Source organism: Rana temporaria, chromosome 12, assembly GCF_905171775.1.
Source record: "Rana temporaria chromosome 12, aRanTem1.1, whole genome shotgun sequence".
In the NCBI taxonomy this organism is placed as follows: Eukaryota; Metazoa; Chordata; class Amphibia; order Anura; family Ranidae; genus Rana; species Rana temporaria.
Genome location: NC_053500.1, coordinates 52,875,143 through 52,947,231, shown reverse-complemented (window position 1 = coordinate 52,947,231; position 72,089 = coordinate 52,875,143). Strand labels below are relative to the sequence as shown.

Genomic DNA, 72,089 nt, shown 5'->3' with positions numbered 1-72,089 from the left:
AGAAACTAGTGGCGATGAGGAAGCATGCCACTGGCACAGGTGGAGGACCAGCCGCAAACATCTCCCTGACGGCAGAGGAGATGGTCGTTGCCAGGTTTCTGGATAGGCAGCTGGTGGAGGGTCTGGAGGGCTTCGATTCTGGGGAACTGCCCTTGAGGACAGGTAAGTGTGTTTTATCTTCTTTCTGGTGTGTAGCATGTGTGGGGGGGCAAGGGAACATGTGACAAGTGTGTGGGTCCACCAACATGTGAATGTTTTGCGTCATCCACAGATGTGCAGGAGGGAGGTGGGCTGTCATCGGCAGATGTGCGACCCACGCCACCCGTGGTGGAGAGTGCCCCTACCTCTCCTCTTGAGGAAGTGGAGGAGGAGCACGTCGGGATAGAGGAAATGCCGTATACCTTATGGAGGAGACCCCCATACCTGGCCCCTCCCAAACCTCCTCCCCCATCAGGGATAGCCCCTCAAGGGCCACAATCCCTATCAGGGATAGCCCCTCAAGGGCCACAATCCCTATCAGGGATAGCCCCTCAAGGGCCACAATCCCTATCAAGGATCCCCCCTCAAGGAATCTCCCCTCCAGCCGGCCCCTAGGAAGGCTACCCGGAAAACCCGAGGAGTCCCTGAGGAGTTTGAAGATAATGTGGCGAGGGACCAGACCATGCAGACCCGCCATATGTGTTCCCTAGCGGGTGACCTGCAACGAGTTTCAGCTAGCCTGGCCTCCTCGGCCGAGAGCCAGGCTGCCTGCACTGTGGCTGTGCAGGAGGCGCTCACACAGCAGGCTGCCCAGAATGACAACATTAATGAGTAGTGTTGCTCACGAATATTCGCATTGCGAATATTCGACTCGAATATAGCATATTCGAGAAATCGCGCTATATTTCGAAATTCGCGGTGAATATTCGCAATTCCGAATATTCGATTTTTTACAATTTTTTTTTTGAATCAGATCACATCCTAGATATCTCCATCGACGTCTAAAAGCATTGCTGGTATAATTAGAGACCCTGGGCCGAGTAGCTGAAGCGTTCATTGAATTTTCCAGAAAGATCGCAATGCGATTATTCGGCAAACGCAATATCGCGCGATTATTTTCCTCGCCCCGATCTTCCGCATCAGAGCGATTTTTACAGTTTCATTTTTAAAACAGATCACATCCTAGTGATCTCCATAGACGTCTGAAAGCATTGCTGGTATGATTAGAGCCATTGGGCCGAGTAGCTGAAGCGATCATTTTATATTGCCGAATAATCGCAATGCGAATATTCGGCAATAGGAATATTGCGCGATTATTTGCTCCGCCCTTTTGCATCAGAGCCAATCAGAGTTCTCCTTCCACACTCGTCACAGGTTAGCAACCAATAGGAACCTGCCTGCATGGACATTATATAAGCTCACTCCCAGCACCATTTCATTGCAGATTCAGAAGCTTGCTATAGAGTGTGGAGGCTGTTTCTGTGTTCCTGGTTTCCTGGTTTCCTGTGTCTTTGTTCTTGATTGATTTAGATCATCACCAGCATTGCTATTTAGTGATTCCAGTGGATCTTTTCCAGTATATCAACTGCTTTTTTCAAAGCAATAGACCCAAGAGCTTTTTTCAAAGCTACGTTTTGTGCTGTTTTGTGCTGTTTTTTTCATTTGTGTTACTGTTTGATCCTGCAATCCTCCCTGTTCAGTTATATTTGCAAGAGATTTCAGAACACATATTGATCTGAGCTTTATAAAAGAGCTTTTCTAAAAGCTAAGTTTTGTTCATCTTGTGTTACTGTCAGATCTTGCAGGTTCACTGTTCAGTGATATTTGATAGGCATCTCAGTTCAAATTTTGTTTAGTTTTCCCTAAAGAGCTTTTATAAAAGCTAAGTTTTGTGTTCAGTTTAGTTAAATTTTGTGTAGTAAGTGTACACACTGTTAGTGTACATTTATTTCATCTAGCTTAGCTTAGTGTGTGTTTAGTGTCTGTGTTTTGTGTTTAAAAAAAAAAAAAAAAAAAAAGTTAGTGTTTGTTTTGTGCTTTTTTTTTTTTTCTTTAATTTTGTAGTCCTTGTCTGGTGTACTACTTTTCTTATAGTTTAGTAGCTGTCTGTGTACGTCTTTGTCTGCGTGCCTGTCTTGTAAAAAAAACACAAAAACACATTTTGTTCACATTTTCCCCCCCAATAAAGTTTAACCCCCCCACACACATATCAGCAATTATGAGCGGCATCCGTGGCCGTGGCAGTAGGGGTAGGGGAGTTACTCCCAGTGCTGGATCGCTGCCAGCACGGGGTACCTCTCGTGCCCCTACTAGTGGTAGAGGATCGGGTGCAAGGGGAGTACGCCTGATCCGGGAGTTCTTCCCATCGGGCAGCCGCCCGATATTGCCATCTCAGGCTCAAGTAGTGGTGGACTACATGGGGCACAGCAGTGCCACTGAGTCGTCGGTCCCGACTCACAGTAGTACCACCATTACACCGTTGCCTGTACTACCCCCCCCCAGCCCCCAAGAGTCCAGCATCTTACTGTTCGACAGCGACAGTGATAGGGATCTCTTGGGGGAGGCCATGCATCAGGCAGACCTCCAGCTCTGTCCTGATGGTCAGGACCTTTTTGAAGGGATGGATGAGGAGGATGGGATACCTGCTGGCAGTATCCCAGAGACATCCCTTCAAACTGGTGCTGCTGTTTTGGTGCAGGAAACAGCAGCACCTAGTCAGACCCAGGCGTGGGTGAGGGGACAGCGGAGCCAGGCTAGAGGCTCCATGTCACGTGGTTCCCTCAGACCAACACATCTCAGCCCTTGGTCTGACATCTCTGGGGGCGAAGAGGGTGACCCATCATGGTTGCCATCTGACGCGTCGGCTCACTACGTCAGTGACGACGGGGAAGGTAGGCACCCTGGTGAAACGGTGCGCCAGGTCACCACCAGGGAGACCATCGTCAGGGTCTCCACTGGTGATGGCAGCAGGAGGTGTCAGGAGGAGGAGCAGCAGCAGCAGCAGCAGCAGCAGGCAGCTCCACCTGTGCGCACCGAATCCCAGCAGGTGCAAGTAAGCGTCACCCCATCTGACAGGAGGGCGGTGCTGAAGTCACCTGTCTGGAATTTCTTTACCCTGGTGGCAGACAACCCTACCGTGGCCATCTGCCGGATTTGTAAAGTGAGGGTGAAGAGAGGGAAGTGTTTGGCTCGGGTGGGTACCACAGCCCTGAACCAGCACCTCAGGATAAACCACTGGGCGTTGTATGAGGAGATGAAGCGTGGTGGTGGTAGCAGCGCCACCACCACAAGTGAGCAGGGTACAGCAGCCCCTGCCACATCTTCATCTGTTTCCAGCAGGTCATGCCCCCCCGCTCCCTCTAGTAGAGGTACTGGTACCGGCAGCCAGACCTCTACTTCCACAGCACCCTCCACGTCTGTGTCCCGCACTGCCGTCCGGCGCCAGGCGTCGATTTCAGACGCCTTTGACCGCACCACTCCCTTCCCCCCTGGAGACCGACGTGTGCGTTCCCTCAATGGGCTCCTGGCAAGGGTTATTGCCCAACATCTGCTGCCCTTCAACATAGTTGACAGCAACCCCTTCAGGCAGATGTTGGAGCAGGCCCAACCCCAATGGCGTGTCCCCAGCCGCCATTTCTTTGCCAGGACTGGTGTCCCTGCCCTACACCAGCACATTGTTCAGAATGTAACCCTGTCGCTGGATCACGCTGTCAGCGACAGGGTTCATCTGACAATGGATGGCTGGACCAGCAGGCATGGGCAGGGACGCTACATCAGCTTCACGGCCCATTGGGTTTCCCTCCGAGGCGTCGGTGAGGGATCGTCGGCAACCGATCTTGTGGTGCCGCCCCGGGGTGTCCAGGGGAGAACTGCTGGTCTCCCTCAAGCCACTGTCTCCGCAGCTGCTGAGCCTCCCAGCAAGCGCCCCCGTAGCTACTCAAGTGTGGGGCACGTGCGCTGTCAGGCCGTGCTCCAGCTTGTTAGTTTAGGGGACCGGAGACACACTGCAGAAGAAGTGCTGAAAGCACTTCAAGCTCAGGTCCAGAAGTGGCTGACACCCCGAAGGCTCCAGCCAGGTATGGTTGTCTGCGATAACGGCAGCAACCTACTCGCCGCCCTCCATGCTGGCAGTCTGACGCACGTGCCCTGTCTGGCACATGTCCTCAACCTGGTGGTGCAGAAGTTCCTGCGCACTTATCCAGGGTTGAGTGACATTGTGGCAAAGGCGCGTAGGATTGCCAGCCACTTCAGGCGCTCCCCAACCGCTACCGCGTCCCTGTCCAAATTGCAGCGGAAGTACAATCTGCCCCTTCACAGGCTGATTGTGGACAGTGTGACGCGGTGGAACTCCACCCTCCACATGCTGAAGAGGTTGTGGGAGCAGCAAAGGGCGGTGAGGGAGTACCTGATGGAACTAGGCACTCAGAGGGCTTCACCACAACTCCCTTTCATCGCCTGTGCGGAGTGGGGGCAGATAAACCAGGTCTGCCAAGTGTTGTCCTCCTTCGAGCAGGCGACCAAGATGGTCAGCAGTGAGCAAATTGGCCTCAATAGCGTGCTGCCAATACTGTTCATGCTGGAGAGGACACTAGATCGCCTGCTCGAGGCTGGGGAGAGTGCCTTGGTGGAGCAGGAGGAGTCAGCAATGCTCCACCGAGACCAGGGCCAGGACCAGGAGGAGGAGGAGGAGGATGATGATGAAGAGGAGGAGGAGGTGGTTGCTGGTGTCGTCCCGGAGTCAGGGCCTGGTCAGGAGGGAGAGCCGGTGTTGGGGGCACCGATAGTCCGGGGGTTGGGCATGTCTGAGTTTGACCAGCAGCGCCTCAGGGAAGAAGAGTCGCACCTCATTCACCTGGCCAGCATTGAGGAGTCACAGCGGGCTGTGCTCTTCCCCATGGCTGCCCACATGCTCAGATGCCTCAGGAGGGACCCCCGGGTTAAGACCATCAAGACGAGGGATGATTTCTGGATGGCCACCCTTTTGGATCCCAGGTGCAAGGGGAAACTGGAGCAGTTCATCCCAGCCAGCCGGAGGCAGCACCGGATGGAGGAACTGCAGGCAGCCATTGTCAGACGGTTGGAGCAGGCAACTCCCCGGCCTCCAGTTGTCCCCCCTCATCTCACCCAGCAGGTGGCTGCACCCAGCTGCAGCCGAGCAGGGGACCTAATGGAAGAGATGAGGATGTTCTTCCAAACCGAGCGACCCAGTACCACCACCAGCAGCAGCAGCAGCAGTCACCACCAGCGGCTGGCCCACATGGTGGCAGACTACATGGCGTCCGTCGGTGCTTCTGACAGTATGAGCACCGACGACCCCATGGAGTACTGGGTTGCCAGATTGGACACCTGCCGCGAGCTCGCTCAGTATGCGCTGGAGTTATTGTCTTGCCCCCCCTCCAGCGTACTATCTGAGCGGACATTCAGCGCGGCAGGTGGGGTGGTCACGGACAAGAGGACCCGTCTGTCCACAGAGTCCGTGGACAGACTCACATTCATAAAGATGAATGAGTCCTGGATCGGCGGTGACTTTCTGGCACCCGTCGTCGGTTCAGGGCGCTGAAGGGTCCCTTGCCATGCATTCCCTGATGAAGCCCCGGACCTGATGTATTTACAGTGCTGAATATAACTATTTCAACATCAGAGAAAATCAATGTTAATATTTGGTACAGTAGGCTTTCTTTGCAATTACAGCGGTCAAAAATTTCTTTTATTTTTACACCAGCTTTGCACACACTGGAGGAGGGATTTTGGCCCACTCCTCCACACAGATCTTCTCTACATCAGTCATGTTTCTGGGCTATCGCTGAGAAACACGGAGTTTGAGCTCCCTCCAAAGATTCTCTATTGGGTTTAGGTCTGGAGACTGGCTAGGCCACGCCAGAACCTTGATATGCTCCTTACAGAGCCAATCCTTGGTTATCCTGGCTGTGTGCTTTGGGTCATTCTCATGTTGGAAGACCCAGCCTCGACCCATCTTCAAAGCTCTAACTCAGGGAAGGAGGTTGTTGCCCAAAATCTTGCAATACATGGCCCCGGTCATCCTCTCCTTAATACAGTGCAGTCACCCTGTCCCATGTGCAGAAAAACACCACCAAAGCATGATGCTACCACCCCCATGCTTCACATTAGGGATGGCGTTCTTGGCATGGTACTCATCATTATTCTTCCTCCGAACACGGTTAGTGAAATTATGATCAAAAAATTATATTATAGTCTCATCTGACCACATGATTTTCTCCCATGACTCCTTTGGATCAGTCAAGACAATTATGTCAGCAGTTATTTCACACCCTATATACTCTTATTAAGACTGCTGTACATCATGGCAACTCCTGCCCATGTGATATGACTCTGTATCAACTACTACTGTTAATACTACTACTGCTGCTTCTGCTGCTGCTGCTGCCCAGTCAAGACACCTATGTCAGCAGTTATTTGACACTCTATATACTCCTATTCCTACTGCTGTTCATCATGGCACCTCCTGCCCATGTGATATGACTCTGTATCAACTACTACTGTTAATACTACTGCTGCTTCTGCTGCTGCTGCCCAGTCAATACACCTATGTCAGCAGTTATTTGACACTCTATATACTCCTATTCCTACTGCTGTTCATGATGGCACCTCCTGCCCATGTGATATGACTCTGTATCAACTACTACTGTTAATACTACTGCTGCTTCTGCTGCTGCTGCCCAGTCAAGACACCTATGTCAGCAGTTATTTGACACTCTATATACTCCTATTCCTACTGCTGTTCATGATGGCACCTCCTGCCCATGTGATATGACTCTGTATCAACTACTACTGTTAATACTACTGCTGCTTCTGCTGCTGCTGCTGCCCAGTCAAGACACCTATGTCAGCAGTTATTTGACACTCTATATACTCCTATTCCTACTGCTGTTCATGATGGCACCTCCTGCCCATGTGATATGACTCTGTATCAACTACTACTGTTAATACTACTGCTGCTTCTGCTGCTGCTGCTGCCCAGTCAAGACACCTATGTCAGCAGTTATTTGACACTCTATATACTCCTATTCCTACTGCTGTTCATGATGGCACCTCCTGCCCATGTGATATGACTCTGTATCAACTACTACTGTTAATACTACTGCTGCTTCTGCTGCTGCTGCCCAGTCAAGACACCTATGTCAGCAGTTATTTGACACTCTATATACTCCTATTCCTACTGCTGTTCATCATGGCACCTCCTGCCCATGTGATATGACTCTGTATCAACTACTACTGTTAATACTACTGCTGCTGCTTCTGCTGCTGCTGCTGCCCAGTCAAGACACCTATGTCAGCAGTTATTTGACACTCTATATACTCCTATTCCTACTGCTGTTCATGATGGCACCTCCTGCCCATGTGATATGACTCTGTATCAACTACTACTGTTAATACTACTACTGCTGCTTCTGCTGCTGCTGCCGCCCAGTCAAGACACCTATGTCAGCAGTTATTTGACACTCTATATACTCCTATTCCTACTGCTGTTCATCATGGCACCTCCTGCCCATGTGATATGACTCTGTATCAACTACTACTGTTAATACTACTGCTGCTTCTGCTGCTGCTGCCCAGTCAAGACACCTATGTCAGCAGTTATTTGACACTCTATATACTCCTATTCCTATTGCTGTTCATCATGGCACCTCCTGCCCATGTGATATGACTCTGTATCAACTACTACTGTTAATACTACTGCTGCTTCTGCTGCTGCTGCCCAGTCAATACACCTATGTCAGCAGTTATTTGACACTCTATATACTCCTATTCCTACTGCTGTTCATGATGGCACCTCCTGCCCATGTGATATGACTCTGTATCAACTACTACTGTTAATACTACTACTGCTGCTTCTGCTGCCCAGTCAAGACACCTATGTCAGCAGTTATTTCACACCCTATATACTCTTATTAAGACTGCTGTTCATCATGGCACCTCTTGCCCGAGTGATTTGACACTGTATTGTCAATGTCTACTACTACTATTACAGCTCAGTCAAGACACCTGTGTCCCAATTTTTTGGTACACTATTGACTACTATGACCACTACTGATGCTGTAAAGTATTCCCCAAGTGTTTTTATGCTATGTATTACTATTACCACTACTGCTTGTAAATCATGCCTGTGTGATACTTAGTGGGAATGCTTTAATAAGCATTCCTAGTATGGATACCCGTAAATGTATTAATCTTAATTAGTGTGAATGCTTTAATAAACATTTCCAGTATTGATATCCGTAAATTTAGTAATCTTATTATTCCTTAAGTTTTTTGGTTCTGCGTAACTTCGGCATACTTTCAACTATTGAGACCATTCAACTGTAAAAATGTTCGTCTCGTTCAGCTAATGATGGGACTTCTTCAAGTTTTTTTCTACTTTTTACACTTTTATAAATTTTAAGCTTTTAGACCCTTTTTTTAAACATTGAAGTCAATGAGAACATCCTTTTCCCCTTTGAATTCACATGCCATGCCAAAAGTTTCAGCTACTTCATACTTTCACTTACAGACACTGAAAAACCTTTAAAGCGGTCACAAAATATTTAGCTATCCAGCTATGACTTTTCAAATCGTTATCGTTTACAATTTTTTGGTGAAAACGCAATTTACGTTTTGCGAATTTTTCACAAAAATGCGATAGGTTATAATGTAATCCTATGGAGGGGATTTAGAGTCTGTCATGTGACCTTAACATTGGAGATCTTTGTAATTAAAAATATCTTTACAAAAAGGGGAAACAAATTGGTCTCACGCCCACAAGATCTACTTTTCATACACAATTTTTAGATCAAAACGTAGCTATGCTTGTCTGGTTTATGGCAATGTGACCAATTCTGCGATACGTATTTTAGTTTTAATTATTGGAGCAACAGCCAGAAATTATGTCTCATAGACTCTCATGTGAAATTATCTAAAAAATGTTGCTGCAGAACTCACAAAGACGCTCTTTTCTAAATCGCAGAAATGGCCACATTTTTAAGTTTATCTACATAAATTTCATATCGATGCGTTTACAAGGGCCGTGTATTTCAAACGGTGTAGTCGTTGTATCAATTGCATGTACGTTTGAGGATTTATTAAGCTTTGTTTGGAGGCTTAAATCATGTATTAGATCTGTGAATTAAAAGCGTTTGTAATGTTATTTCTTTCCATAAATAACTTTCCTGACCTCAGTGCAATATTCCTCCTCACTGACCTGGGGGGGAGGGGAAACCTATTGAGGGGGGAGGGGCGACCAAGAAGTCAGCATACTCTATACTTTGCAGATAGAGAAAGAAGCTGTGTGTCCTAAAGATAGTGTAGTGGTTATGGTGAATGTCTTTGGCAAGGGGCTCACCAATTAAGCTATTCAGCATTCCCACTCGCATTTTCCTCAGGAAATGCATTGTCTAGTTATATTATATTTTAATACTCCTGCTGCTGCCTCCATGCTGAGTAAAGCTTCATGAGCTTTCTGGCACAGCGGATCCACCAACAGCCTCCGCTACAAGCTACCAGACCGGACTACCAGACCGGATCTAAACAGCAAGTGTAACTATAACAATGAACCTTATGTTAAACCCTGTTTTGCGGCATTTATACTGCAACCATTGGGCTGACTGCAAGAGCTCATCTGCATTCTCTCTCTTTCTTGCTCTCCCTCTCTCTCTCTTTGTATATATATATATATATATATATATTGTTGCTTTTGTTATGTTCATTTTTCAACAGTTTATTTTGTGTTCGTCGTGTCTGTGTCGTGTGCTTTAGTTTGTCCTAGGTTAATGTTAAATAAAATAATAGTATAAAATGTTTTTGCTTATTATGAAGTTAAATGTGTTGATGTTGATTTGTTTGATGTGAAGTTAGATGTGTTGAAAAACCTACAACTCTATCTCAAAAAGAAATGAAACATTTCCAAAAAATAAGTTTTTTTAATACAAAAATAAATTTAAATATAGCTCTCAATCCGTTTTTGAATGCGGTGCATTTCCGCAATCTGACCCGATAGCTGCTGCTCTAGCAGAGCATTTTGTTGGTTGAGGTAGCTCATCTTACGCTGGTTCTGAAGGATCTTCTGGTGCGTCTTTTGGATGAGTATATTTTGCCTCTTCAGATCTCTTGATGCTTTTAGGATATAATAAAAAAACATTTGGATTTCAAATAACGTTACCAAATAAATAAATATTTTTTTTTGCTTATTAATCAATCATTATCATGTGTATACACTTGTTATGTGTCTAACACATCCCGGGAGTGCAGAATTATTAGGCAAATGAGTATTTGGACCACATCATCCTCTTTATGCATGTTGTCTTACTCCAAGCTGTATAGGCTCGAAAGCCTACTACAGATTAGGCATATTAGGTAATGTACATCTCTGTAATGAGAAGGTGTGTGGTCTAATGACATCAACACTCTATATCAGGTGTGCATAATTATTAGTCAATTTTTTTTTTTGGGAAAATTGGCCAAAAGAAGGATTTGACAGACTCTGAAAAGTCCAAAATAGAGAGATATCTAGCAGAGGGATGCAGCACTCTTAAAGTTGCAAAGCTTCTGAAGCGTGATCATCAAACAAAAGAAGCGTGTGGAAAAACAAAGGTGCAAAATAACTGCCCATGAACTGAGAAAAGTTAAGCGTGCAGCTGCCAAGATGCCACTTGCCACAAGATTGGCCATATTTCAGAGCTGCAACATCACTGGGGTGCCCAAAAGCACAAGGTGTGCAATACCCAGAGACATGGCCAAGGTAAGAAAGGCTGAAAGACGATGACCACTGAACAAGACACACAAGCTGCAACGTCAAGACTGTGCCAATAAATATCTCAAGAAAGATTTTTCTAAGGTTTTATGGACTGCTGAAATGAGAGTGAGTCTTGATGGGCCAGATGGAAGAGCCCGTGGCTGGATTGGTAAAGGGCAGGGAGCTCCAGTCCGACTCAGACGCCAGCAAGGTGGTGGTGGAGTACTGGTTTGGGCTGGTATCATCAAAGATGAGCTTGTGGGGCCTTTTCGGATTGAGGATGGAGTCAAGCTCAACTCCCAGTCCTACTGCCAGATTATGGAAGAGACCTTCTTCAAGCAGTGGTACAGGAAAAAGTCACCATCCTTCAAGAAAAACATGATTTTCATGCAGGACAATGCTCCATCACACGTGTCAAAGTACTCCACAGCGTGGCTGGCAAGAAAGGGTATTAAATAAAAAAAAGTAATGACATGGCCTCCTTGTTCACCTGATCTGAACCCCATTGAGAACCTGTGGTCCATCATCAAATGTGGGATTTACAAGGAGGGAAAACAGTACACCTCTCTGAACAGTGTCTGGCAGGCTGTGGTTGCTGCTGCACATTGCAATGTTGATGGTGAACAGATCAAAACACTGACAGAATCCATGGATGTCAGGCTTTTGAGTGTCCTTGCAAAGAAAGGTGGCTATATTGGTCACTGATTTGTTTTTGTTTTGTTTTTAAATGTCAGAAATGTGTATTTGTGAATGTTGAGATGTTATATTGGTTTCACTGTTAAAAATAAATCATTGAAATGGCTATCTATTTATTTTTTGGTTAAGTTGCCTAATAATTCTGCACAGTAATAGTAGTCACCTGCACACACAGATATCCCCCGAAAATAACTAACACTAAAAACAAACTAAAAACTACTTCCAAAAAAATTCAGCTTTGATATTAATGAGTTTTTGGGGTTCATTGAGAACATGGTTGTTGTTCAATAATAAAATGAATCCTCAAAAAATACAACTTGCCTAATAATTATGCACTACCTGTATACTTCTAGCATCAATACCATATTATGGTTATACAATCTGACAGGTGCGCTTTATATGTTGTCCATTTTTATATCTACATTTTGTTGTTGAAATGTTATTAATCATTGTGCACATATTTACCTTCCTGAATGAGGCTCACAGGACCGCTCTCTTCCTCCTGCTCTTCTGCTTGAGAAGTTGGGGTGGTGGGGGGGGGAAGCTCCTCAGCTTGCTCCTCAACAGGAGCTGGGGTTGGGGAGTGGGAGGGCCCTGGCTGCTCCTCCTCATCCATGTCCTCCTCTGCCGCATCCTCCTCTGCCGCATCCTCCTCCTCCTCCTCATCGGCCTGGCGCCTTCTGCGCTTGGCGCGGACAACTGGCATTGGAGCTCCTATAATAACACAATGTTCATATATTATAAAAATGTTTTCTAATGACGTATGCAAATTCTGTGTACTGTGCTGTATTGTATATGAATACAAATTGATTTATATAGACAGTTAACCAATGGGACAATGTTATATTAAAGGGTCTTGTGGGCACTACAGGGGACTGAGCGTGAGCTGGGATGCAACCATGTTAAAATGAGCTGTTTTTGTCTCCTTTGTTTTGTTCAGACCATCTCATGTTAAAAAAAGGGCCTGATGGAGCACACGGGATTACTATAACAACCCCACTCCTAACACAGGAATTTAGTGGTAATCTATATATATAAAACTCAACGTGTGTGTGTGCATAAATGTATGTATGTATGTATGTATGTATGTATGTTCCAGCATCACGTACAAACGGCTAAAGATATTTATATGAAACTTGGCACACAGGTTACTTATATGTCAGCCACAAACATAGGATAGGTGGTTTAAACCTTACCCACCCCCACTTGCCATGGTCGGGGTTTTTCTTTAAAGTCCCATGCAAAGCAATGGGAAAATTATGTTCCCACATAACTTCTGTGTTCCTGTCTGCTGCCCCATGTCTTTTTTCAACAGTACTATGAATACCTTGGCCGGTGGTGATATATGTTAGCACAACATGGCATCTTGGTTAACAACATCTGACCTTACATGAATTACATATGACCTTACATAACTGTCACCAAAGGAGCTGCGGTGGCTCCACGCGATTGCCACTGCACTGACAACTGATTCACCTCTGCAGCTAGGGGTTCGGATCCCGCTCTCGGCTACCTGTGAATTGAGTTTGGTGGTCTCAGCCCCGCCCCTGGTGGGTGTGCTATGCGAGGTTGGGTTGGGAGGACCCCCTCACACCCGCCATTGCCAACCGGGGCATGGAGAAAGGTGGCAGATTGCCTCTGGGGGAGGCCTCCCAACTCCTGCAGGCCGGCTCCTCTCTCTTTCGAGTTCACGCACAAAATACACTTTTTTAAAAAAAAACATAACTGTCAACAATAACTTACCTGGATGATATTTAGCCCGAAGACGTCTGACATTACCCATTTGGCGCCTCTTGAGGTCAGACCACTTCTTAACAATGGCCTTGTGGTCATGTTGGCCGCCAAAGTCAGCGATTAGGGCGCTGACCACAGCCCTTTTCTGTGGCTGCCGCCGCAGGTCATCGTATCCTGTTTCCAGGAACTTCTGCAAGATGAAGAACAAAGTATATTGTAATACTTCTGTTGACAGCCTTATGGATATATGACGTAAATGTATGCTATTCAACAATTGGAAGCATTCTCGCCTTATTAATCAATGACAGGGGTAACATGAAAGATTTTATATCCTGCCATTTCGGTCGCCACCTTTTTTGCATAAATATAGCAGCCATTATCATTTGCATAATTATGAATATATTATTAACAACACAGGATACACGTATAGGGGAGATATGCGTTGCTAACTCTTTTCCCTGTCAGGAGCCTAACGCCCCGGGGGGTCAGAGACGGGACCTTTTTCGGAGGACCACTGACGTATGTACCAGTCGCAGTTTTTTGTGATGTCACTCTTTAGGTGTGTGCACATTTTTCACTGCATCCGGGTGGAGTTTTTGGGTTGTGTTTTGCACGCCACAGGCTTTTCAACAGGAAAAAAACAGCTGGAGGCAGAATGGTTGCAAAACACTACGTGTTTGTTACTTAACTCTGGGTTTCAAGACCAGTCCACCTCCAGCTGTTGCAAAACTACTACTCCCATCAGCCACGGTCTGTCAGTGCATGCTAAGAATTTTACTTTTGCTGCATTTAGGGTGCCACAGTTTAGAGACCCGTGCATAAAGGCCTGAAAAATGGGGGCCTGCAGAACTTACAATACTAGAAGTGCCAGCATTCCCAGGCATGCTGGAAGTTGTAGTTCTGCAACATCTAAAGGGCAATATGTATTCGAACGTCCTTGGGCCTTGAGGACACTGAAGTCAGGACGTTCGCATACGTCCTATGTCCAAAAAAATGTTAAATTCATTATGCTAAATAACAAGGAAAAGTGCCTAAATACACATTTGCCAACCAGGGTGTCTGCAGCTGTCCAGGCATGCTGGGACTTGTAGTTTTGTAAAAGCAGGAGACACATTTTTGGTTAAATACTAATATCTGATCATATATACTAACTTTTAAACTAGACTTAAATGCAGTTGAAGATGATGAAATAACAGTGGTCAAAATACTTACACAAATCAGCAACTTTTCCTCAGACTTAGTGAAATTGCTTCCAACCATGTTGCTGTGTGATTGCGCTGCGATCATAAGTTGGAAACTGGCAAGGCTCCAGGAAATGGTCGCGTGTTGTTCGCGTGTTGATTGCGCTGCTTGGACCGAGATGGGTCCATATGGCTTCGGCTGTATGGACCACAGTAACTCTTTTCCCTGTCAGGAGCCTAGGAGCCTAACGCCCCGGGGGGTCAGAGACGGGACCTTTTCGGAGGACCACTGACGTATGCAACCGTCGCAGTTTTTTGTGATGTCACTCTTTAGGTGTGTGCAAATTTTTCCTTGCACCGGGTGGAGTTTTTGGGTTGTGTTTTGCACGCCACAGGCTTTTCAACAGAAAATAACCAGCTGGAGGCAGAATGGTTGCAAAACACTACGGGTTTGTTACCTAACTCTGGGTTTCAAGACCAGTCCACCTCCAGCTGTTGCAAAACTACTACTCCCATCAGCCACGGTCTGTCAGTGCATGCTAAGAATTTTACTTTTGCTGCATCTAGGGTGCCACAGTTTAGAGACCCGTGCATAAAGGCCTGAAAAATGTGGGCCTGCAGAACTTACAATACTAGAAGTGCCAGCATTCCCAGGCATGCTGGAAGTTGTAGTTCTGCAACATCTAAAGGGCAATATGTATTCGAACGTCCTTGGGCCTTGAGGACACTGAAGTCAGGACGTTCGCATACGTCCTATGTCCAAAAAAATTTTAAATTCATTATGCTAAATAACAAGGAAAAGTGCCTAAATACACATTTGCCAACCAGGGTGTCTGCAGCTGTCCAGGCATGCTGGGACTTGTAGTTTTGTAAAAGCAGGAGACACATTTTTGGTTAAATACTAATATCTGATCATATATACTAACTTTTAAACTAGACTTAAATGCAGTTGAAGATGATGAAATAACAGTGGTCAAAATACTTACACAAATCAGCAACTTTTCCTCAGACTTTGAGAAATTGCTTCCCACCATGTTGCTGTAATATTGGGAAACTGGCAAGGCTCCAGGAAATGGTCGCGTGTTGTTCGCGCAATTGCGCATGCGCGATCGAAAAATCGCAATCGCAATATGTATTTTGGTTAAAATATCATACATATTCGATTTCAGAGTGCTGCTACAGCAGTTTTCGAAATATCTGCAATAAATTTCGCATTCGCATGTTGCGATATTTCGATAAAATATCAGGAATATTCTGAGCCAATCAGAGCGCTCCTCCAGCATATCTCGAAATTGCGCAATAAATATCGCATTCGCATGTTGCGATATTTCGATAAAATATCAGGAATATTCTGAGCCAATCAGAGCGCTCCTCCAGCATATCTCGAAATTGCGCAATAAATATCGCAATCGCATGTTGCGATATTTCGATAAAATATCACGAATATTCTGAGCCAATCAGAGCGCTCCTCCAGCATATCTCGAAATTGCGCAATAAATATCGCATTCGCATGTTGCGATATTTCGATAAAATATCACGAATATTCTGAGCCAATCAGAGCGCTCCTCCAGCATATCTCGAAATTGCGCAATAAATATCGCATTCGCATGTTGCGATATTTCGATAAAATATCACGAATATTCTAAGCCAATCAGAGCGCTCCTACCGCAGTTATTAAAAAATCGCAATTATTTTCGCATTCGCAATAGCGAAAAATCGCATTCAATTAATTTCGATAAAATATCACGAATATTCGAATTTAGCGAATATATCTCGAATATTCGAATATATATTCGAGATATATCGCGAAATCGAATATGGCATATTCTGCTCAACACTATTAATGAGAGCCTGCAGGATGTTGTGGGCAACGGTGCAGCCCTTCTGAACAGTCTGGGGGACCTGCAGGCCACCACATCTGGCCTGGTCTCTGAGGTCCGGAGCCTGGCAGCTGCTGTCCGTGAGGAGGGGAGGCAGGCACGGCGCCAACAGCGCAGCAATACCACCCGCCGGCTGCGGGTGCAGGCTGCCACCAATTGCTATCTCCACCGGATAGCCGTGGCATTGGAGGGCAGCCAGGCAGCCAGGGAGAGACCGGGGGATGTTCCACAACCAGCCCCCCACCTGAGGCTCGCCACAGGCACCTGCGCCCCAGGAGCCTAGGGACAAGACAGAGCCCACGACAGGGCCGTTGATTTTTTTTCTTATTTTATTTTGTACTCAGATTATGAGTTTTATTTATTTTTTATACTCAGGTGATGAGTTTTATTTATTTTTTATACTAAGGTGATGAGTTTTATTTATTTTTTATTCCCTGCACACAGGGAGTAGTGCAGGCTACAGTGTGACTGGTGTGTGAATGTGGGGGGGTGACACTCCTGCTGGCAAAGGGGTGTCACCCTCAGTCGTTGGGGAGAAGTTATCCCCACGACATGTGTGAATGGTGTATGAATGTACAGCAACCTAATTGGAGCCTTGGCGTGGCGTTGCTGCTCCCAAGTACCGTGCGGTGTACTTTGGGCTAATCCAATTTGATGTGGATGTGGGGTGTGTGTGCTAGGGACCACAGTGGTGTGCATGCGTGCATTCTCCTTGTGCCATGATGAATGTGTGTGTTTAACTTGAAAAGAAGCCTACCACGAGGCATCTCCTGACTGCTCTTCCCTCAGGAGACGGGGGACCCTCGGGCAGGGGGGGACTGTGTGGTTGGGGGGTCAGGTCATCACGTATGTCAATCTCCAGGCCCTTTCTCATGGCATAGTTGTGTAGAATGCAACATGCACCGATGATCTGGCACACAAAGTTTGGGAAATACAACAGGGTCCCCCCAGACTTATCCAGGCATCGGAAACGGGACTTCAGGAGGCCAAAGGTGCGTTCCACCACTCCACGGGTACGTGCGTGTGCTTCATTGTATCTTCTCTCTCCTGGGGTTTGGGGATTCCGGAATGGAGTCATGAGATGGGGTCCAAGTGCATATGCCGCGTCACCTGGAAGGGATAAGACAGGAGGATGTTAGTCGTGCATGTGCCTCTCGTGATGTCTGCATCATGGGATCGGACAGTCATACCTGACTCCCATGTCACTCACCAACCAGCCAGCTGTCCCCATACACGTTCTGTTCAAATTCCATTGGGATGTTGCTTTGACGGTATATGAAGCTGTTGTGGCCGGCCCCTGGGTGTTTGGCACGGACGTGCCATATGAAGCATTGGGCATCGGCTATCACCTGTACGTTGATGGAATGCCAATGCTTCCGATTGCAGTATATGTGCTCTGTGTCACGGGGTGTCTTGCTGGTGATGTCATCCTGCAGGGTTCTGGCTAATTCCAGGATGGCATCAGGGGTGAATCTGAAGATGCGATACACCTCTGATTCACCCATGCCAAAGACGTCATATCCTCTCCCGTGCCCTCCTACGTGCCCGTCGACGCAGTAGTGCTATGACCACGGCTGCCCCTGGCATGTTGGCATATAGATGTGTTGTCCTGCAAGTGTTGTTGCTCAGGTCGTCTGTAACGGTGCTGCTGTAGCTGCTCTCCAACTGACCTGTGCAACTCTGGTGCAAAGTTACCCCTGCTTTATGAGGTGTAACTTTCTGCCGGAATTTCCAGTTACGCGCACCCTGCGCCGGCCAAACGTACTTTTCTGAATCGGCGTATCTCCCTCATTTGCATATTTGAATACAAAATCCATGGGAGCGCCAGATCCGTCCAGCGTAAATATGCGCCTACGCTGCGGCAGCGTAGAAAAGTTACGCCGGTAGGAAGAAGCCTATTTTGAGGCGTATCTGGTTCTGTGGGTACAGCGCATAGATACGACGGCGCAAATTTACACTTACGCCGCGCATCTCGAGATACGCCGGCGTAAATGCTATCTGAATCCGGGCCACTGTCTCCATGTCGAATGGTGGGCTTACTTCCCCAGCCTTTAGTTTCACCCAGTCTACGCCTTTAAAAAAATCGGTGGCTTTGCAGATATTCAACATGCATCTCTCTTACGCTTGGACATTTGCATAGAAGCTGTAATAATATACAAAACAAAGGTTAACATTGGTACAAAGGCAATAACTATGCAATTCTTCTTTAATAAAAAAGCCATTTTCTGGCTGGCTACAGATGGTGTTTACTTACTTTGTCCACTATGAGATCCATAAGATCCATGTTGAAATCCTCTGGGAATCTTGGATACTGGTTTTAGATTGCGTCTACGAGTGCTTCATTGATGTATGAGTCGTTGCCTGAGACGTTGCCTGAGGCGGTGCCTGAGACGTTACCTGAGACGGTGCCTGAGACTTTGTCTGAGACGTTGCCTGAGAGAGTGCTCGAAAGGGAGAATGGATATCATCCAGTCGCCATCTCATAGACTATAACTCCCAGGGAGAAATAGTCAGCAGGAAATCCATATGGCATTCCCAAATAGGCCCCCCCCCGGGGGGCCTTTACAAAAAAAAGAAGAAATAAAGAAAAAAAAAAATAAATAAATAAAAAAAAAAAAATATATATATATATATATATATATATATATATATATAACAAAGGGGGGTAGCCATCCGGGGCCCTGGGGACCTCTGGGCCCTTTAATAAAAAGAAAAAATAAACCTCTGGGCCCTTTAATAAAAATAAAATAAAATAAAAACATTTATAAAAAATACATAAAAAAAGGGAGGTTGCCATCCGGGGCCCTGGGGACCTCTGGGCCTTTTAATAAAAAATAAAAAGATATAAACAAAAATAAACATTTATATAAAAAAAAGGGGGGGGTTGCCACATGGGGCCCTGGGGACCTCTGAGCCCTTTAATAAAAATGTTAATTTTTTTATAAAAAAAAAAGGGGGGGTTGTCATCCGGGGGCCCTGGAGACCTCTGGGCCCTTTAATAATAATAAATAATAATAATAATAATATAATCCAGTGACAGTCATTCTTCCCCCTCCAATGACAGTCGTTCTTCCCCCTCCAGTGACAGTCGTCCTTCCCCCTCCAGTGACAGTCGTCCTTCCCCCTCCAGTGACAGTCGTCCTTCCCCCTCCAGTGACAGTCATCCTTCCCCCTCCAGTGACAGTTATCCTTCCCCCTCCAGTGACAGTCATCCTTCCCCCTCCAGTGACATTCGTTCTTCCTCCTCCAGTGACAGTCATCCTTCCCCCTCCAGTGACAGTCATCCTTCCCCCTCCAGGCAGACATAGAAATAGAAGGGTTGGGCTGAGCTCAGGCAACTCCCAGTGAGATCTTTGAACTAACATGAAGAAACGAAACAGCTGTGAAAATGAAACCAATCGCCTGCCTTAGTCAGAGCTTTTCCTGGTGAGACGTGTATAGTCAGTGCTGTCAGCAGAAGCCTTCTAGGAAATATAATAGAAGCAGAATGTGCTGAAGAGGATATCCAATAATTAATAATTGAATCATCTTTTTGGACTATGCTGGTCACATGATTACACACGGGTATGTTTGGTTTAAGCAGTCTTCTTCTTCTCTTCTCCTCTTCTCCTCTTCTTCTCTTCTTCTCTTCTTCTCCTCCTCTCCTCTTCCCCTCTTCCTCTCTCTTCTTCTCTTCTTTTCTCTTCTCTCATCTTCTCTCGTCTTTTCTCTTCTTCTCCTATCTTCTCTCGTTGTCTCTCTTCTTCTCTTCTTTTCTTCTTCTCTTTTTCATTATTCTTCTCTTCCTCTCTCTTCTTCTCTCGTCTTCCTCTCTCTTCTTCTTCTCTCTTCTTCTCTCTTTGTCACTCTCTTCTTCTTTCTTCTTCTCTTCCTCTCTTCTTCTCTATTCCTCTCTTCTCCTCTTGTCTCCTCTCTTCTTCTCCTCTCTTCTCTCTTCTTCTCTTCTTCTCTCTTCCTCTCTCTTCTTCTCTTCCGCTCTCTTCTTCCTTTCTTCTCCTCTTCTTCTCTTTTTTCTCTTCTCTCTTCTTCTCTATTCCTCTCTTCTTCTCTCTTCTTCTCTCTTCTTCTCTCGTCTCCTCTCTTCTATCTTCTTCTCCTCTCTTCTTCTCTTCTTTTCTCTTCTTCTCTCGTCTTCTCCTCCCTCCTCCTCCGCATCACAGCAGCTTCCGCCGTGCGCTTCTTCTTAGGGCCAATCTGGTGATGGGTCTCATGACCCGCTTCCTGATTGGCCGGGAGGAGAATCAGGAAGACAATATCGAACATTAATTTGCTATTGTCACACAACTGGGTGGGCTCACCATTTTTTAAAACCTTTTATAGCCTCTGGAGACACTGTTGTATGCAGTTGCTTTGGTGACAAAAAATAAATACAGAAAGAGGAGCTACGTTTGGAGTGCAGCTGATATTTTTTCATAGCTTGGATGGAGGGTGGGGACGGACCATAACAGTAGCCAGAACCCGGATTGTCCACCTATAATGAGAGGAGTGAGTCTTGAGAGGAGCTATGGCTTTAAGAAGATTAGGCAGTTACAGTGGGGATCGAAAGTTTGGGCACTCCAGGTAAAAATTTGTATTAATGTATTAATTTGTATTACACTTTTAAAATTACAGAAAACAAAAAAATGGCGTCTGCAAAAGTTTGGCCACCCTGCAGAGTTAATATCTTGTACTGCCCCCTTTGTCAAGTATCACAGCTTGTAAACGCTTTTTGTAGCCAGCCAAGAGTCTTTCAATTCTTGTTTGAGGTATCTTTGCCCATTCTTCCTTACAAAAGTCTTCCAGTTCTTTGAGCTTCCTGGGCTGTCTGTCACGCACTGCTCTTTTAAGGTCTATCCATAGATTTTCAATTATGTTGAGGTCAGGAGATTCTGAAGGCCATGGCAAAACCTTCAGTTTACGCCTCTTGATGTAATCCCCCGTGGATTTTGAGGTGTGTTTAGGATCATTATCCATTTGTAGAAGCCATCCTCTCTTTAACTTCAGCTTTTTCACAGATGGCATCAAGTTACCATCCAAATTTGCTGAAATTTTATTGAATCCATTTTTCCTTCTACTCGTGAAATGTTCCCTGTGCCACTGGCTGCAATAGAACCCCAAAGCATGATTGATCCACCCCCATGCTTAACAGTTGGACAGAGACGTTCTTTTCATTAAATACTGTGCCCTTTCTTCTCCAAACGTACCCTTGCTCATTCCGGCCAAAAAGTTCAATTTTAACCTCATCGGTCCACAGAACTTGTTTCCAAAATGCACCAGGCTTGTCTATATGTTCATTTGCAAAGTTCAAACACTGATTTTTTTGGTGAGGACGTAGAAGAGGTTTTCTTCTGATGACTCTTCCATGAAGACCATATTTGCACAAGTATCTCTTTATAGTGGAATAGTGTACCACAACTCCAGTGTCTGCCAGATCTTTCTGGAGGGATTGTGCAGTCAAGCGTGGGTTTTTAGTTGCTTTTCTCACAATCCTGCGAGCTGTTCTTTCTGATATTTTTCTTGGTCTTCCAGATCTTGCTTTAACTTCCACTGTTCCTGATGACTGCCATTTCTTAATTACATTCCAAACAGAGGAGATTGACATCTGAAAACGCTTTGCTATCTTCTTATAGCCTTCTCCAGCTTTGTGAGCGTCAAATATTTTCAGTTTTCTAGACAACTGCTTAGAAGAACCCATGGTGCTGATTGTTGGGGCAAGGTCAGATGAGTCTGGGCATTTAAAACCTTTGAGATTGACATCACCTGGTCTTCCCAGACGATGATTAAGAACAATCCATGACACTGGCAGGTCTCAGCTTTGCAAAGGGAGCAGTGCATGCTATAAATTCTGCAGGGTGCGCCATTTTTTTGTAATTTTGAAAGTGTAAATGATGGAAATGAAATCTAACTTTTTTGACATATTATAAGAATGACTAATCTGTAATTTGATGCCTTTTGGAGATTTTTCCATCTTTCCTTGGCTTCGTTATGCACATTAATACAAATTTTTACCTGGGGTGCCCAAACTTTCGATCCCCACTGTAGTTCCGTGTGACACATATCAACAAACTTCCAAATATAACAAAAACACAGACATCTGTGTCGCTGGACTTACATAATCATCTTCGGCACTCAGCAGAGTATTGTACAAAAAAACAAGATTGGTTTAACCCTCAAGAATTTTTTTTTATTACTACTATTTCTTCATATTGGCATTTGGAATTTACAAATGCAGCAATTTAGAAATCAGACGAAAAGAAAGGCACGGAGCAACGCAGTGGGGGAAGGGCCGCATGACAGGGGGGGACCGTCAGTGCTGATAGGTCAGGGGGAAGTAGGGGATGGGCTGGCCGGGCAGAGGGGGCGTGGTCGGCAGAGGGACAGACGTGGAGGAAGTGACGTGGGTCACTCCTCCATCTTACAGCAGAGGAAAAGCTTGTCAGCTCGGCAGCTCCTCTGAACATGGCGGCGGTTGCGGAGCTAATTGCGCAATTGCGCGCGGCGGCGGCCACAGAGGGGGCCGAGTGGGTGAGACAGCAGGTGGCTGCAGCGTTGGAGGCGCCGGCCGCTGAGGGGGGTAAAACAGCGCGCGCTAGGCGGTCAAAACCGCCGGAGCGGTACAGTCCGGGGCCTTCCCCAGGCACAGACCGGAATGCACGGAGACCCGCCAGGGGCCCTCCAGCTCCATCCCCGCAGCGGTCTACAGCTGGGCCCTCGGGGGGGGCTGGGAGGAATCCGCGTCGCGGACGTTGCGCCGCAGTGGGGGGGTCAGACAGCCCGCCTGGGCCCTCACCACCAGCTCGACGGAGATGCCCGGACAGCGCGGTCGGGACTGCAGGGGACGGTCGTGGCAGTCATGCGACCCAGCGGGTGGAGTCCAGCCAGCGGGCCCGGGGCCACTCTCCTACGGCGGCCAGGGGCCCGGCAGCGAGTGGAGGGAGTTCGGAGCGGAGTATGGGGGCGGCGAGGAGTGAAGGACGTGGTCGGGGAGCGGAGGCCCGGGCCAGCGGGCGCTCACGGAGCCCATCTGCGGAGGTCGCGAGTGGGTCTGGTGTTCCGGGACAGAGGGGTCGGAGTTCAGTGCAACACAGGCCGTCTGCAGCTGCGTCACGACAAGACGGGGACCGGCAGAGAGACTTTTCGCCAGCGCAGAGTGAGGACCGGTCCGAAGGCGAGCTGTCCGGGTCAGAGAGTGATGATGGTCCGGGACAACGAGCAGCGGTGGATTCCATTCCGGCGGCGCGTGGACCTAGTCCAAGGCGGCCTGGTAAGTCACAATCTACTTCAGTTTGTAATTTATTGCAGGATTTGTTAGTACAGAGTGGTGCGGGGGGGGGCTCTGGGAAAGACAGGGCTCAGGAGACGAGGGGGGTTGCCACGGGCGGGGCACTGTCAGGGGGTGAGGCTCAGGATCTCTGGGCCGGGTTGCGGGACTTGGTTAGGAGGTTTGAACCAGGGGCTGGCAGCACGCCCTCGCCAGCGGTGGCGTGGTCCCCGCTGGGGGGGGGGGTCGGGTCAGACGGAGGGGGTTCAGGCAGCAGGCCCGGTGGGGCAGGAGGGCTCGAGCGCGGGGGCGGCGTCGGCGAGCGGAGCGGCGGCCACGAGTGTGGCGGGGGCGCAGGTGGTTGCGCCGGAGGCGGCAAGTGATAAGAGGGAGGTTGTCCGGTTAGCAGATGCCGCGCAGAGCGAAATGTACACTTGCTTTGAGGCGACGTTGGGGGCTCATCTGAAGCCAGAAGTTAGGGAAAAAATTTGGAAGGGGGAGTACGTGGAGATTTTCACGTTACTTCCCCTCGAGAAATTTAATCTAACCCGGGTGAAGCCAGAATTGAATAAGAAGGAGGACGAGGAACGACGGCGGTATCGTCTGATACCCCGTACGTTTACCAATTGGCTCCAAGCGTTTTCGATCCTGGCATGCGTGGTGGGGGAGAAAGCGCCTGAGCACTGTTCGGGTTTATTTATATACCAAGAGGCTATACGGTCGGCGCACCAGACGTATGGCGGGACGGCGTGGTTGCAGTATGATGAGCAATTCCGCCAACGGATGTCTTTCCGACCGACACTGCGCTGGAACCAGAAGGACATCAACCTGTGGATGACCTTGATGACAGCGGCGCGGGCTCCACAACAGTTTTTTCAGGGAGGGGTCGGGGGTGCTTCTGCCTCAGGACTACCGGCCGAAAAGAGATGGGGCTATTGTTGGCAATTCAATGAAGGGACGTGCAAATACGGCACAAACTGCCGATTTAAGCACACGTGTTCAGGGTGCGGAGGCACCCACGCGTTGGCAAAATGCTTTAAGCGGAACAAAGGTCGTCCCGGCGAGTCTGGGGGAAAAGGGGGTGACTCCGGTGCGGGTGGCAAGGATGCTTCCCTTCCTCAATAGATACCCGGACAGGCGCGCGGCAAAGTTGCTGGAGGAGGGCTTTGCCAGCGGTTTTAGGATACCATGTTCTCTTTCAGTTGTCCCCCCCTGAAGCGAGTCATTTGAGATCGGCGGTGCTGCATTCTGAGGTGGTTTCGGAGAAACTCACCAAAGAAGTGCGTTTGGGAAGGATGGCCGGGCCGTTTGCGACGGCTCCGGTTGATGACTTGGTCGTGTCCCCGCTGGGGGTGGTCCCCAAGAAGGAACCGGGCAAGTTCCGGTTGATACACCATTTATCCTTCCCGAAAGGCGGCTCGGTCAATGACGCCATTGCGCCGGAGGATTGTACGGTGTCTTATACGTCATTTGATGCAGCGGTCTCGTGGGTGCGCAAGTGCGGCCAGGGTGCTCTCATGGCGAAGGCAGATGTGGAATCGGCTTTTCGGTTATTGCCGGTTCACCCTGACAGCTTTCGGCTATTGGGATGCAGCTGGGATGGGGCATACTATGTGGATCGTTGTTTGCCCATGGGTTGCTCCATCTCTTGCGCGCTGTTCGAGACGTTTAGCTCCTTTCTGGAGTGGGTTGTGCGAGACGTATCAGGGCTCAGCTCCGTCATTCATTACCTGGATGACTTCTTGTGCATTGGCCAGCCCGGGGCGAACACGTGCGCGGTACTGTTGGGCACGCTGCAGTATGTGGCTGATCGGTTCGGGGTCCACTGGCGCCGGGGAAGACGGAGGGCCCCACTACCTCCATTGTCTTCTTGGGTATCGTGCTGGATTCAATGAAGATGGAGTGCCGATTACCGGAGGACAAGCTGGAGGCGTTGAAAGCGGAAGTGCGAGGGACCATTGGGCTACGGAAGATTCAGCTGCGCAGTATGCAGTCGCTGCTGGGTAAGTTGAACTTCGCCTGCAGAATTATGCCCATGGGGAGGGTGTTTTGCCGCCGGTTGTCGGGAGCGACAGCTGGCGTGCGGGAGCCCAAGCACTTTGTTACCCTTACGGGGGAGCACAGAGCCGACTTGAGGGTCTGGCAGGAGTTCCTGAGTTCCTTTAATGGCCGTGCGTTGTGGATGTCCGGGCCTGTGAGCAACTTCGACTTGGAGTTGTTTACGGACGCTGCTGGCTCGACAGGGTATGGAGCATTTTGTCAAGGCAGGTGGAGCGCTGAGGCGTGGCCGAGGCAGTGGCAGGAGGCGGGATTCTGGAAGAATCTGGTGCTCCTAGAGCTCTTCCCGATTGTGGTGGCGCTGGAATTGTGGGGTGAGACGCTGCGGAATTCGAAAGTACGTTTCAATTGCGATAACCTGGGGGTGGTGCAGGTAGTGAATCGTATGTCGGCGGGATCCCCGCCGGTGATTTGTTTGCTGCGCCATTTGGTGCTACGTTGCTTGCACTTGAATGTCTACATGTATGCTGTACACTTACCGGGGGTCGAGAACACCTTGGCTGACGCTTTGTCTCGTTTTCAGTGGGACAGGTTCCGGGAGTTGGCACCAGCAGCGGAGCAACATGGGGTCCCCTGTCCCGCCTGGATGTGGGACATTGTTTTCACAGCGCAGCAGGGTGGATCCAGCGGTCGGTGAGCAAGGCGACATGGTCGGCTTACTCCAAGGTATGGCGAGAATGGGTGGAGCTGGCGTTAGGACTGGGTATCTCCCCGGTGGGGCAGGAGGCAGGCATCGCTGTCCTCTATTTTCTCACGCTGAAGATGGAGCAGGGGGTGTCGGTGTCTGCGATCGATCGGGTTTTGGCAGGCTTGACGTTTTTCTTTAAGTGGCACGGGGTGACGGATTGCACAAAGGAATTTTGGGTGAGGCAGACGGTGAAAGGGTATAGGAAGGGCAGGAAGGCGGCTGATTGCCGCCGGCCGGTGTCGTTTGGGATGCTTCAGAGCCTTTTTCTGCGTTTACCGGCGGTGTGTTCAACGGCGTACGAGTGTGCACTGTTCAAGGCAGCTTTTGCACTGGCCTTTTTCGGAGCATTGAGGGTGAGTGAACTGGTCAGTTCCTCGCGAGGGGTGCAGGGTGGTTTGCTGACTCAGGATGTGGGACTAACCGGAGGAAGTCTAGGAATCTGGGTGCGTAGGTCTAAGACGGACCAAAGGGGAAAAGGAATGCGGCTACAGTTGTTCAGGGTTCCGGGAGCGGCAATTTGTCCAGTGCGGGCGGTGGAATCGTTTCGATCCATGCGTCCTGGGGCGGCAGGGTCCTTCCTAATGCATCAAGATGGGTCAGCATTGTCAAAGTTTCAGTTCGTGGCGGTGTTCCGGAGATGTTTGAAAGAGGCGGGGTATGACCCGAAGGATTATTCGGCGCATTCGTTCCGGATCGGGGCGGCTACAGAGGCCGCCCGGGCCGGTTTGGCTGCGGACGTGGTGAAAAAAATCGGGCGGTGGGATTCGGAGAGGTTCAGGATCTACATCCGCCCTCAGTTGATGCAGGAGTAAGCTCAGGGCAGGGGAGTTATCTGGGGGGCAGTTGTTTGTACACAGTGAGAGTGCGAATGGGGATTGCTGTTAGAAGTTATATGTGTTTTACTTGATGTTTTTCAGGTGGTGAGCCTTGCCTGGTATGGATACTAGGTCACTCATACGTGCATTGGGGGGCCAGACAGGTGGATGGGCGACCGAACGGCAGGCAACTGGGCATCCCTTTTCAAGAAGCCCTGGTCAGGTGGATTGGGTTCCCGGGGTTGGTGTGGAGCAGGGTCATGCCGGAGGTACTGAAGTTTGTGCGTTTAGATAGGGCTCCGGACGTCCTGGTACTCCATGCAGGCGGGAACGACATGGGTTCTAGGTCCATGCATCAGCTAATCCGGGACATAAAGTACGATTTTCTTAGGTTGCGCTCTTTGTTTCCAGACATGATTATTGTCTGGTCGGAGATGGTGGGACGTACAGCGTGGAGATGGGCCTGGTCGGTGGAGAAGGTCAACAAGGCGCGGGTTAAAGTGAACAAGGAGGTGGGGAGGTTTTTTATGCGCAATGGTGGAGTGGTGGTGAGACATAGAGAGTTGGAAGTTGAGACATGGCGTTTTCTGCGTAGAGACGGGGTCCATCTCAACGAGGTGGGCATCGCCCTATGGGTGCTGGGGCTGCAGGAGGGAATCCAGAGGGCCCTGAGGGTGTGGAGGTGCTCGCAAGGGTAAGGCTTTATCCTTGTGAGCGGTGGCGTGTTGTTGGGTCTCGGTAAGACTAAAAGTCTGGCTATTTGGGGTAAGTTAAAGTTGTACCCATACGTGGTATGGGAGGTTATGGTGTACCTTGTGGTTGGCGGGTGTTAACCAGGAAGGGGTTAAAGGGTTAAGGTCACTGAGGACGGTTACACTGCCTCCGAGTCGGTGTCTTGCGGCTGAGGCCTAGTTTAGAAGTATTTGTCCCAGTGTCCAAGTTCGAGAGGGGTGGTCCTTTTGACCACCAGGGGGTTGTTGATAGGGTTATATAGTATTTAAGAGTTATTTAATACAGTTATTTATATAATGTTATTGGTTTTAATAAATAAGGCCTGATGGCCAATTTTACTCCACAACGTGGTCTTTGGCTTTATTGGGGTTAGCAAGGGGTACAAAAGGGGGTGGTAACATGGGGGTTTAAGGTATTAAGTGGTCACTAAGATCGGTCCTTAACATGTCAAGAAAGGCACGGAGCAACGCAGTGGGGGAAGGGCCGCATGACAGGGGGGGACCGTCAGTGCTGATAGGTCAGGGGGAAGTAGGGGATGGGCTGGCCGGGCAGAGGGGGCGTGGTCGGCAGAGGGACAGACGTGGAGGAAGTGACGTGGGTCACTCCTCCATCTTACAGCAGAGGAAAAGCTTCCCACCCACCCTCCCTATTTTTAGGCAGGCTAGTGGGGCGTGTTTTTGGGTCTCGGTAAGACTAAAAGTCTGGCTAGTTGGGGTAAGTTAAAGTTGTACCCATACGTGGTATGGGAGGTTATGGTGTACCTTGTGGTTGGCGGGTGTTAACCAGGAAGGGGTTAAAGGGTTAAGGTCACTGAGGACGGTTACACTGCCTCCGAGTCGGTGTCTTGCGGCTGAGGCCTAGTTTAGAAGTATTTGTCCCAGTGTCCAAGTTCGAGAGGGGTGGTCCTTTTGACCACCAGGGGGTTGTTGATAGGGTTATATAGTATTTAAGAGTTATTTAATACAGTTATTTATATAATGTTATTGGTTTTAATAAATAAGGCCTGATGGCCAATTTTACTCCACAACGTGGTCTTTGGCTTTATTGGGGTTAGCAAGGGGTACAAAAGGGGGTGGTAACATGGGGGTTTAAGGTATTAAGTGGTCACTAAGATCGGTCCTTAACATGTCAAGTTTTGCACTGGGAAACACTTTTTGATAGATAAAAAGAGCATTTTATATACAGTACAGACCAAAAGTTTGGACACACCTTCTCATTCAAAGAGTTTTCTTTATTTTCATGACTATGAAAATTGTAGATTCACACTGAAGGCATCAAAACTATGAATTAACACATGTGGAATTATACATAACAAAAAAGTGTGAAACAACTGAAAATATATTTCATATTCTAGGTTCTTCAAAGTAGTTACCTTTTGCAGCAGACACATCTCTAGAACTGGTAAGAGGAGACTGTGTGAATCAGGCCTTCATGGTAGAATATCTGCTAGGAAACCACTGCTAAAGAAAGGCAACAAGCAGAAGAGACTTGTTTGGGCTAAAGAACACAAGGAATGGACATTAGACCAGTGGAAATCTGTGCTTTGGTCTGATGAGTCCAAACTTGAGACCTTTGGTTCCAACCCGTGTCTTTGTGCGACGCAGAAAAGGTGAACGGATGGACTCTACATGCCTGGTTCCCACCGTGAAGCATGGAGGAGGAGGAGGAGGTGTGATGGTGTGGGTGTGCTTTGCTGGTGACACTGTTGGGGATTTATTCAAAATTGAAGGCATACTGAACCAGCATGGCTACCACAGCATCTTGCAGCGGCATGCTATTCCATCCATCAGGACAATGACCCCAAACACACCTCCAGGCGGGGGAAGGGCTATTTGACCAAGAAGGATCGTAATGGGGTGCTGCGCCAGGTGACTACCTCTTGAAGCTCATCAAGAGAATGCCAAGAGTGTGCCAAGCAGTAATCAAAGCAAAAGGTGGCTACTTTGAAGAACCTAGAATATGAAATATATTTTCAGTTGTTTCACACTTTTTTGTTATGTATAATTCCACATGTGATAATTCATAGTTTTGATGCCTTCAGTGTGAATCTACAATTTTCATAGTCATGAAAATAAAGAAAACTCTGAATGAGAAGGTGTGTCCAAACTTTTGGTCTGTACTGTATATCTATATAGATCAGACCAAAATGAGGGACAAATGAGGAGGAAAGAGGGACAGAGGTTAATTTCGTTTTCTGATTGTTTGTTTGCTTTGGTCTGCTCGTGGATTCACAGGTTAGGAGTTTGATTGTTTCCCCTGCCTCTGGGAGAAGCTTCCAAAGAAACTGATGTTGGACAAGAAGGAGCTTAGACAGGGACATTCAAATGACTGGCCTGAATATTTACTATGCCCTGGCCAATCCCTGGTGAGGTGTGCCAAAAAGGTGGTCTTGGAGGTGGTAATAAGGTTGCATAAAATATAAAACAGCATTTTTGCTTACACATGATTGGATGATAAAATCAGCAGAGCTTCCTCTTATTTCAGAGCTTCCCCTCAGATCTACAGCGACTGCACTTACAGTGCACTTGTATTGCAGAGTGGGATTTCCCTTTAGTAAATCAACCCCGTTGTCTTTTCCCCATGAGGAATGAGGGATGGATCTGTGAGCTTCAGGGGGCTGCTTGCCCCTGAGGCATTTCTGGACTGGCTGCTGACCTTCACTATCAATGGATCAAGCCTGAGGGGATGCCTGCTCTGAGGCTTATAAATAGAGCCTTTAACTGTTCTGTAACATATATCATGGCCCCCAGCTGTGAGATTTTAACTATCCTAGCGCTACCTCATAGTCCCCAGCTATGAGACTGTGTTAAATCCTTCAAAGAGTAAAATAGATGCCAGTGACAAGGGGGCAATGTAGTTCTCTGGAAGGAGTCAGATCATGTTAGCGAAGTTCTTATATGTCACATTATAAAATGTTGTGAAGACCCGTTTCTGGTCTTGGTCACTAAGATTAAAGTGGTTTTAAAGTCAAAATATGCATTCCCTGCATTAAAGTGAAGTTCCACCCAGATTTTTTTATTTATTTTTTCACCCGTTCTGCTGCACTGCAAATAAATACTTTAATGTTTGTGATTAATAAAATCGCCGTTCAATTCCTGTTTTTTAATTCACTCACGTTTGTTTTCACTTCACGTTTGCTGAGCGCTTCCAATTTTCACTGTGGGCATGTAAAACCCACTAGGAGTGGCTACCCAGCATGCACCTCCTGATCCCGCGTGTGTGCAGTTTACATAGAGCATAGTGCAGGAAGATTATCCTCTTGCGATAACAGGTTGCGACAGAGGAAGTGCCCGCCCGCTTGTTATGGCAATGCAATCCTGCGGTGATGCCCACTGACTCCTGGGAATGATAACAAATGTCTCCCAGGAGCCAAGGCGCCGCAGGATATGATGTACAGCAGCACTACAGCCAAGAAGAGGCAGATTACAAGGGACACCCTAGCAACAAGGCACACACACACTAAGTAAAAAAAATAAAAATAAATCATGCCAAATCTTGTTACACTTGCAGCAAGGGACTCATTCAGATCAAGATTAAAATATGAGTGGAACTTCGCTTTAAGGAAAAAAAAAATTTATATTATTATTATTATCTTTTTATATACCGTATTTATCGCCCTATAGCGCGCACCGGCGTATAGCGCGCACCCCAAACCTAGAGGAGAATCCTAGGGGAAAAAAAGAAATACTGACAATTTACAGATGCAGTTACTTACAGTTGCCCAGCGTCCATCGGCGGCCTTGTCCAGTCCGGGCGTCCGTCTGCGGCATTCGTGGTGTCCTCGTGGTGTCCTCCCCGCTTCTTCCCGCGCTGTTTTTGAACGCCGCTGCCGACATATACCGAGTGCAGTACACTCGGGTACACTCGGCTGGGCTCGGCCACGCTCGGCTCCTCTCGCGGAGCCGAGCGTGGCCGAGCCCAGCCGAGTGTACTGCACTCGGTATATGTTGGCAGCGGCGCTCAGAAAGCGGGGATCAGTGTATAACGCGCACCCACGATTTTTCCCTGATTTTAAGGGGAAAAAAGTGCGTGTTATACACCGATAAATATGGTATATATAGTAAGGTTGAATAAAGACACTGCTCCATTTAGTTCAACCTGACGGTGTATAATATTTTTTTTATATATATATAATGTATTAAACTCCAGAATTTGCCTTATTAGTGTGGCAATGCCCAGCATGGCAGCAAACATATTAGAAAATCTGTATCAGCCAATCAGGTTGTATGAACATTCCACAGTGCTGTTAGTCTGACATAGGGAATGTGGCTTACAGGAGGAAAAGCACAAAGATGACATCATCAGTGTGTTGTTGTTTCTTTACTGTCATTTCAACATACTGGAGCAGAGGAGGCGACGCCACTATATTCCCCAACTAATAACGAAAGTGGTGTCTGACTCATCAGCATACCTCCCAACTGTCCCTGATTTCGAGGGACTGTCCCTGATTTGGAGCAATGTCCCTCTGTCCCTCATTCCTCCTCATTTGTCCCTCATTTTGGTCTGATCTATATATATGTATATAAAATGCACTTTTAACTATCAAAACGTGTTTCCCAGTGCTAAACCTGCCATCTGATTTGTAAATTGCTGAATTTGTAAAGGATAAAAGCCAATATAAAGGAACAGTAGTGGTAAATAAATCACTTGTGGGTTTAACCAATCTTGTTTTTTTGTACAATTCTCCTTTAAGGGGGCGTGGCAAAGGGTGTGCCCTATGCCTTCATGCTTTTGCTGATAGGTGTCCCTCATTCCCATCTCAAAAAGTTGGGAGGTATGCATCAGTATGGCGGGGTGTGTAACTTACAATAGTAGCTGCAGCATGAATGGTATTACCAAAGTACTGACAGTAAAATGAGGCGTTGTCTATGTACATATCACATATCTTCATCTTCATTGTGTATTTTGTGGGGTGTTTGCAGATTCGAATGGAAGCAAAGCCAACACAAGAATAAGGAACACTAAGAGGAGAATATCATGGAGCCTCAGCCTGATGTTCCTCTGCAGCATAATGAGGTAACAACTGTCCTCCTATTCCTTCTGTATTTATTTTATTACAGGTACTTATATAGCACTGTCAATGTACGCAGTGCTTCACATATACACTGAATTGTCAAAAGTATTGGGATGCCTTTACACACATGTTAACTTTAATGGCATCCCAGTCTTAGTCCGTAAGGATCGATATTGAGGTGGCCCAGCCTTTGCAGCTATAACAGCTTCAACTCTTCTGGGAAGGATGTCCACAAGGTTTAGGAGTGTCTTTAAAAAAAAAAAAAAAAAAAAAAAAAAGGAGTGTCTATGGGAATGTTTCACCATTCTTCCAGAAACGCATTTGTGAGGTCAGGCACTGATGTTGGACGGAAAAAATAATATATCCTAGCGCAAAGTGAGAGCTGAATCAAGGGGTATTATGTATAAAACGGTTAACAAATAGTCCAAGATTAGTCCATTAATACATAAATAGTATAAAATATATGTACAGTGGAGAAATTTATTATTTGATCCCCTGCAAAGAAATGAAGGGTCTAGAATTTTTATCATAGGTGTATCTTAAATGATAGAGACAGAATATCAACCAAAAATGCATAAAAAAAAACAAAAAAACAAATGCTATAAATTAAGTTGCAGTTCAGGGAGTATTTGAACCCCAAGCAAAACATGACTTAGGCTGCATTCACACCTAGACGTATGTTACCGCTGCGTATTTTGCCGTGACAAATTGCAGCGTTTTGTACCGCGATTTGCCGCGACAAAACGCGGTAAAATACGCCGCGGTAACATACACAGGAGGGTGACAACATTATCAGCTATGGCCGAACGCCGAAAGCCGCCTGAAAAAAAGGTCCGGGACTTGTTTTCAGGCGGCAGGCGTACGGCGTGGAGATGTGAACCATCTCCATAGCCGACAATGTAAACTCACCCCTCCAGCGTATCAGGGGCTGCTGCGGCGTCGCGCTACAGGCGTATATACGCCTAGGTGTGAATGGGCACTTAGTATTTGGTGCAGAGGTAAGACATTTCTTACAGTTGGTGACCAGGTTTACACACATCTCAGGAGAGATTTTGGACCACTCTTCTTTACAGATCTTCTCTAATTCTATAGAAAATGTATGGAGGGAGCTGAAACTTTGTCAAGAAAGTTGCCAAGAAACCTTAAAATCTAGAGACTGACTATACCACTCCATGACCTTAAAGTGGAGGTTCACCCTAAAACCTTTTTTTTAACCTTAGATTTTGGCTCATTTTGTCTAGGGGAATCGGGTGTTTTTTTTTAAATCAAAGCCGTACTTACCGTTTTAGAGATACATCTTCTCCGCCGCTTCCGGGTATGGGCTGCGGGACTGGGCATTCCTATTTGATTGACAGTCTTCCGTCAGGCTTCCGACGGTCGCATACATCGCGTCACGATTTTACGAAAGTAGCCGAACGTCGGTGCGCAGGCGCCGTATAGAGCCGCACCGATGTTCGGCTTCTTTCGGCTACTCGTGACGCAAGGTCATGGAGTGGCCTAGCCAGTCTCCAGACCTTAATCCTATAGAAAATGTATGGAGGGAGCTGAAACTTCGAGTTGCCAAGCGACAGTCAAGAAACCTAAAGAAGAGTGGACCAAAATCCCTCCTGAGATGTGTGCAAACCTGGTCACCAACTACAAGAAACGTCTTACCTCTGTGCATGCCCACAAGGGTTTCTCCATCAAGTACCAAGTCATATTTTGCTTGCGGATCAAACAATCATTTTACTAACTGAACTGCATTTCAATTTATAACATTTGTATTATGTGTTTTTTCTGGATTTTTGGTTGATATTCTGTATCTATTATTTAAAATACACCTATGATAAAAATTATAGATCCTTCTTTTCTATGTAACCGGGCAAACTTACAAAATCCGCAGGGGATCAAATAATTATTTTCCTCACTGTATCCATGTAAAATAGGAGATAGGAGGCGGCAGCTGTCCTCAGAGCCAGCTCTGCATCAAAGATAAAAAAAGGGCAAGAGAAGAGCCACCTAAGTGTAGAAGTTAAAAATGAATTTACTAGCACAAGGATTTCAAAGTCCTCAGAGCGTCCTGTGACCACCAGGAAGCAAACCAGTGTGGAACACGGGCAGAAATGACGTCACAGGACAAGAGACGGCCGTGCTTGGCTAGTGGGGAATCAGGCTGGGAGATCAGGCTACACGCCCGGAGCTCCAGCTCCTTCTACAGGCCTAAAGACATGAAAGGACATAAAGGATGAGCGCGTTTGGGGGGGAGGGACTTAACTGGCCTTCACAGAGTCCTGACCTCAACCTTATAGAACACCTTTGGGATGAATTAGAGTGGAGACTGTGAGCCAGGTCTTCTCATCCAACATCACCTCACAAATGCGCTTCTGGAAGAATGGTCAAACATTCCCATAGACACACTCCTAAACCTTGTGGACAGCCTTCCCAGAAGAGTTGAAGCTGTTATAGCTGCAATGGGTGGGCCAACTCAGTATTGAACTCTACGGACTAAGACTGGAATGCCATTAAAGTTCATGTGCGTGTCCCAATACTTTTGATAATATAGTGTATATTATACATTCACAACAATCCCTGCCCTCCAGGAGCTTACGATCTAAGGTCTCTAACTCACATTCATACATACACACACTAGGGCCAATTCAGACAGGATCCAATGAACCTACCAGCATGTCTTTGAAGTGTGGGAGGAAACTGGTATACCTGGAGGAAACCCACACAGCCACATTGAATTGTATTGTAATTGTACTGTCCCCCCTTATATTGTAAATCGCTGCACCAATTGTTAGCGCTATATAAATCCTGTATAACACAAAAAATTATAATATTATTATTATTTAGATATTAAGGATTTCAATGTGCTATATAATGTAATTTTATTTTATTTTTTTAAATTTGCAGTGATGCTAAAAAACTAAAACAGAAAAACAGTTAAGTGACCAAAAAACGTGCAAAAAAATACTAAAATGTGCACTTAAAGCGGTGGTTCACCCTCCATGACAACATTTTAGCATAAAATGAGGCATAGTAGCGCGAGCTACAGTATGCCTGTCTTTATTTTTTTAGCCCCGTACTCACTGTGCAATCGTAGAGACAAGATTCCGACTCCCCTCGGGGAATGGGCGTTCCTATGGAGAGGGAAGGTGATTGACGGCCGGCTCTGGCACGTCGCGCTCCCCGAAGACAGCCGGAACAGGTCTCGGCTCTTCACAGCGCTATACGGCGCCTGCGCACAGACTATGCGCAGGCGTCGTGAAGCGCCAAGTCCTATTTCGGCTATTTCCGAAGAAGCGTGACGTGCCATAGCCGGCCGTCAATCACCTTCTCTCTCCATAGGAACGCCCATTCCCCGAGGGGAGTCGGAATCTTGTCTCTACGATTGCACAGTGAGTACGGGGCTAAAAAAATAAAGACAGGCATACTGTAGCTCGCGCTACTATGCCTCATTTTATGCTAGAGGAAAAACATTTTTTTATTTTTTATTAATAGGGTGAACCCCCGCTTTAACCATGTGCTTTGTCCAGCCCCCGAAGGGATAGGACCTGTCCCTGATTCGCTGGGGCTCAAGGCTCCTGACAGGGACATCGGATTCAACATGGTCCACCTAGCCAGAAGGCCTAACTAACCCTTTTTCTCATGGCCAGCCGAAGCCGACCACCGAGTACTAGGTTGATGGGCTCTCCTGAAGAGAGAACTCCCAGGGTCAGAGGAGGAAGGAGCCTAAGGGCCACACCTTCTTACCCTGGATGTCAGGCCAAGCTCAAGGACTCACACCCTTCATCCTAGTGAGTAAAAAAACACACACATAAGTAAAAGAGTGACAAAACGTGAGGAGAAAATAAATAAGTGGCTGTGCACTGGCCGGGCCCTGAGGCTTGGTAACAAAAACTGCCCTAGACTTAGCCAAAAGGACTAGCCCTACAAGGCACAGTGCAGAAAATAGTATTTGGTGCTTTGATCATGTGACGATGCACACAGTGGGGTCCCACAAGCAAGTGTTACTAAGAGCACCCCTAGGGCGCCCACTCCCAGGGGACACAGACAGCATGGACTAGACGTGTGCAATTCGTTCCAAATTCGTTTTTGACAAATTAGTTCATTCGGAAATATAATGAAAACCCTTTTAACAAATTTTTCAGAAAACGAAAATTCAGAAATTCGAAGTTTGAAAAATTAGAAAATTCGGAAATTAGAAAATTTTAAAATTTGCAAATTAGAAAATTCAAAAATTAGAAAATTTGAAGATCCAAAAATAAGAATGAATACCTGACAATTAAAAAAAAAAGGAAAATCTGAAAATTTGAAATATTAACTAACTAATAGTAACTAGGGTTGCACGATACCACTTTTTCAAGTACTCGATACTTTTTGTGACAGTCTTTAAAGCACAATACAGACTAATAATATAGGTGGCACTGATTTGCAGCACTGATAGATGGCACTGGGCTGGCACTTATGGGCTGGCACTCATGGGCACTGATAGCTGGCACTAATATGCAGCACTGATAGGTGGCACTGACTGATGGGCACTAATATTCTGGCTCTGATAAGTGGCATTTATGGGCACTGGTAGGTGACACCGATGGTGGCACGGATGGACGGCACTTATGGGCAGGCAGTGGCAATGAAATGATTAGAGACAATCAATAACGGTTAAAACTTCAAACTTTCTCGAGTATACAAATGCTGCCATGCCCATCTTGGTACATCCTGCACTCGACCTCAGTAAGCCAGCAGTTAGAAGGCAGCAGTGGACATCTTGTTACACCCAGTTCACATAGTTAGTAAACTATATGGGCTGGGTGTAACAAGATGTCCACTGCCGCCTTGTGACTGCTGGCTTACTGAGACTGAGTGCAGGGTGTACCAAGATGGGCGTCACACAGTTCAATCTCCGACTGGTGCCATCACTTCCGTTAACGAATGGGACAGTCTGGGTCACCGATTATGACGGCACATGTGGCTGCGAGTGTGACCGACACCCCTGCACCCATTTAGCTTACCTTCCGCTTCTGCCAACCCAGGACTCGCTCTCCACTGCCAAGACTCGCTCTCTGCTCTGCCCACTGACTTCCGGGAGCCGCCTCTTCATACAAAGGTATCGGGAGCATTTGCCCGAGTACAAGTACTTGGGCAAATACTCGGTATCGGCATTGAATTTTAGTTTTTTCGGATTTTCTGATATTCGTTCTTATTTTCGGATTTTCAAAATGTTTGAACTTCCAAATTTCTGAATTTTTGAATTTCCGCATTTTCGAATTTCGATCATAACGAATGACCGAAAAAACAAAAACGAATTAAACAAAAACGAATAAAACAAAAGCGAATTAATTTTTTGGCAGTGCACATGTCTAGTGCGGACTCTCTGCCTTCCCAGCCCATGGCCAGACAGGTAGATTCATTCAAATCAGTTTTCCTGGGAAATTACTTCTGTGCCCCGGTTGATGGGTTGTGTGGGTGAAACTGTGCAAAGAGCAGGAGGATCTCAGTCCTCAGAGTAGCTCTCCAGGAAGAACTTCCCTTTGTCTGAGTAAAGGAACATATTCCAGTATGCCCATTTTGGGTGGTAAGTACCAGGTCTTCCAGAGTATTGATGCTCCTGAACCTATTGAGCCACATAGCAATAGAAGGAGGATTGGAGTCTTTCCAACATAGAGTAACACAAGCTTTGGTGGCATTAATCCACATTTTTTTTACTTTATTACAAATTATCAAAAAAAGAGCTGTATGCAACACATACCAAGGCCCTTGTATGGTGTTAGCAGGGCATGACGAGAACAATTGTGTCCTTACGTTGGGCCTGTGTGGATCTACCATGTGTGAACAAGCTCTTAAAGTGCCTCTATACTAAAGCTGAGGCCGCACAGAAAGACTCACATCTGGAATAAGGCCCATATAGCAGATACTGGAATGCATATTTGGACAAACAAGTGCTGCCACCTCTATTTATAACACCCTGGAACACCGTCCTCTTAGACGTGACCACAGGCATTTTGACTGTCTAATATAGTGACCAATAAGAACTAATTGCTAATGAATTGTAGCATAGGTGCATATTAATGTAGCATGTAGGTGCATATTAAATTGCAAATGCACTTCTCTTGGCAAAAAAATAAATAAAAAATAACTCAAACATAGACATTTTGGCCCGGATTCACATACATTGGCGCATATTTATGCCTCCGTAGCGTATCTCTTTTACGCTACGCCGGCGTAGCGCACAGAGGCAAGCACTGGATTCACAAGCACTCGCTCCCACTCGCTGTTAAAGATACGCTGGGTTTACTCGGCGTAAGCCAGCGTGGGTGGAACTGGGCGTGAGCCATGCTAATGAGGCGTGACCCCATGCAAATGATGGGCCAAGCTTCGTAGAAGTACTTAAAACGAATGGTGCATGCGCCGTCCCGTGGACGCATCCCAGTGCGAATGCGCAGAATCACGTCGGAACTACTCCCTCAGATACGACGGATCACTGCCTACGACATGAACGTAACCTACGCCCAGCCCTCTTCACGTACTACGTAAACGACGTAAAATACGACGGGTCTGTTCCCTGGTCCATACCTTTGCATGAGTTGTGCCTCCTATATGGAAAATAACTTTACGCCAGACCTACGATTTTCTCAAACCACGTATATTATGCGCCGGGTGCAACTACGTTTGTGAATCGGCGTATCTCCCTAATTTGCATATGTGCATAGAAAATCAATGGGAGCGGCAAATGCGCCCAGCGTAAATATGCGCCCATGATACGCCGGCATAGAAAAGTTACGTTGGTCGGATGAAGCCTATTTTCAGGCGTATCTCAGTTTATGGGCACGGCGCATAGATACGACGGCGCATACTTACACTTACGCGGCGTATCTGGAGATACGTCGGCGTAAGTGCTTTGTGAATCCGGGCCTCTCAGTTTTAGTAAACTTTATTGCAGAACCCATACTTGTATCTGTACTGTAGGCATTTGAGTTTGCCAAAACCTTTCAAAAGTAGTACTACAGTGCTTTGAAAAAGTATTCATATCCCTTGAAATTTTCCACATTTTGTCATGTTACAACCAAAAACATAAATGTATTTTATTGGGATTTTATGTGATAGACCAACACAAAGTGGCACATAAATGTGAAGTGGAAGGAAAATTTTATAAATGATTTTCAATTGTTTTTACGAATAAATATGGGAAAAGTGTGGCATGCATTTCTATTCAGCCCCCTTTAGGGCCAGTTCACACCAGACGCAGTTCCATGTGCTTTTTTTCTGCACAAAATGCATGCACAGTGTTTTCCATGTATTCCAATGGCTCTAGTTCACACCATGCAGTCATTTTCCGATCAGTTTCTGCACCGGAAACTGACCAGAAACTGACTGCATGGTGTGAACTACAGCGAACTAGAGCCATTGGAATACATGGAAAACACTGTGCATGCATTTTCAGTGCAGAAAAAATGCACACAAAACTGTACGGATCTGCGTCTGGTGTGAACTGGCCCTCACTCTGATACTCCTAACTAAAATCTAGTGGAACCAATTGTCTTCAGAAGTAACCTAATTAGTAAATAGAGTCCACCTGTGTGTAATTTATTCTCAGTATAAATACAGCGGTTCTGTGAAGCCCTCTGAGGTTTCTTAGAGAACCTTAGTGAACAAACAGCATCATGAAGGCCAATGAACACACCAGACAGGTCAGGGATAAAGTTGTGGAGAAGTGCAAAGCAGGGTTAGGTTATAAAAAAATATCCCAAGCTTTGAACATCTCACAGAGCACTGTTCAATCCATCATCCGAAAATGAAGAGTATGGCACAACTGCAAAACTACCAAGACATGGCCGTCCACCTAAACTGACAGGCCGGGCAAGAAGAGCATTCATCAGAGAAGCAGCCAGGAGGCCCATGGTAACTCCGGAGGAGCTGTAGAGATCCACAGCTCAGGTGGGAGAATCTGTCCACAGGACAACTATTAGTCGTGCACTCCACAAATCTGGCCTTTATGGAAGAGTGGCAAAAAGCCATAAGCCATAAGAAGTCCCGTTTGCAGTTTGTGAGAAGCCATGTGGGGGACACAGCAAGCATGTGGAAGAAGGTGCTATAGTCAGATAAGACCAAAATTGAACTTTTTGGCCTTAAAGTAAAATACTATGGCCCGGATTCACAAAGCACTTGCGCCGACTTATCTCGAGATACGCCGCGTAAGTGCAAATATGCGCTGTCGTATCTATGCGCCGGACTCAGAAACTAAGATACGCCTGAAAATAGGCTTCATCCGACCAACGTAACTTGCCTACGCCAGCGTAGAGTGGGCACATATTTACGCTGGACGTATTTGGCACTCCTATTGATTTTCTATTCACATATGCAAATGAGGGAGATACCCCGATTCACAAACGTACGTCCGTCCGACGCAGTGCGCGTAAAGTCATACGTCCGGCGTAAAGTAATGCCCCATAAAGGAGGTGTAACTCAGCAGCATACATTCAAAGGGCTGCACCAGGGAACACAAGCCGACGTATTTTACGTAGTTTACGTAGGACTTGAATATGACTAGGTGTAGGTTACGTTCACGCCGTAGGCAGTCATCCGGCGTGTCTTAGGCAGTTGTTCCGACGTATTTGTGAGCATGCGCACTGGGATGCCTCCACGGGACGGCGCATGCGCAGTTGGCAATTCGTATCTGTCTGGCGCTCGGCCCATCATTTGCATGGGGTCACGCCTCATTAGCATGGCTCACGCCCACTTCCACTTATGCTGACTTACGCCTTGGAAACCCAGCGCAGATTTTGGAGGAAGTGCTTTGTGAATTCAGTGCTTGCCTCTCTGCGCTGCGTCGGCGTAGCGTAAAGGAGATACGCTACGGCGGCATAAATATGCGCCAGTGTCTGTGAATCCAGGCCATTGTGTGGCAGAAAACTAACACTGCACATCACTCTGAACACACCATCCCCACCGTGAAACATGGTGGTGGCAGCATCATATTGTGGGGATGCTTTTCTTCAGCAGGGACAGGGAAGCTGCTCAGAGTTGATGGGAAGATGGATGGAGCCAAATACAGGGCAATCTTAGAAGAAAACCTGCTAGAGCAGGGGTGTCAAACTGGCGGCCCTCCAGCTGTTGCAAAACTACAAGTCCCATGAGGCATTGCAAGGCTAACAGTTACAAGCATGACTCTCACAGGCAGAGGCATGATGGGACTTGTAGTTTCGGAACAGCTGGAGGGCCGCCAGTTTGACACCCCTGTGCTAGAGTCTGCAAAAGACTTGAGACTGGGACAGAGGTTCACCTTCCAGCAGGACAACGACCCTAAATATACAGCCAGAGCTACAATGGAATGGTTTAGATCAAAGCATATTCATGTGTTAGAATGGCCCAATGTCCAGACCTAAATCCAATTGAGAATCTGTGACAAGACTTGAAAATTGCTGTTCACAGACGCTCTCCATCCAATCTGACAGAACTTGAGATATTTTGCAAAGAAGAATGGGGAAAAATGTCCCTCTCTAGATGTGCAAAGCTGGTAGAGACATCCCCAAAAAGACTTGCAGCTGTAATTGCAGTGAAAGGAGGTTCAGCAAAGTATTGACTCCGGGGGGCGCCATACAAATGTACACCACACTTTTCACATATTTATTTGTAAAAAGAATTGAAAAACATTTATAATTTTCCTTCCACACCTCACAATTATGTGCCACTTTGTGTTGGTCTATCACATAAAATCCCAATAAAATACATTTACGTTTTTGGTTGTAACATGACAAAATGTGGAAAATATCAAGGGGTATGAATACTTTTTCAAGGCACTGTAAGTGTGAGGTCCTGCCTTCACTATAATTACAGGATCAACTCAAGTGTTCTAGTATGAAACATTGTGACCTTAGATAAGTAGGTGAAACTCCAGGTTCAGTAAACATAAGATCATTGTATTCTGATAACTATATGAGGTTCATGCATGTGATGCCAGTATTAAAGGGTTTGTAAAGGTTTTTTTTTTTTTTATCTTAATAGCTTCCTTTACCTTAATGCAGTGCTGTTTTCATGTCCTCATTGTTAGTTTTTGCTCTCAAGTTGCTGTAATTCTTCTCTGATCTCCACACTTCCCGGTTGTCTGTTTCCTGATAACCACAGTACTGGGAGCTTTCTCTCTGTGGTTACTAATCAAGGAGGTGTGATTACTGTGTGTCTAAAACCCCACAGCACCAATCATTTTCGTTTTCCAAACCATCACTGCCCTGTATTGGCTCTGTGGCTCTGTACATCACAGAAGCAGGAAACATGCAAAAACGAAACTAGAAACTGCAGGTACATCTTTTTTAAAAGGAATCAGTTAACTATTATGGGCCAGATTCACAGAAGAGATACGACGGCGTTTCTCTGAAACGCCGTCGTATCTCTGAGAGTATCTATGCGGCTGATTCATAGAATCAGTTACGCATAGATAGCCCTTAGATCCGACAGGTGTAATTGTCTTACACCGTCGGATCTTAGGATGCAGTACCTTGGCCGCCGCTGGGTGGAGTTTGCGTCGTATTCCACCGTCGGGTATGCAAATGAGGTTTTACGGCGATCCACAACGGTTTTTCGCGTTCGTTACGTCGTTGCTAGTCTAGTTTCCCGTCGCAAAGTTAGTCGTCGTTTTACCTGCCCTAACTTTACACAGCCCATGTTAAAGTATGGCCGTCGTTCCCGCGTCGAATTTAAAAAAAAAAATTTCTTGCATAAGACGTCCGGGAATACGAAAGTACGTTACGCACGTCGCTGTTCGAAAAAATGACGTCACTTCGCGCAAAGTACGGCGGGAATTTCAAAACGGAGCATGCGCAGTAGGTCCGGCACGGGAGCGCGCCTAATTTAAATGGCACACGCCCCTTTGAATTACGCGGGCTTACGCTGGAGGCCGCCGGCGTAAGTTTTCACGCAAGTGCTTGGTGAATCAGGCACTTGCGATGAAAACTTGCAGGAGGTGTAACGTATATACGATACGTTACGCCGCCGCGATTCTATGTGAATCTGGCCCTATGTCTCTATACCCTGTAAACAGTAATTTCAGCAAAAAACATTTTTTTCTTTACAACTCCTTTAAGTTTATAAATTCCTTCTTTTTTTTTTTTTTTTAATCCACATTTGCATGACTATGAAGTTGTCTAGAAAAGTGACAGTAACGGGGTGAATACAACCGTCAACAGTGCAAAATAGAATAAAACTGTTGCTTTTAATATCTAATATCTAAAGGTGTTTGTTAGATTTTGGTTTTAATGTTTGTTATTAAAAAAAACAAGGGTTAACGCTGCGCTAGAAAAACTAAAGATGAATAAAGCGAAAAATAAGCTGCTAGCACCAAAAAGTCTTAAATACAAAACTCAAATAAGTAGAAAAATATGTGGGTGCAGCGCTTATGTAAAATGTATACCCCAAATCTATAAAAAAGGGGAAGAGGAATTGAATTCAGACAAAAAGTGGAAGAAATTAGAATCTAAAATACTGAAGTAGGGTTCCAAAAAGTGAAAATGAACAATACAATCATATAAGATGGCACACACATTGAAATGTGTTAGCCAATACGCGCACTAATAAAAATAGCAAGTTAATATAATAAATAAATAAATAATTGCAGTGCTCAAAATACAATCAATTTTTTGAAAAACTTGTATATAATGTGCAAGAATACATATTAGTGTCTGACACCATATAAAGGTAATACCAATTCTCAAATGCAATAGTGAAAAAAAGTCTGAAAAAAAAAGACTAATGGCCCGTACACACGATCCGAATATCGGACGAAAACGATCGTCCGATGAAGAATCGTACGATTTTCGGATCGTGTGTACACTACTTTCGAGAGCCGATCACGACCGTTCATCCGATATTTTTCGATCGAAAATTTTCCTCGTACGATGTAAGATCGTACGATTTTCGTTTAGTCAGTACAGTTGTCGTCCGACAATACAATACAAATACATTACAACACATGACATCACTTCCGATTATTTTTTTCGGTCGTACGAGAATTTTCGTGACTATTAAAGTCCTATTTCACTTTACTTGCGACTATTAAGCGAAAAAAGTCGTACGATCCGTCGTACGATATTCGGATCGTGTGTACGGGCCATAAGGCAGAGTCCACAAATTAAAGTTGAGAAACTGAAGCACAGTCCCAAATGGATAATCATATGATAAAAGGAAGGTCCCTCCTCCAAGTTGCTGCACACCCAAGTGAGTATAAATTCTCCTTACCGACTCAATTGACCCCCAAGGCGGTCTCACTAAACACAGGGAATTCAGTCTCCCAAAAACCTGTATGGATATCTGGAGCTGCTTAGATCAAAAACATAAAGAGAATGAACTCCCATAGTGTAGTATTTAAGTGAAATGTAATACACTTAAACAAAATGCATTTACAAGATGAAATACTTCATGCGCAGTGTACCATAAACGATCGGGTTATGATCGGATAGTGGCGTCTCCTCAAGCCTCCTCTGCTCTCTGCTTGCCAGAACCATCGACCTCCAAAGAGGAAAACGTGATGACGTCAGTATCATAGGCCCCTCCCTACGTGTTTCGTCATGATAGGATGTCATCTGGGGATTGGCTGCTGTGATTTAATGTTTGTTGCCTGCCCGAAGTCTATTTAAAACGACATGTCCATCTAAGACTACCCCGTCCACAAGGTGCCAACGCTGGTGCCAACGTGTGGATTTTCTGCCACCTTGTCCATGCTTGTGAGGGCAACCTGCAGTGCACACCTGGGTCTGCATTCTTGACCCTAAGCAAAGCATGCTCAGGTGTTATTAACCACTTGCCTACAGGGCATTTTCACCCCCTTCCTGCCCAGGCCAATTTTCAGATTTCAGAGCTGTCACACTTTGAATGACAATTGTGCGGTCATGCAGCACTGTACCCATATGAATATTTTTTATCATTTTTTTTAGACAGATAAAGCTTCCTTTGGTGGTATTTAATCACCACTGGGGCTTTTTATTTTTTGCTAAACAAGAAAAAGAAAGACCTAAAATTTTGCAAAACAAAACGTTTTCTTCCTGTTATAAAATCTTACAAATAAATAATGTTTCTTCTTCACTCTTGTGCTGATTAGGCTACACTGATAGCCATTAGTGAGGCAGCACTGATGGGCACTGATAAGCTGCACTGATGGGCACTGATAAAGAGGCACTGATGAGGCTGCACTAATAGGCAGCACTGATAGGTGGCACTGATATGCTGCAGTGATGGGCACTGATAGGTGGCATTGATGGGCACTGATATGCTGCACTGATGGGCACTAATGGACACTGGATTTTTGAATGACAATCAGGGCCGGATTCCAGACAAGGCCAACAAGGCCAGGCCTCGGGGCGGCAGTGGGTGCAGGGGCGGCACTGTGGCTGAGAGGAGAGGACACTTTCACCACTTTCACTTTCATTTCGGGAGCTCCCCCCTATCATGTCACGGATGGTGAGGAGAGAAAACTGAAGGAAGAGGAGGTGAGCACCCCCCCGCTTCTCAATGCAATTTTCAGCAGCAGCAACCCCCCGCCTCTCAATGTGAGCGCCCGCCCGCTTCTCAGTGTCCTGCCGTCGTAAGTCCTTTGAGAATCTGGGCCTGTGTCTATTCCATGTGGACCTCCAAGATGGATACAAATGTGCATATGTGTCTATGTGCAGTGCTAGTAAAAAAAAGAGAAAACAGTCGTAAAATGAGAATTTGTGACGCTGGCACAGGAGTACCCCCCATCCTTCAAAAGTCTCTGGGTCATTCCGTTACAAGGTCTATGAACACTTTTATTTTGTGTTTAACCACTTCCCGACCGCCGCATGTAGATATACGTCGGCAGAATGGCACAGACCGGCACATCAACGTACCTGTACGTGCCTGCCTAGACGTGGGTCGGGGGTCCGATCAGGACCCCCCCGCGCTACATGCGGCGGTCGGATTCCCTCGGGGAGCGATCCGGGACGACGGCGCGGCTATTCGTTTATAGCCGCTCCGTCGGCTCCGTCGCGATCGCTCCCCGGAGCTGAAGAACGGGGAGAGCCGTATGTAAACACGGCTTCCCCGTGCTTCACTGTGGCGCTGCATCGATCGAGTGATCCCTTATATAGGGAGACTCGATCGATGACGTCAGTCCTACAGCCACACCCCCCTACAGTTGTAAACACACACTAGGTGAACACTAAATCCTACAGCGCCCCCTGTGGTTAACTCCCAAACTGCAACTGTCATTTTCACAATAAACAATGCAATTTAAATGCATTTTTTGCTGTGAAAATGACAATGGTCCCAAAATTGTGTCAAAATTGTCCGAAGTGTCCGCCATAATGTCGCAGTCACGAAAAAAATCGCTGATCGCCGCCATTAGTAGTAAAAAAAAAAAAATTTATAAAAATGCAATAAAACTATCCCCTATTTTGTAAACGCTATACATTTTGCGCAAACCAATCGATAAACGCTTATTGCGTTTTTTTTTTACCAAAAATAGGTAGAAGAATACGTATCGGCCTAAACTGAGGAAAACTTTTTTTATATATTTTTGGGGGATATTTATTATAGCAAAACATTTTTTTCTAAATTGTCGCTCTATTTTTATTTATAGCACAAAAAATAAAAACCGCAGAGGTGATCAAATACCACCAAAAGAAAGCTCCATTTGTGGGAAAAAAGGACGCCAATTTTGTTTGGGAGCCACATCGCACGACCACGCAATTGTCTGTTAAAGCGACGCAGTGCCAAATCGCAAAACCTGGCTGGGTCCTTTAGCTGCCTAAAGGTCCGGGTCTTAAGTGGTTTAAGTGAAACAATGCAAGTCACATTACATGTAAAGTGTAGTTCTCCAGTCATTCAGTGGCATTGGTGCAAGATAAAGAATGCTCCATACCAAAAGCAGAAAAGATCTCCTTTAGCCTTTCATCAGTCATATCTTCTCCAAAATTTTTGATATATACATTGGTAAATTCCATCACTTTTGTACCATATTCCAATTCTCTTTCTTTTCGTGACTTAAAATGGCCAACAAATCTGAAATTTTTTTTATATATATGTTTTTGGGGGATATTTATTATAGCAAAAAGTAAAAAATATTGCATTTTTTTCAAAATTGTCGCTCTATTTTTGTTTATAGCGCAAAAAATAAAAACCACAGAGGTGATCAAATACCACCAAAAGAAAGCTCTATTTGTGGGGAAAAAAGGACGCCAATTTTGTTTGGGAGCCACGTCGCACAACTGCGCAATTGTCTGTTAAAGCGACGCAGTGCCGAATTGTAAAAACCCCTTGGGTCATGTAGCAGCATATTGGTCCGGTCCTTAAGTGGTTAATAAAAATAAAGAAATAAAACTCAGCCATGCTAAATACATAAAAATCGATGTCATTGTCAAGATTTTATACTGTAGTTGGATCCTAACAGGGTAATATATATCCTTCTCTATACAGACTAGCGAATTCAAAGACCAAATCAGCAAATCTGTGGCAAGCAGTAAAAATCACAATGCGTCTTCACCAGCGGAATCGGCAGCAGTCTCACTACAAGAAGTCAAACAGTCTCTTTCACATCTGCAAGTTGTCTCCTGCGAGCTGCTCAGTGATCTCCATAGTAAAATGAGCTCCATAAGAAAGAATTCCACGCTACATACGTTGAATCTCAATAGACTTTATGAGAACTGTCACCAGTTGCTGGAAGACGAGGAAGAGATGAAATTGGCCAACAGTAGGAGAGTAGAAGATGAAGAAGAACATGAGCTAGAGGAGAATCTCCTGAACTTGGTGCAGTGTATGGAGTCACTAAAAAAGAAAACAACAAAGGAACAAGTAAGCAACCATGGTGCTTCGTTACGGAAACTGTCCCTGTCATTTAAGGAGGGACTAGATGGCTGGGAGCCTCCTGTGTATCTTCGGCTATCCAAGGAAATGACTCATATAGTGAAACCCATACCAGAAGAGATAGAATTCGATCCAGAAAGTGCTCATCCAAACCTCAGCCTATCTCCAGATCTTAAACAAGTGAGATTTGAGCCCAGCCTTGAGATTAGGGAGCGAAAGAAGGACTGTTTTGAGCCAGGTTTATATATTTTGGGAAAGCCTGGGTTTAAATCAGGTCGCCACTATTGGGAAGTAGACGTGGGCAGCAAGAGCAATTGGATCATTGGTGTTGTGCGGGAGTCGGTAGAACGCAAAGGAGCATGGGAATTAAATTCAGCAAATGGCTATTGGGTTTTGCGTAAGCAAGACACTGCATTTTATGGGATTGGGGAATTTTTTGTGATCCTAAAACTGGAAACGTTGCCCTTGAGGATTGGAGTTTGCTTGGACTTATTCAAAAATCACCTGGCTTTTTACGACGCCGACACAACCGGACTTATTTTTCATGTCTCTGTCTGTTCTGGACAGAGGCTGTTTCCTTTTTTCTGCCCTGGAATGCCTGTGTGTGATGAAGACTGGTGCCCATTAACTTTGTGCCCTTAATGGAAAACAAACAGTCACCTAAGCAGAAGTAAAGGTGCTCAGTGAGCTGTGCAAAAGCAGCAAAGGGCTATCACTTTAAAATACATTAAAATCAGAAAAAAAAATCAGTTGCTGGATAACATAATTAATAATTACATTATTTTATAGTTTATTTATTTCCAGAAAGGTTTTAAAGCTTGGACTGGATTTTTCTGTAGAGAAAATGAATTCACAATATGTGAATAGATTTATTAGTCAGTTCAATCTAGAATCCAAAAAGTATTAAAGCGGACTTCCACCCAAAAATGGAACTTCCGCTTTAAGTACCCGTGACCCCCTGACATGCGGGTACCTGGGGGAAGCGGGTACCTGGGGGGAGCAGGTACTTGGTTTTGCCAGGTACCCAGCTCCCGCTTCCTCCTGGTGCCGTGCAAAAGTTCATTTCTCCCCCTTCCCCCCCTACAATTTTCTGGGACACGTCACAGGTCTCAGAAGATTGCCCCAGCCATTCAAGACAGGGCAGCATGACTTGTGCATGCACAGTGCGTGCCCGGCTGGGAAGCCACAAGCTGTCACAGCCGAGCGCCCACATTTGCAATGCCGGCGCCGTTGAGAGGAGGGAGAGAGAAGCAAGGCTTTGTGTGCCCACATCGCTGGACCGTGGGACAGGTGAGTGTCTGTTTATTAAAAGTCAGCAGCTATACTTTTTGTAGCTGCTGACTTTTAAATGGGTGGAACTCCGCTTTAAATTAGTTCATCTCCAGATGAGTGCAATGAGATCAACCTTTTTGATTGTGTTAAAAATTGGGCATTTGTCAATGTTAACTTGGTTTCATATAGAGCAGTTTTTCAGCTTGAACATGGTGGAACTCAGTGAGATATGGATGGGGGATGCAGAGGTAATCAGCTGTGGAAGAAGGCTGAACTCTGCACTGTGCTTGTAGCGCACCCCTGAACTTTGCACAATGTAGGTAGCACACCCCCGAACTCTGCACTCTGTGTGTACCCCAACCCCCCGTAACTCTGCACTCTGTACTTAATGTACTCCTGGTATTTAATGCTTCTTTAAGACCCTCCAACTGTTAGTGAAATTTGACCACACCCACTATTTGATGGAAGGTGTGTGTGTGTGTGTGTGTGTAGCCCAACCCCCCTGGAACTCTGCACTCTGTACTTAATGCACTCCTGGTATTTAGGCCTGGTTCACACTGATACTACACGACAGCCATACAACTTTTATCCTACTTTGCTCTGCGACATCAGTCCTACATTGGTCCGACATCCATCCGACTTTCATGAACAGGATACTACTTTGATCCGACTTTGTGACAATCTGACTTGTCCTTTGCCAATCAAAACAATCCCAGTGTGAGATAAATTACTTTTACTGCTGTTGTTATCATCATATCGGATGTCAAAAGTCGGATGGTAAGGACAAGGATCCTACTTTGGTCCGACTTCAATGATATTCAATGGGCTGAAGTAGGATCAAAGTCGGACCAATGTAGTACAGGGAGCATTTTCAAAGTCGGACCAGTTAAGCCGGCTCCCATAGGGAAACATTGATTTTCACACGTCATGCGACATGAGCTCCCAATGTCGGAGCGTTTGTCGGACCAGTGTGAACCCAGCCTCAATACTTCTTTAAGACCCTCCAACTGTTAGTGAAATTTGACCACACCCACTATTTGGTGGAAGGTGTGTGTGTGGGTAATGGTTACGTTTCTGTACCTGTTTTCTGAGAAAAACGCCCTGTTTTCATGCTAACTTGTAATCAATGCTCAACTCCTGGGAAAAAAAAACCACAAAATTATATATATAAAAAAAATACAACTATGCAATATATATATATATGTGTGTGTGTGTTTAGGCCTATTGCACATGGACACCTGCACGTAATTTTCAATGTATTTCCTCTTACCCAGAAAGTCAAGGTGCTGAGCTGCAGGTAAAACTTTCCATAGACCTGAATGGCTCTGCGCACCTGTACGCGGGCCGGGTATATGCTGGTGCTCATGTAAACAAGAGTATAGTGTATGTAAAACATAGAAAATCATTTTTTTGCGTACGCCCCTACGGTACACTCATGTCTATGACAGCACCGGCTTATGCCCGAATATGACTATGCATAGCAATTTATGTCTATAGGAGTCTGTATGCCGGAAATTATGTTGCACGCGCACAGACATCCATGTCCATGTCCATTTATATTTCTAGTTGTCATAAAATATACCAGACTATACAGCCAGGCAGTGACTTACCTTTTCTCTGCTGTAGTTAAAAATACAGCTAGGTGACCCTTAGCCTGTGATTGGACAATAAAGGAGCAGCAGCAACACAGTGATGACTCATTCCTATGTTTACGCTGAGGATGGCCATAGATGGTAATTTTCTTTTCTTTTTGATCGGACAGTTGGCTGACCCAAAAAAACTAAAGTGTGGATCACCTCATCCACACATGTATGGTAAATGAATGGGATCTCCCTGTTGTGCCATTGTATTCTGACAGCAGGACTCCACCACTGTTAACATACATTGATCAGCAGCTGCAGCAGATTGACTTATGGACAAAAGTTTTCCAACAGTCCTATTTGATAAAAGTTGACTGTTAAATCAACTCCTGTGAAGTGGGAATGGCGCGAGATGGATCAAAATTCAATTGATTTACGGGCAACTTGAGTGCTGCTGTACCCCAGATTAAGGCTGGGTTCACGCTCATGAGAATTGGATGTAGGTTCCCCCGCATTTGATAGGAGAGTGTGACCAGTTCTCAATGGAGCCGATTCATACATCTCCGGGACGGCCACGATCCGCACTGGAAAAGGGTCCTGTGAGTCTTTGCCTCCATTTCAGGTTCGAATTCAGGCAGAAATTCAGACCTGATTCTCACCTGAAACAGAGAACAGGGATGCCCTGGACCCCCTGCTGCGTGCCATAGCTAGTGTGAACCCGGGTCTTAAAGAGGCTGATATCAAGTCAAAATGAGATACTTGTATTTTTAAATTAAACAAATGTAACTATCTGTTTAATAACCATATACCTCCTATTAATTACCTCTATTGATTCTGAAACTCTCTTAACTAATGTTTTTAATATGCACCAGTTTAAAAACTCATCTTTGCAAGTCTTATGGAGCCCTCTGCATCTCCTTAGAAGTTTGCCTAATAGTAGTTGCATCATGAGTGCATATGCAAGTGCCTATTAATGTCTATGGGCTGCACTAGCAATCCGATTGTTGCTCCACTGTGAAATAAAGCCAACTGAAAACATTGAAATTAATTAGGTCATGTAATGGCTAAAGTATACATATAGGCATTTTTTGTTTGTTTAAGGTAGAGTGGAAAAGGGCTAGACTCTCTTTTTTCGAAAGATTCGCCAAACTATTTTTAATGGTGACCATTGTTGCCGAAAAAGTGAATAGAAGTCCAACATTTTGAGTTAAAGTTGTTGCCAGAACAAGGGGTAATAGTAAATCTTCCAATAGGGACACCCGTTGTTTTTGGACAGCCATCTAAAAGAGGAAATCCTGTTACTTTGGGAGATTTCTTCTAATTTCCTGTTGCACTTCTGCAATTGAAGTTAAATGGTAGGCAGCTAGCAAAAAAAAACCTGATAGTTTATTGTTCCTACTCTATCCAATATAAAAAACATGTTTTATCTTAATGGAAGTGCCTTCAGCTACAGGGAAGGAAAGTAAAAGTGAAAAAATAATGAGGTGGTGGTCTTTTTCTACCAGAGATACATTTCAAAAGTGGGTTAACAGGTACAGTATGTCACAAAAGTGAGTACACCCCTCACATTTTTGTACATATTTTATTCTATCTTTTCATGTGACAACAATAAAGAAATTACACTTTGCTACAATGTAAAGTAGTGAGTGTACAGCTTGTATAACAGTGTACATTTGCTGTCCCCTCAAAATAGCTCAACACACAGCCATTAATGTCTAAACCGCTGGCAACAAAAGTGAGTACACCCCTAAGTTAAAATATGTCCAAATTAAGCCCAATTAGCCATTTTCCCTCCCCGGTGTCATGTGACTCGTTAGTATTAAAATGTCTCACGTGTGAATGGGGAGCAGGTGTGTTACATTTTGGTGTTATCACTCTCACTCTCTCATACTGGTCACTGGAAGTTCAACATGGCACCTAATGGCAAAGAACTCTCTGAGGATCTGAAAAAAGAATTGTTGCTTTACACAAAGATGGTCTAGGCTATAAGAAGATTGCCAAGACCCTAAAACTGAGCTGCAGCACGGTGGCCAAGCCCCTACAGTGGTTTAACAGCACAGGTTCCACTCAGAACAGGCCTGGCCATGGTCAACCAAAGAAGTTGAGTGCACGTGTTCTGCATCATATCCAGAGGTTGTCTTTGGGAAATAGACGTATAAGTGCTGCCAGAATTGCTGCAGAGGTTGAAGGGGTGGGGGGTCAGCCTGTCAGGGCTCAGACCATATGCCGCACACTGCATCAAATTGGTCTGCATGGCTGTCATCCCAAAAAAAATTATGTACAAGAAAGCCTGCAAACAGTTTGCTGAAGACATGCAGACTAAGGACAAGGATTACTGGAATCATGTCCTGTGGTCTGATGAGACCAAGATAAACTTATTTGGTTCAGATGGTGTCAAGCGTGTGTGGCGGCAACCAGGTGGGGAGTACAAAGACAAGCCTGCAGTCAAGCATGGTGGTGGGAGTGTCATGGTCTGGGGCTGTATGAGTGCTGCCAGCACTGGGGAGCTACAGGTCATTGAGGGAACCATGAATGCCAACATGTACTGTGACATACTGAAGCAGACCATGATCCCCTCCCTTCAGAGACTGGGTCGCAGGGCTGTATTCCAACATGATAATGACCCCAAACACACCTCCAAGATGACCACTGCCTTGCTAAAGAAGCTGAGGGAAAAGGTGATGGACTGGCCAAGCATGTCTCCAGACCTAAACCCCCATTGAGCATCTGTGGGGCATCCTCAAATGGGAGGTGGAGGAGCGCAAGGTCTCTAACATCCACCAGCTCTGTGATGTCATCATGGAGGAATGGAAGAGGACTCCAGTGACAAGCTCTGGTGAACTCCATGCCCAAGAGGGTTAAGGCAATGCTGGAAAATAATGGTGGCCACACAAAATATTGACACTTTATACCCCAATTTGGATATTTTCACTTAGGGGTGTACTCACTTTTGTTGCCAGTGGTTTACACATTAATGGCTGTGTGTTGAGTTATTTTGAGGGGACAGCAAATGTACACTGTTATACAAGCTGTACACTCACTACTTTACATTGTAGCAAAGTGTCATTTGTTCAGTGTTGTCACATGAAAAGAATAAAATATTTACAAAAATGTGAGGGGTGTACTCACTTTTGTGAGATACTGTAATTGGCTTCTTGCTAGAATGCTCACCTCCAAGCTATACCAGCTTGGTGTTTCTGGCCTTGCATTATGTATGTCATTTTATTTACATTTGCTTATGTCAGATTTTACATCATGTCAAGTATGTAAGTTGGCAACCTTCCTGGCAATCGTGTTTAAATCATGCTTGATTCAATACACATCAACAAAACTGATCCTGATGTACAAAATGGTAAAGAATGTATAATCTCAATTCATTGATCAAGATGTTTGAATTGTTTTTTTGTTTTTTTTACTGCATTTAATATTTTAAATGTTTACATATTTGTATTATGTTTTATCTATTTGTAATGGTACTAGAAAATCTGGATCTCTTACCTTTTGGACATGCCTGCTTTTCTAATACATAATTTCCTTTTTTGTTAAACAGAAATTAAGTTTTTAAAAATGTAAAATACTTCTTCTTCTTCTTCTTCTTCAAATTCTCAACAAGAAACAATGGTGCTTTTTTAAACTTGCTGCTTATGTATCTAATGTAATTTACAAGAAATTAAAATAATATAAATAAAATAATTTCAACAAAATAAGTATACAAAATGTCACAGTCATCTGAATTATAAATTGTTTTGTAAACTTACTTGAAAGCAATAAATAATTTTTCTGTATATTAATGATTACACATTGACGAAGCTCAGTTGGTCAGGCCCATCTAGAAAATCCTCTAGGGCAGGGGTGGCAAACTCAAATTCATCGGGGGCCGCATTAGCAGTATGGTTGCCCTCATAGGGCCGGTTGTATCTGTAAGACCATGTGTCCACTATTATCATAAATAATTGTCACTGCATTTGTTTATTACTGGTTTTATGGAGCGCAGGGTTCAGGAGTTTGCTGCGTACGAAATGCAGGATACAGGAGTATGCTATGGACCGTGTGCAATATCTGACCTCTGCACCCTCCACTCTCCTTCCATCCTCCCATCCACCCTGGGATGGGATGGGATGGGGTGGGGTAGGATGAGATGGGATGGGGTGGGGTAGGATGAGATGGGATGGGGTGGGGTGGAGTGGGGTAGGATGGGATGGGGTCGGGATGGGAGTGGGTGGGGTGGGGGGTTTGTGCCGTAGGATGGGATGGGGTGGGGGGGAGGAGGGGGAGAGGAGAACCGCCCGAGCCGGGATCTTTACAGTGCATGCTGTGGAAGAGGCTTGTAATTGCCGCCTTCTGGAGTCTGCGGCGCCTATGATGGACGTCACACGTCCCGCGGTCCCGGGATTGGATCTCTGGGACGTCCATCATAGGAGCCGGGTGTACCAAGATGGCCGACAGCTCCGGAGCTAGGCCGAAGCCGCGGCCTTTCCTAAGGCCGAGGCAGCGGTGCGCTCCGCGGATCACGGATCGGTCACGATCCATTGCACCACTAGTGGCAACGGACGGCCCGTTGCGCGGGCCACATGGCAAGGTCTGGCGGGCCGGATTCGGCCCACGGGCCTTGTGTTTGCCACCCCTGCTCTAGGGCAACTTTCTAAGCAAAGGGCCAGTTTACTATCCTTTAGACTTTAGGGGGGCTGGATTGTGCCCATTGGGAGCAGAAAATGCCCCAACATCAGTGCTCCATCATTGGATTTAATGGAAAAAATAGTGCCGCATTGTTGGTATCATTGGAAGAATACTACCCCGTTAATGGTGTCAATACTGAGAATGATGCCCGTTCCTTGGTGTCAGTTGGAGAAATGGTGCCCCAAAGGCCAGATAAAGGCAAACAAAGGGCCACATCCGGCCCCCGGGCTGCAGTTCGAGGACCCCTGATCTAGAGCAGGGGGTCTACAAACTTTTCAGTATGAGGGTTGCATTGTACTTTTTAAAAATGCAGGCAAAAAAAAAACTCCATCAGGGTCCCTCTAACATCTGGGTACCTATCAAAAGTCCCTATAACAGTCCTGCTTTTAATTCAGGGTCCCCATCTAAGTGAGTGAGCGAGTAACTTATATAGCGCTAACATGCTAACAAGTGCGAATTAAATCGCCTTAAGGCGCTTGTATCCGGAGTCGTCCTTGTCCTTCAGAAGAGTGGGTCTTAAGTTTTTTCCTGAAGGCGCAATGGTTATCTCCAATGCGGATGATGGTTAGTAGCGCGTTCCACAGCCGTGGCCCCTGGAATGCAATCCTCGTTCTCCTTTTGATTTGTAGCGGGTCTTGGAGATGCAGAGCAGGATTTGATTCGTCGACCATAGGGCCCGCCCAGGGTTGTAGTGTCATATTTTCCCGCATAGGTATTGCGGGGCTTTACCTTGTGTGCATTTGTGAGTGAGGCAGAGTGTCTTGAATGTCACCCGATCCTTTACAGTTAGCCAATGGAGGGACTTAAGGGACGGGGTGATGGATTCCCAAGGCTTTTTTCCCATTATCAGTCTGGCGGCTGTATTCTGGACGACTTGAGATCTGGTATTTGGGTAGTACTAGGTTGAGGGAGTTAGCGTAATCCAGTCGAGCATTGATGATTGTTCCGACTACTACTGCTTTGTCCTTATCCGGGATGAAGGGGATGAGTCTACGTAGTAGGCGTAGGAGATGGTGGGCTTCGCTGACTACTGATCCTATTTGTGCGTCCATAGTCATGTCTGAATCAAAGGCTTTTGACTTTGGTGCTTGGGTTGACGGTTTGTCCAAGGATGGTGGGAGGTGGGCCTGTTGTCCTGGAGTTTTTCTTTTGATTTGCATGGAGAAAGAGAAGTTCTGTTTTTGATCCATTAAAGCGGTGGTTTCGCGGCGATTTTGTTTTATTTCTTTTTTACCATTAGATTAATGACCCCCATACCAATAATTACTCACTTGTTCTGATTTCTCAAACCTCCACAGTCCGGAATACTTGTAAAGGATTATTTATAAAAAAAGCTGCCGGACGTTTCCATTTTACTTGTGGGCACTAGAAGCCCACAAGCACCTATTTCCTGTATGCGGCACCGTCAACACACAACGTTGTTGAAAGTTCCCACCCCGTTGTGACATCAACGCAAGAACTAACAAAACTAAACATAATAGCACAGCGCAGTATGGGGGAAATCTTGCGGGATCTCGAAGGACGGCGTTCCGCATTGTAACTTGGGAAGCACGACACTGTGCTCCCAGTAGACGGAAAGCTCCCAGACAACACTGCGGTGCCGGGGAGACGCCTACTCCCGCGGGAGGGAAAACCCGGAAGTCTGCAATATTACGGTATTTAACCACTTCCATACCGGGCACTTACGCCCCTTCCTGCCCAAGCCAATTTTCAGCTTTCAGCACTGTCGCACTTTGAATGACAATTGCGCGGTCGTGCTACACTGTACCCAAACAATTTTTTTATCATTTTGTTCCCACAAATAGAGCTTTCTTTTGGTGGTATTTGATCACCTCTGCGGTTTTTATTTTTTGCGCTATAAACAAAAGAAGAGTGACAATTTAAAAAAAAAACACTATTTTTTACTTTTTTATTTAATAAATATCACAATTTTTTTTTAAAAAAAACGTTTTTTTTCCTCAGTTTAGGCCGATATGTATTCTTCTACATATTTTTGGTAAAAAAAATCGCAATGATCATATATTGATTGGTTTGCGCAAAAGTTATAGCGTTTACAAAATAGCTGATAGATTTATGGCATTTTTATTTTATTAATTTTTTTACTAGTATTGGCGGCGATTTGCGATTTTTTTACTGTAACCGTGACATTGCGGCGAACACATCGGACACTTTTGACACGTTTTTGGCGCCATTCACATTTATACAGCGATTAATGCGATAAATATGCACTAATTACTGTATAAATGTGACTGGCATTCAAGGGGTTAACACTAGGGGGTGAGGGAGGGGTTAATATGTACACCTGAATTGTGTTCTAACTGTGGGGGAAGGGGGGTGACTGGGGGAGGTGACCGATCTGTGTCCCTATGTACAAGGGACACAGATCGGTCTCCTCTCTCCCCTGACAGGACGTGGAGCTCTGTGTTTACACACAGAGCTCCACGTCTTGTCCCTGTAGCCGCCGATTCCGAGTGCCTGGCGGACATCGCGACCGCCAGGCACGCGCATCGGCATCTCGGGGACGCGTCGGGCGCGCGCGCGCCGCCGTCGGCGCGCTCGCGCGCCCCCCAGTGGCCGCAAGAATACAGGATGTCAAATGACGTCCTGTTGAATATTCAGAGTCACCGTGGAGCCGTCATTTGACGATGGCCCGGTACTCTAGTGGTTAACAGAGAAAAAAAAATTCTTAGGGCAATTGTATATCTATGTTGTGCAATGATGCGGATAGGACAGTGATGTAATTTGGGTGAACCTCCGCTTTAAGTTTGAGGGAACTCTCTGTCCTCCAGTTGTTGATCAGTAAGAGGCAATTTTCTAGTAAGTCTACTCTTCTATCAGGATCTCCATCAGAGGCCCCCGTTCCATCAGGGTCCCCATCAGAGCCTCCTGTTAGATCTGAAACAGAAACTATAGACAGCCTCTACTCACTTTACCCACGTGACCTCCGGAAGATTTGAAGTCAATATTAATTATTTTCATTTCTATTGACTTCTACGGGGAAACTCGCTTTGATATGCGAGTGCTTTGGATTACGAGCATTCTCCTGGAACGGATTATGCTCGTAATCCGAGGTTCCACTGTATATTGATTGGTTTGTGCAAAATTTATAGGGGCAGATCCACGTAGCGCGGCGCATATTCCCGCCGGGCGTAGCGTATCTAAGATACACTACGCCACCGTAATTTTTATTTTTTTTCAAATCCTCATAGAATGCGCGCCGTAAGTTACGGCGGCGTAGTGTATCTTTGGTGGCGTAAAGGCGTGCAATTCAAGACGATGTGATGGGGGCGTGTTTTATGTTAATACATCATGACCCGACGTAAACAACGTTTTTTTTTAACGGCGCATGCGCCGTCCGTGGGGGTATCCCAGTGCGCATGCTCGAAATTAAACCGGAAAAAGCCAATGCTTACGACAGTGACGTCATTCTACGCAAATCCCTATTCGCGAACGACTTCCGCAAACGACGTAAAAAATTCAAATTTCGACACGGGAACGACGGCCATACTTAACATTGAGTACGCCACCATTATAGCAGCTTTAACTATACGCCGGAAAAAGCCGAGCGCAAACGACGTAAAAAAATGCGCCGCCTGGACGTTTGTGGATCACCGTATCTAGATAATTTGCATACTCGACGCGGAATTCGACGGAAACGCCACCTAGCGGCCAGCGTAAATATACACCTACGATCCGACGGCGTACTAAGACGTACGCCTGTCGGATCGATCCCTCATTCCGTCGTATCTTGTTTTGTGGATACAAAACAAAGATACGACGCGGGAACTTTGAAATTACGCGGCGTATCAATAGATACACCGGCGTAATTTCTTTGTGGATCTGCCCCCAAGTGTCTACAAACTATGGAATATATACTGGAAATTTTAGTTATGTAATGGTGGCGATCAGCGACTTATAGCTAGACTGCGATATTGCGTAGACATTCGGATACTAACTGACACTTTTTGGGAACCAGTTACACTAATACAGTGGTCAGTGCTAAAAATATGAACTGTTGCTGTACTAAGGACACTGGCTGGCATTTGATGCTCAGCAGGAGGATGACATATGGGCATTGGATGTGGCTCCGGTATTTAATTACTTATTAGACGTGTCCACATACAAGGGTTTTATATCCAACTGCTACGCTATGCTGCTAAACCTCTTCCTGCCGGGTGCCCCTCACAAGGCGGTGGCGCGGTGGGAACGGGATGTGGGTGCGTTCGAGGATGAGCAGTGGGAAGAGGCCTTGCAGGCGATTCCCGCCTGCTCCCTGAACGTGGCACATAGACTATCACAACTTTACATCCTCTTACGGGTACACTATACGCCAGCCCGGCTGGCGCGGATGGGAATGGGGGTGGACCCCTGCTGTACTAGGTGCTGCAGAGACCATGGAGATCTCATTCATCTTCTGTGGCGGTGCCCGAAGCTCCATTTATACTGGTCAGGGGTGGTGGACATGATTAATAAGGCCTTTCAGGCTCAAGTCCCTTTGGATCCCAAGGTATGTCTACTGGGGATCACGGAGGGTCTCCAGGTAGAGGATATCCCTAGACAGGCTATAGGCAGAGCTCTGTTCCAGGCTCGCCTGATGATACTAAGACACTGGAAGGATACTGAACCGCCAACAGTGCAGGAATGGGTTACACAAATGGGGGTCACTCTTAGATTGGAGAAGGTGGTGTATCAGAAACGAGGGTCGAGCAGTAAATATGAAAAGCTATGGGCTAAGTGGCTGGATGTTCCAGGGTTGGCCCCAATAGACTTGGTTTATGACAGACTATTTTAGGGCCTCTGCCGGCTGGGTAGGGGACATCTTTACAGGCCTCGGAAGGGGTAGGGAAGGAATTATTTGCAGGACATGTTACAAGGTGTTGGGGATCTGACTGTAATACAATGTTTTGTTTTACGTGTACTCTCCCATGTGATTTTCAAATAAGCTCTGGAGACTGTAAACTGTTTTACTTTTATACATGCTCAATAAAAAAACCTTTGTATGAGAAAAAAAAAGGACACTGGCTGGGAAGGGGTTAAACATCTAAGGCAATTAAAGGGTTATATGTGTGCCTAACCAGTGGTTTGGTTTACTTTGTGTGGTGCTTTCACTGAAGGAAGTAATAGATTTTATTCCCTACATTGCGGGGAAACAAAATCCAGCACATTCCTGCTGGCAGGATAGTCTCTGCCTTGTTTACATAGACAGAGCCCTGCCCTGTGTAAATTCACGACGATCACTGGGTGCTGGCGGTAATCCATCGGCCAGTGTCCTGTCGAATAAAACAGATTGTGGGATAATTGCCTTGACGGTCTGCGCATGCGCAGTAGTGACGTCACTCTAGCTAATGTGCCGATCCGCTGGCGTGATGACGTCAACACTGCGCATCCACTGATCATCTAAAGCATTATCTGACGATCAGCAAAGTGCGGAGGCAGAATCTGTTCATCAGATTCTGCCTCGCTCTCCGGCCAGCAGGTCCGCTCTGTTGAGGCTTGTGTGTGGCTGCCACTTCCAGCTGGAGTGGGCGCTTTCCTCTCAGTAACAGGACTTCGCTCCTGTGCATCTCTATATATGGAGAGTGTATGGAGGAGGGGGATTTAATAGAGATCCACCTTGTCACCTGCTGGCAAGAGAGCGGGGCAGAATCTGACGATCAGATTCTGCCTCCGTGCATTGAACGTTGTCGTTTTGAAAACTGTCTCCGACAATCTGCGCATGTGCAGTGTTGACGTCACGCCAGCGAATCGGCAGATCCGCTGGTGTGACATCACTACTGTGCATGTGCAGATTGTCGGAGGCATTATCCGACGATCTGCATTATTTGACAGAACACTGGCACCCGGTGATCGACATCTGCTGTGTTTAATCGCACCACAGCCATGTCGCTGGCAGCTGGCAGTTCTTGATCACCTCCCTGACTAAGGCCCTTCTCCCCCAATCACTCAGTTTGGCCGGGCGACATGCTCAAGGAAGAGTCCTGGTGGTTCCAAACGTCTTCCATTTACGAAAGATGATGGAGGCCACTGTGCTCATTGGGAAAACTTTCTGTACCCTTGCCCAGATCTGTGCCTTGATACAATCCTGTCTCTGAGGTCTACAGACAATTCCTTGGACTTCATGGCTTGGTTTGTGCTCTGACATGCACTGTTAACTGTGGGACCCTATATAGACAGGTATGCGCCTTTCCAAATCATGTCCAATCAACTGAATTTACCACAGGTGGACTCCAATAAAGTTGTAGAAACATCTCAAGGATGATCAGTGGAATCAGGATGCAGCTAAATTGTGAGTGTCATGGCAAAGGCTGTGAATACTTAGGCCGCGTACACACGATCAGTTAAACCGATGAGAACGGTCTGATGGACCATTTTCATCGGTCCAAACCGATCGTGTGTGGGTGCCATCGGTTATTTATCCATCGGTTAAAAAAAAGCCAACTTGTTTTAAATTTAACCAATGGATTCCTAAACGATAGAAAAAAAACGATCGTTTGTAGGCATGTCCATCGCATGCTGAGAATCAAGTTGACGCATGCTTGGAAGCATCGAACTTCGTTTTTTTCAGCACGTCGTTGTGTTTTACGTCACCGCGTTCTGACACGATCGTTTTTTTAACTGATGGTGTGTAGGCACATCAGACCATCAGTCAGCTTTATCGGTTAACCGATGAAAACGGTCCATCAGACTGTTTTCATCGGATGGACCAATCATGTGTACAGGGCTTTAGGCCCCTTTCACACTGAGGAGTTTTTCAGGCGGTATAGTGCTAAAAATATCGCCTAAATACCGCCTGAAAAACTCCTGCCCAGCATTCTCAATGTGAAAGCCTAAGGGCTTTCACACTGAGGCGATGCGCTGGCGGGAGAGAAAAAAATCTCCTGCAAGCAGCATCTTTGGAGCGGTGAGAGGAGCGGTGTGTGTATACCGCTCCTTCCCATTTAAAACAATGGGAAACCGCGTTAATACTGCCCGCAATGCGCCTCAGCAGAGGCGCATTGCAGGCGGTATTAACCCTTTTTTAGCCGCTAGCAGGGGCTAATACCGCACTGCAAGCGGCCGAATCCCGCGGCAATTCCGACGGTATAGCGCCGCTATTTTTAGCGGCGCTATACCGCCACCGCACCTCCCGCCCCAGTGTGAAAGAGGCCTTAGGGTGGGCTCATACCATCGCCGGATCCGTAGCACAGCAGGGGTCCGGTGCGTGCTGGTTCACCATTTCAGGTCCGATTTCATGCTGAATTTTGGGCTGAAGCGGACCAAAAAAGGCTTGTTTTTTTTCAGCAAATCACACCGGACCTGCTGCGGAGATATGTGAACCGGCTCCATAGAGAGCGGGTCACACTCTCCTGCTACCGTGTTTCCCCGAAAATAAGACCTACCCAGAAAATAAGACCTAGCGTTATTTTCCATGAGGGCTGCAATATAAGCCCTACCCCAAAAATAAGCCCTAGTTTTAAATGTTTGTAACATCCTATAATCCATACTATTACAGTAGTATATAATGTACAATGTGTGTGTTTCTGTAATATAATTGCGGGGAAGAGAGCGGGTCACAGAATGAATGAATGAATGAATGAAGGACTTATATAGCGCGGCACATGCGAACTAAATCGCCTCTGGGCGCTTGTTGTTCCTGTCTCTTTTGGTATCAGAAGAGATGAGTTTTGATCTTTCTCCTGAATGCTAAGTGGTTTTCCTCCAACCGAATGCTGGTTGGTAAAGCGTTCCATAGTCTGGGACCTTGGACAGCGAATCTTCTTTCTCCTTTGGACTTGTAATTGGCTTTTGGGATTTGGAGTAGGTTTTGGTTGGTGGATCGCAGAACGCGATTGGGATTATGAGCTTTTATTTTTTCGCATAGATATTGCGGGGCCTTCCCATGGATACATCTATGCGTTAGACAGAGTGCTTTAAAAGCAATTCTGTCTTTTACTGGCAACCAGTGGAGGGCTCTCAGTGAAGGTGAGATTGATTCCCAGGGTTTTTTCCCAGTCACTAGTCTGGCGGCCGTATTTTGAACGACTTGCAGACGGGCGATTTGGTACTTTGGGAGACCGAGGTAGAGGGCGTTTGCATAATCCAATCTGGAGTTTACAATTGCTCCCACCACGGTCGCTATGTCTTCTTTTGGAATAAAAGGAGTGAGTTTGCGTAGTTGGCGCAGCAGATGGTGAGATCCGCTGACCACTGACCCTATTTGTGCGTCCATTGTCATGTAGGAGTCGAAGATGACCCCAAGACTTTTGACTTTGGCGCTAGGGGTGATGATTTTTCCCAGAATGGGCGGGGGCAACCAAGTTGTTGCAGGTTGATTCATACGCTTGGTGTGAAACAGGAGAAGTTCTGTTTTTGCTCCGTTGAGTTTAAGATAACTCTTTGTCATCCAGTTCTCTATCAAAGAGAGGCATGCCTCTAGATTGAGATGGTGATCCTTTTTGTTGCAAATGCGGAAATACAGTTGCGTGTCGTCTGCATATGAGTGATAAAGCAGTTTTTGCCTGCTAATGATTTTAAAAAGAGGACGAAGATAGATGTTAAACAGCACTGGGGATAGAGGCGATCCTTGAGGGACTCCGTGCGATAACGTGCATTTCTCGGAAGTGAAAGGTCCCAATTTCACTGTTTGTGATCGGTTTTCCAAAAAAGAGGAGAACCAAGATAAATCACTTTCTGCGACTTTGGCTATGTCCGCTAGCCGAGTCAGTAATAGTTTGTGGTCTACGGTGTCAAAGGCAGCGCTTAGGTCCAGCAGAACCAGGAGACAAGATTCTCCTTCGTCTGCGGCCTCTAGAGCGTCTTCCCATATTTTGAGCAATGCTGTTTCCGTACCGTGTCCGGGGTGGAAACCTGATTGAAATGGATCCAGTAGATTATGGGTATCTAGATGCTGTTGCAGCTGTTGTACCACTACTTTCTCCATGACCTTGGAGAGAATGTTTAGGCCTGTTATGGGACGGCGATGAAGTGGGTTCTTGGGGTCTAGGGTCGGTTTCTTCAAGATGGGTTGGACTATGCCCTCTTTCAACTGGGAGGGCACTATGCCTTCCTTGAAAGAGTGGTTTATAAGCTGCGTGATAGGAGGTGCCAGGATGTCGGCGCATTCCTTCAGCAGTTTAGTGGGAATTATATCATTTGGCGCTGTGCTGTTTCGCAGAGTACCGATGATATTTTTTGTGACCTCGATGGAGATGGGTTCTAGGGTGAACTTTTCAGATTGTGGTGAATTTTGGTGGATGTTGTATGGGTGATTGCAGGGGGGGGGGGGGGGGGGGGTATTGTTCTGCTGAATGCTTTCTCGGATTCCCTCAATTTTATTAATAAAGTAATCCGACAATTCATCGCAAAACTCTTGGGTGTCCGAATTGGGGGCTTCCAGACAAGCGGGATTCATGGTCTGAGTGACCATCTTGAAAAGTTCACGGGGGCGATTTAGGGCGCTGTTGATTGCCTTTGAAAAATAGTTTTTCTTGGCTTTGAAAATTTCTTTGTGGTATTTTCTTGTTATGGCCTTGTAGATGATGAGGTTTTCTTCTGAAGAGCTTCTTTTCCAGGCGACTTCCGCCCTTCTGCGTTCTTGCTTCAATAACGACAGCTGGTTATTAAACCAGCTTGACGTGTTTTTCCGGATGCAGGTTATCCGTTTTGGCGCTATTAAGTCGGCTGACTGTAATAGGGCTGTGTTAATGGCATCCAGTGTTTCTAGGGCAGTTTGATGAGGTTGAATTGTTTTTACTTTTTCACTTAATGTGGTTTTGAAGAGTTCCGAATGGAGCTTCTTCTGACATCTAGTCCAGTGTGTTGTCACTGGTTTTGATGTTTTTGTTAAGGGGGAAATTTTGGAAATTGTGAATCTAATTGCATGGTGATCTGTCCATGGCAACGGTTCATTTTCCAAAATGTTTATTCTCAGATTTTGTCTGAAAATAAGATCGAGCGTGTGACCTGAAGCATGTGTGGGCCCACATACTAATTGCTGTAGCCCTAATCCTTCCAGGTGGTCAATGCAGGCGTCGGCAACGGGGTCTTGTGAGGAGTTGGCCCAAAGGTTGAAATCCCCGAGCAGCAACAGGTGTTTGCTGTTCAGGGTGTAAGTGGAGATGAACTCTGTCAATGATGGTGAAAACTGCGATTTTGGCCCGGGTGGTCTGTAGCAGAGTAGAATACGGACGGTCTCCTGGGGATTTCTTTGTAGTTGCAGAGTAAGGGTTTCCATGAATGGAAGAGGGTTTTGAAGGACTGGTTTAGTGATCGCCAGGTGATTCTTATGGATCACCGCCAGGCCTCCTCCTCTTTGCCCTATTCTGTTTTCGGTTATGATACGATAATTTTCTGGTACCAATTCTCCGAGAATGGTGTTACAGTCGGCTGTGAGCCAGCTTTCTGTAATAAAGAGGCAGTCTAAATCGTGTTGTAAAATGAAATCATGGATTTCTAGTCAGTGTTTTACTGCCGATCTTGTGTTGATTAAAGCACATAATATGTGCTTAGGCTCGGGTAAATGGCTGAGATTCTTGAGAATCGATCGTCGATCGATCTTCAATAATCGATCACTTCTTAGGGCTTTTTTGGTGATGGCTGGTAGTACTGCGGCAAAACGCCTCAGGCCCCATATGGTTTCAGCAGAATATTGCCGATTAACCATGGTCGCCAACCCTAGGGGGGTAGGAGGGGGGGGTTTTGGGTGATTGAGGGAAGATTAACTTAATCCTCCCTCCTGGCTTGGTCCAGAGGAAGGCAAAAAACCCTGGCCCAGCTGTGCCAATATGCTGTGGCCGGGGGAAAAAATTCCTTCCTGACCCCTTGACAGGCGATCGGCAGAGCCCTGGATCAAGTGCAGATTGAATTGAGAGGTATGGGGGGGGGAGTGAGGGGTTCTCCTTGTTGCTGGGTGTACCAAGATGGCTGCTGCATCGGCAGCAGGGTCCAGGCTTGGGGCTAACTTATATTGGATTTGGTTCTGCTGTACAATCCTGGTCGTTGCAGGTATCCTTTAGGGGTAGGGGGGGTGGAGGGGAGATACTGAGCAGTTGGTGGAAGATTGCAGGGTGTAGGAGGCGACGCGCCGCTAGGCCTCAAGTGAAGCCGCGGTCTTTCCTAGATCGCGGCTGCCGCGGTTCTTCACAGGCCGGCGCGGATGTCCGGAAAAATGCTGGAAAGCGGCCGGAGGTTGAGGCGGGCAGTTGTTGGGGGGATGCCTTGATGGAAAAGTTGGGGTGTAGAAGAGGGGGTGAGGAGAAGGGGAGAGCCGAACTATATGGGTCGCTGCGGCGGCTTGTCCTGAAAAGGACGTCCGCCGGCGATCCCAGCAGATGGCCCCGAGAGCAAGGGCTTACCTGTAAGCTCCCTGTGGAGGGAAAGAAGGAGGGAGCCAGGGGACGTCAGGGTAAGCCGGGGGAAGCCAGGTGGTAAGTCTGCGGCGAAGATCTGACAAGCAGAGGCCGGGGAGAGCAGACAGCAGTGACAGGGAGGAGGATCAGGCTGGGCTGGAGGTGGAAACCCTGCCTGTCTGGCTCCAGGAGCCGTACGTCCTACTGCTAGGATCCGCACGCCGATTACTACTGGAGCTCAGTTCTAGCCCTGGGGAGGAGTCACTCTTTCAGAATCAATCCTGGAGAGCAGGAGATCTGGTGGGAGGAATAGTGCCCCATTGTTGATGTCAGACAGAAGCGCTGAATAAAGGTATTTGGCACAATTATATTACAGAAACACAAACATTATACATTATATACTACTGTAATAGAATGGATTATAGGATTTTACAAACATTTTAACTCCATTTACACTGGGGATTCCTGTCAGGCAGGGAGAGAGAGGGGGAGAGAAGACGGCACATTACATGGTAAGACCTACCCCGAAAATAAGCCCTACTGTGTTTTTTGTTGCCAAAATTAATATAAGACCCGGACTTATTTTCGGGGAAACACGGTATGTGAATTGGATGCAGGGAAAGCCACATCCAATTCGCATAGGTGTGAACCCAGCCTTATGTACAGTTTTTGTTTTTTTACGTTTTTTTTTTATTTTGCAAAAATATCAAACAAACTTTTTTCACGTTGTCATTATTGGGTATTGTTTGTAGAATTTTAAGGAAAATAATGAATTTAATTCATTTTGGAATAAGGCTGTAACATAACAAAATGTGGGAAAAGTGAAGCGCTGTGAATACTTTCCGGGTGCACTGTACCTACTTATCAAACGACATAATGATGGATATTTCATGCCTTTTGCTTGTTGTTAAACATGTTGATAACTGATTGTGTTCTCTCTAACCAGAGCCTTTCCCAAACTGACCATCAAGAAGATGAAAAAACACAATTGGCTAAAGAAGTCCTTTTAATGCAGAAGGAAGCGTGGGAATTGTTTGAACAGAATGAAAAGAAATTTAACTCTGTGCATTCCACCGCCGATCGGTACAGAGAGACGATTATTGAATCCATTCAGCAACTTCGCCAACATCTTCTAAAGGAGGAAAGTGTCCAGCTGGCCAAAAATGAAGATAAAGAACAAAAAGTCATAAAGGATTTACAGAATAGAGAATCTCTGGCTTCAGACTTGTGTTCCTCCATTAAAACATTGCTTTTCCATCTGGAAAATGGAGGCGTGATAATTGTAGATACTAAAATACTGAATTTGTTCAAGGAAAAGTTAGAGGACCTGTCCAGATTTGAGGTGTCATTACATGACCATGTGTCCCCCATCCACACACGGGAGTGGAGAGGGTTAAGGCATGTTGTAAAACCACGGCAGAGATCGTTACAGTTTGACCCACAGAGTGCCCATACCAACCTTGTCCTCTCCAAAAATCTCAGGCAAGTCAGGTTCTCACCTCTTGCACAACCCCTGAAAAGTCCCAACTCTTTTGATCCTGGGTTTTACGTCCTGGGTGTTCCCGGGTTCAATTCCGGGCAGCACTACTGGGAAGTGGATGTTGGCCATAAAAGCAACTGGATTATTGGCGTCGTGAAAGAGTCAGTGCCAAGAAAAGGACCTCAAAGCCTGGACCCAGAAAAGGGCTATTGGGTGTTAAATAAACAAGGAGACAAGGTCTTCACTGGCTGTGGGTTGGTATGTCCAAAGTCTTTGCGTTCCCCCCTGAGAATTGGGGTGTTCGTTGATATTTTAGAGGGCTACTTGGCTTTCTATGATGTAGATATCACCGGCCTAATCTTTGAAATCAGGGGATGTCATTTTGTTGGGAAGCTATTTCCATTTTTCTGCCCGGGAGTCCCAGCAAAGGAAGAAGATTTAGGGCCCTTGACTTTGCTTAACTTGTTGGAGCCTGGGCCATTGGAAAATGACGGCCACAAGGTGGCTCTTCAGGTACGGGAGGCCGTCAATTGACGGCCTCGGCTCCTCCGGCCACTGGGGGGTGCACGAGCGCCACCCAGTGGCACACGTGCCCGCTGCGTCACTGAGATGCCGATGCGCGTGCCTGGCGGCCGCAATATCCGCCAGATACCCGTGATCGACCGTTACACATCCAAGGACGTGGATCTGTGTGTGTAAACACACAGATCCACGCCCTGTCAGGGAGAGGAGACCGATGCTGTGTCCCTTGTATATAGGGACACAGATCGGTCACATCCCCCAGTCAGTCCCCTCCCCCCACAGTAAGAATCACTCCTAGGGAACACATTTAACCCCTTTCTCGCCCCCTAGTGTTAACCCCTTCCCTGCCAGTCACATTTATACAGTAATCAGTGCATATTTATAGCATTGTTCGCTGTATAAATGTAAATGGTCCCAAAAATGTGTCAAAAGTGTCCAATGTGTCCCCCATAATATTGCAGTCCTGACAAAAATCGCAAGATAACCGCCATTACTAGTAAAAAATAAATACCAAAAAAAATCATAATTCTATCCCCTATTTTGTAGGCACTATAACTCTTGCGCAAACCAATCACTATACGCTTATTGCGATTTTTTTTTACAAAAATATGTACAGTAGAAGAATACGTATCGGCCTAAACTGAGTAAATTTTTTTTTTTTTAAATTGGGATATTTATTTTAGCAAAAAGTAAAAAATATTGGGCCAGATCCAGAGAGAGAGTACGCCGGCGTATCTACTGATACGCCGGCGTACTTTCAAATTTCCAGCGTCGTATCTATAGTTTGAATCCTCAAACCAAGATACGACGGCATCTGGGTTCGATCCGACAGGCGTACGGCTTCGTACGCCTTCGGATCGTAGATGCAATACTTCGGCATCCGCTGGGTGGAGTTTGCGTCGTTTTCCGCGTCAGGTATGCAAATGAGCTTTTTACGACGATCCACGAATGTACGCACGGCCGTCGCATTCTCTTACGTCGTCTCTAGTCGGCTTTTTCCGGCGTATAGTTAAAGCGGTAGTTCCCCCTCCAAAAAAATTTTACCCTTATGCCGCGTACACACGGTCGTTTTCTGCGATGTAAAAAAACGACGTTTTTAAAAACGTCAATTTAATTGATCGTGTGTGGGAGAAAACGACGTTTTATGTCTTCTGAAAAACGACCAAAAAAAATTGAAGCATGCTTCAATTTTATGTGTCGTTTTTCAAAACGTCGTTTTTTACTTCACAGAAATTGACCGTGTGTAGCAAAAACGACGTTTCAAACGACGTTTTTACACCCGCGCATGGCCAGAAGCTAGTTATGAAGCGAGCTTCAATGGTAAAACTTGGTGAACGTAACCTCGCTTTGCTAGAGCACTGTGAAAAAACGATGGTGTGTAGGCAACATCGTTTTTGAAAAGTGTCGTTTTAAAAATGTCGTTTTTTACTTCACAGAAAACGTCGTTTTTTTACATCGCAGAAAACGACCGTGTGTACGCGGCATTAGTCTGATGCTCATTTTGTCTAGGGGAATAGGCTAGTTGTTTTAAAATAGACGCTGTACTTACCGTTGTAGAGAGCGATCTTCTCCGCCGCTTCTGGGTATGGGTCTTCGGGAGTGGGCTTCCGACGGTCGCATCCATCGCGTCATGAGTAGCCGAAAGAAGCCGAACGTCGGCGCGGCTCTATACGGCGCCTGCGCACCGACGTTCGGCTACTTTCCGAAAATCGTGACGCGATGGATGCGACCGTCGGAAGCCTGTTGGAAGACTGTCAATCAAGAAGGAACGCCCATACCGGAAGACCATACCCGAAAGCGGCGGAGAAGATCGCTCTCTACAACGGTAAGTACAGCGTCGATTTTAAAACAACTAGCCGATTCCCCTAGACAAAATGAGCATCAGACTAAGGGTAAAACATTTTTGGAGGGGGAACTACAGCTTTAAAGCTGGTATTTTGCGGCGTATAGATAGACTTGCCATGTTAAGTATGGCCGTCGTTCCTGCGTCGACATTTAATTAATTTTTTTTTTTTGTGTAAGTCGTCCGTGAATAGGGATGGACGTAACTCACGTCTAAGTTCAAAAAATGACGTTGTTGTAACGTCATTTCACGCAAAGCACGGCGGGAAATTTAGATACGGAGCATGCGCAGTTCAATCGGCGCGGGGACGCGCTTCATTTAAATGAATCACGCCCCCTAATCGCCGATTTGAATTCCGCCGCCAGAAATACACTACGGCGCTGTAACTTTCGGCGCAAAATCGTTGAGGATTCAAAATTCCGCCAGGAAAGGTACGGCGGCGTAGCGTATCTCTGATACGCTGCGCCTATCTAATTCTCTGTGAATCTGCCCCATTGTGTTTTTTTTTCAAAATTGTCGCTCTTTTTTTGTTTATAGCGCAAAAAATAAAAACCGCAGAGGTGATCAAATACCACCAAAAGAAAGTTCTATTTGTGGAGAAAAAAAGGACGTCAATTTTGTTTGGGAGCCACGTCGCACGACCGCGCAACGACCGAAAACGGCGGACCGTTTTCAGCGGACAGATCCGATGGTGTGTACGGGGCCTAAGAGACACTCAGAGTCGCTCAGAGACGCGATTAGAAAATTATTTGTTCTGATAACAATTTCCAACATCGGTCGGTCATTTTTGATGGCGGCAGAAAAATAGTCTGTTTGCTGTGGGCAGACTAAT

The 72,089-nt window shown here is 46.1% G+C and overlaps 1 protein-coding gene across 3 annotated transcripts; it reads left to right on the top strand.

Moving 5' to 3' along the window:
* Positions 1-19,460: 19,460 nt before the first annotated feature.
* LOC120918228 (E3 ubiquitin-protein ligase TRIM39-like) lies at positions 19,461-71,831 on the top strand. Of its 3 annotated transcripts, XM_040329732.1 has the most exons (4): positions 19,501-19,781; positions 32,673-32,766; positions 68,359-69,150; positions 71,795-71,831. In XM_040329732.1, the coding sequence occupies exons 2-4, from the start codon at positions 32,728-32,730 to the stop codon at positions 71,804-71,806; spliced, it is 843 nt and encodes a 280-aa protein (XP_040185666.1). In that variant the 5' UTR covers positions 19,501-19,781; positions 32,673-32,727; the 3' UTR covers positions 71,807-71,831. The 3 variants fall into 3 exon arrangements, with proteins under 3 accessions (XP_040185665.1, XP_040185664.1, XP_040185666.1); XM_040329731.1 differs by lacking the exons at positions 68,359-69,150; positions 71,795-71,831 and adding an exon at positions 48,170-49,630 and having other exon boundaries at positions 19,461-19,781; XM_040329730.1 differs by lacking the exon at positions 71,795-71,831 and having other exon boundaries at positions 19,493-19,781; positions 68,359-69,628.
* The last annotated feature ends 258 nt before the right edge of the window (positions 71,832-72,089 follow it).

What these genes read in the sequence shown, in the direction of transcription:
- LOC120918228 (XM_040329730.1), top strand. Translation starts at nt 32,728, where the DNA reads ATGGAGCCTCAGCCTGATGTTCCTCTGCAGCATAATGAG. An exon ending in TTCCTCTGCAGCATAATGAG is followed by an intron (nt 32,767 to 68,358) that starts GTAACAACTGTC and finishes CTCTCTAACCAG; the next exon opens with AGCCTTTCCCAAACTGACCA.